The sequence below is a fragment of the Bos grunniens genome, chromosome 18, assembly GCF_055505025.1.
Source record: "Bos grunniens cultivar Pamir isolate PY7600 chromosome 18, Bosgru_T2T1.0, whole genome shotgun sequence".
Taxonomy (NCBI): domain Eukaryota; kingdom Metazoa; phylum Chordata; class Mammalia; order Artiodactyla; family Bovidae; genus Bos; species Bos grunniens.
The window spans coordinates 41,577,266-41,649,354 of record NC_141182.1 but is presented as its reverse complement, the minus strand read 5'-3'; positions in this window follow the sequence as shown (position 1 = coordinate 41,649,354).

The window sequence follows — 72,089 nt, the reverse complement described above, 5'->3', positions numbered from 1 at the left end:
ATTGAAAGAGACACATGTACCCAAATGTTCATCTCAGCACTGTTTATAATAGCCAGGACATGGAAGCAATGTAGATGTCCATCAGTAGGTGAATGGATAAGAAAGCTGTAGTATATATACACAATGGAATATTACTCAGCCATTAAAAAGAATACACTTGAATCAGTTCTAATGAGGTGGATGAAACTGGAGCCTATTAAACACAGTGAAATAAGCCAGAAAGAAAAACACCAATACAGTATCAGTTCAGTTCAGTCACTCAGTCGTGTCTGACTCTTTGTGACCCCATGAATCACAGCACGCCAGGCCTCCCTGTCCATCACCAACTCCCGGAGTTCACTCAGACTCACGTCCATCGAGTGAGTGATGCCATCCAGCAATCTCATCCTCTGTTGTCCCCTTCTCTTCCTGCCCCCAATCCCTCCCAGCATCAGAGTCTTTTCCAATGAGTCAACCCTTTGCATGAGGTGGCCAAAGTACTGGAGTTTCAGCTTTAGCATCATTCCTTCCAAAGAAATCCTGGGGCTAATCTCCTTCAGAATGGACTGGTTGGATCTCCTTGCAGTCCAAGGGACTCTCAAGAGTCTTCTCCAGCACCACAGTTCAAAAGCATGAATTCTTTGGCACTCAGCTTTCTTCACAGTCCAACTCTCACATCCATACATGACCACAGGGAAAACCATAGCCTTGAGTAGACAAACCTTTGTTGGCAAAGTAATGTCTCTGCTTTTGAATATGCTACTAACGCATATATATGGAATTTAGAAAGATATATGTGACAACCCTGTATGCGAGACAGCAAAAGAGACATAGATGTATAGAACAGTCTTTTGGACTCTGTGGGAGAGGGAAGGGGGGACTCTGTGGGGGAATGGTGTTAAAACATATATAATACCATACTCACAGGAAACTAGTCAATCTAATCACACTAGGACCACAGCCTTGTCTAACTCAATGAAACTAAGCCATGCCTGTGGGGCAACCCAAGACAGGCGGGTCATGGTGGAGAGATCTGACAGAATGTGGTCCACTGGAGAAGGGAATGGCAAGCCACTTCAGTATTCTTGCCTTGAGAACCCCATGAACAGTATGAAAAGGCAAAATGATAGGATACTGAAAGAGGAACTCCCCAGATCAGTAGGTGCCCAATATGCTACTGGAGATCAATGGAGAAATCACTCCAGAGAGAATGAAGGGATGGAGCCAAAGCAAAAAGAATACCCAGCTGTGGATGTGATTGGTGATAGAAGCAAGGTCCAATGCTGTAAAGAGCAATATTGCATAGGAACCTGGAATGTCAGGTCCATGAATCAAGGCAAATTGGAAGTGGTCAAACAAGAGATGGCAAGAGTGAATGTCGACATTCTAGGAATCAGCGAACTCAAATGGACTGGAATGGGTGAATTTAACTCAGATGACCATTGTATCTACTACTGCAGACAGGAATCATTGTATCTACTGCTGCAGACAGGAATCCCTCAGAAGAAATGGAGTAGCCATCATGGTCAACAAAAGAGTCTGTAATGCAGTACTTGGATGCAATCTCAAAAATGACAGAATGATCTCTGTTCGTTTCCAAGGCAAACCATTCAATATCACAGTAATCCAAGTCTATGCCCCAACCAGTAATGCTGAAGAAACTGAAGTTGAACGGTTCTATAAAGACCTACAAGACCTTTTAGAACTAACACCCAAAAAAGATGTCCTTTTCATTATAGGGGACTGGAATGCAAAAGTAGGAAGTCAAGAAACACCTGACGTAACAGGCAAATTTGGCCTTGGAATATGGAATGAAGCAGGGCAAAGACTAATAAAATTTTGCCAAGAAAATGCACTGGTCATAGCAAACACCCTCTTCCAACAACACAAGAGAAGACTCTACACATGGACATCACCAGATGGTCAACACCAAAATCAGGTTGATTATGTTCTTTGCAGCTAAAGATGGAGAAGCTCTATACAGTCAACAAAAACAAGACCAGGAGCTGACTGTGGCTCAGATCATGAACTCCTTATTACCAAATTCAGACTAAAATTGAAGAAAGTAGGGGAAACCACTAGACCATTCAGGTATGACCTAAATCAAATCCCTTATGATTATACAGTGGAAGTGAGAAATAGATTCAAGGGCCTAGATCTGATAGATAGAGTGCCTGATGAACTATGGAATGAGGTTCGTGACATTGTACAGGAGACAGGGATCAAGACCATCCCCATGGAAAAAAAATGTAAAAAAGCAAAATGGCTGTCTGGGGAGGCCTTATAAATAGCTGTGAAAAGAAGAGAAGTGAAAAGCAAAGGAGAAAAGGAAAGATATAAGCATCTGAATGCAGAGTTCCAAAGAATAGCAAGAAGAGATAAGAAAGCCTTCCTCAGCGATCAATGCAAAGAAATAGAGGAAAACAACAGAATGGGAAAGACTAGAGATCTCTTCAAGAAAATTACAGATACCAAGGGAACATTTCATGCAAAGATGGGCTTGATAAAGGACAGAAATGGTATGGACCTAACAAAAGCAGAAGATAGTAAGAAGAGGTGGCAAGAATACACAGAAGAACTGTACAAAAAAAGATCTTCACGACCCAGATAATCATGATGATGTGATCACTGACCTAGAGCCAGACCTCCTGGAATGTGAAGTCAAGTGGGCCTTAGAAAGCATCACTACGAACAAAGCTAGTGGAGCTGATGGAATTCCAGTTGAGCTATTTCAAATCCTGAAAGATGATGCTATGAAAGTGCTGCACTCAATATTCCAGCAAATTTGGAAAACTCAGCAGTGGCCACAGGACTGGAAAAGGTCTGTTTTCATTCCAATCCCAAAGAAAGGCAATGCCAAAGAATGCTCAAACTACTGCACAATTGCACTCATCTCACAGGCTAGTTAAGTAATGCTCAAAATTCTCCAAGCCAGGCTTCAGCAATACATAAACCGTGAAATTCCTGATGTTCAAGCTGATTTTATAAAAGGCAGAGGAACCAGAGATCAAATTGCCAACATCCGCTGAATCATGGAAAAAGCAAGAGAGCTCCAGAAAAACATCTATTTCTGCTTTATTGACTATGCCAAAGCCTTTGACTGTGTGGATCACAATAAACTGTGGAAAATTCTGAAACAGATGGGAATACCAGACCACCTGATCCGCCTCTTGAGAAATCTGTATGCAGGTCAGGAAGCAACAGTTAGAACTGGACATGGAACAACAGACTGGTTCCAAATAGGAAAAGGAGTACGTCAAGGCTGTATATTGTCACCCTGCTTATTTAACTTATATGCAGAGTACATCATGAGAAATGCTGGACTGGAAGAAACACAAGCTGGAAACAAGATTGCCAGGAGAAATATCAATAACCTCAGATATGCAGATGACACCACCCTTATGGCAGAAAGTGAAGAGGAAGTCAAAGCCTATTAATGAAAGTGAAAGTGGAGAGTGAAAAAGTTGGCTTAAAGCTCAACATTCAGAAAACTAAGATCATGGCGTCCAGTCCCATCACTTCATGGGAAATAGATGGGGAAACAGTGGAAACAGTGTCAGACTTTATTTTGGGGGGCTCCAAAATCACTGCAGATGGTGACTGCAGCCATGAAATTAAAAGACACTTACTCCTTGGAAGCAAAGTTATGACCAACCTGGAGATAGCATATTCAAAAGCAGAGACATTACTTTGCCCAAAAAGGTCCTTCTAGTCAAGGCTATGGTTTTCCTGTGGTCATGTATGGATGTGAGAGTTGGACTGTGAAGAAGGCTGAGAACAGAAGAATTGATGCTTTTGAACTGTGGTGTTAGAGAAGACCCTTGAGAGTCCCTTGGACTGCAAGGAGATCCAACCAGTCCATTCTGAAGGAGATCAGCCCTGGGATTTCTTTGGAAGGAATGATGCTAAAGCTGAAACTCCAGTACTTTGGCCACCTCGTGCGAAGAGTTGACTCACTGGAAAAGACTCTGATGCTGGGAGGGATTGGGGGCAAGAGGAGAAGGGGACATCAGAGGATGAGATGGCTGGATGGCATCACTGACTCGATGGACATGAGTCTCAGTGAACTCCGGGAGTTGGTGATGGACAGGGAGGCCTGGCATGCTGCGATTCATGGGGTCGCAAAAAGTCGGACATGACTGAGCGACTGAACTGATCTGACTGAATATCATATAAGAAACGAATTGCCGGTCCAGGTTCGATGCAGGATACAGGAATTTGGGGCTGGTGCACTGGGATGACCCAGAGGGATGGTATGGGGAGGAAGGTGGGAGGGGGGACATGTACACCTGTGGCAGATGCATGTTGATGCATGGCAAATCCAATACAATATTGTCAAATAAAAAAAAATAAGAAGAAGAATTAAAAAATAAATAAAATAAAATTTTAAAAAATGAAAGAAAATATAGTGATATTGTGATATTTCTCTGAATGTTTTATTAAGTGCAAGGAATAAGACATATAGAGAATATGATATCTTTTATTTTTAAAAGATTGTGAAATAATATGTATATGTTAATTTAGTAATGATATGTAAATTAATGTAATAACATGCATGTATATGCATACTTACATATATACTCATTTTTGCAGCAAGAAGTACAGAATGATATACCAAAAACTAATGAAAATTTTTCCTCTGGAAATGAGTAGGAGTGGGATGGGGTAATATTCATGCAAGTGAGACTTCCCTGAGAATATCTTTTTACATAGATTTGAATTTTGAAACTTAGTTTTGAATTTTGAACAACAACTTTGAATATTGAACCACATTTTTGTATTTTGTAAATATTTTATGTATGCAAAATAAAATAGTATCAAAAGGATACAATCAAATGTGAAAACATACATTTGTGGTTTTGTTGTTGTTCAATTGCTAAGTCATGACTGACTCTTTTGTGACCCCATGGACTGCAGGCTGCCAAGCGCCTCTGTCCATGGGATTTCCCAGGCAAGAATACTGGAATGGGCTGCCACCCTTCCGCAGGGGATTGTCCTGACCCAGGGATCAAACCCGAATCTCCTGCATTGGCAGGAGGATTCTTTACCATTTAGTCACCAGAGAAGCCTACAAATACATATACACAGAAATAAATTAACTAAACTGTAACTTCAATTGATAATATTGATAACATAACCATGAAAAGAAAAATGTTAAGCAACTTTTGAACACAGTACTCTAATCATCCATTCCTATAGAGATGTAATTTAATATATATATATATTTAAGTTTTTTTTTTTTTTTCCAAAGAAATATCAACCTTTATTTAGGAGGTTTGTAGGTGGTGGTGGTTTTAGTGTATAATCTGAAAGCATTTTGTGCATTACAAAATTAGGAAATTGTACAAATACGTTTTTGCAAATGGGTTTTCTTTGTGGGAGGAGGGAAATGTAAGTGGGAAATCAATGTTCTACTGAACTGGAGCTTACCAGTATGACTTAGAGTTTTGAGAAAAAATATGTATATATCCTGACTATTTCCCCTGAAAGGAGTTAGAAGCAATAGCAACCAGTTAGTGAAGAGCACACCTACAGCCCAGATTTTGGTTTCTAGGTACCATTTCCCACTAAAGGAAACCAGGGATGCTTTGAAAATTGTTAATCACAGATCTGGACAGAGAAAGTACAATGTGAGCTTGGAATTTCTTTCTTTTCCAAACAGCAAGATAGTGTTCAATACTCTTCCTCTCAGTAGAAGGCCAATGAATCGATATAGAGGGATTCTAAAATTAGAAAATCATTTGCAATCTCCAGTGCAATAAGTGAGAGAGGCAAAGTCATCATAGGATGCTAAATATCTGGGTAAAGGCTGCTAGGGATGGTGATATGTCACAGTCCCAAAGAAGAATACATCTTACTGATTACAAAGGGAGATATGCATTTGTTTCTTATAGCCTACTTCTACCAAAGAAAAACCTTTACATGAAAGATACCTGGAAGTCACCACCTTCACTAAGTGACCTTCACTAGTAGGACAGCCTGACACTACGTGCCTTGTGATATGTGACAATAAGTACGTATGGCTCACATGTAATATCCTTGACAAAATATTGAATCTGCATTAAATCATGAAGAAATAATCAGAAAAATCCAGCATGAGCGATGCTCTACCAGACATATGGCCTGATTCTTCTAAAATGACACTGTCGTGAAAGACCAAAAGAAATAACAATAATTTTAAAAATAAATAAATAGAATTCTAGACTGAAAAAGACTGAAGAGACAAAATAACCAGATGAATCATTATAAAAGGATGCAACCATCTTGGGGGCAACTATGGAAATTTGATAATAATAGTGTAGTGAAAGTTACTCAGTCGTGTCTGACTCTTTGCGACCCCGTGGACTATACAATCCATGGAATTCTCCAGGCCAGAATACTGGAGTGGTAGCCTTTCCCTTCTCCAGAGGATCTTCCCAACCCAGGGATCGAACCCAGGTCTCCTGCACTGCTGGTGGATTCTTTACCAACTGAGCTGCAAGGCAAGCCCATGGAAATTTGAATATTAGCTCTATTTTAGATATCATTAAATCATTGTTAATCTCTTACATGTGATAATGGTACTGTGGTTGTGATACAAGAATGCTTTCTTTTATTCTTGGGGAGCAGAGTTTTCTCTATGTAGACATTGATAAATATACTAATATCAGAAAAGCAAAAACAAAATGCAATAAAGACATTTTCAGACAAACAAAAGCTGGGAGAACTCACTAGCAGATCTGCATTATAAGAAATAGAAAAGTAAATTGTTTAGGTAGAAGGAAAAGGATTCCAGATGGAAGGTCAGAGATGCAGGAAGGAAAGAAGAGTGCTGGGGCAAAGCTAAATGAAGAACTGGCTACGTCAGACAACAACAAAGATATTTCATGGCATTTAAAATGTAGAGAGAATGCCCAACCAACAGTAAATGAGCTGAAGCTGGACAAAGGAAGTAAGGTATTCTATTGCATTTTCTAGAAAGCAGATAGAGTTTCCAAACTGACATTGGGTTTTGATAAGTCAAGGATGAAAGCTGTCATCACTGGGGCAAGGTTTCTCAACCTTAGCCTGTGTCATTTGGGATCGTATGTTCTTAGCTGTGGGAGACTGTTCTGCATACTGCAGACTGTTCATCAATGATTCTGATTTCTACTAACTAGAATTAGCAATCTGTGATCATTAATTTTATGTGTCAAAGTGATTGGATCATGGGATTCCCAGATATCTGGTTGAGCATCATTTCTAGGTATGTCTGCGAGAGTGTTTCCAAAGATATGTGTATTTGAATTGGTAGAGTAAAGTAGATTGTTGTCCTCAGGATGGGTGGGGCAATGAGTAGACCGATAATCTTAACATGGAGGAAAGAAAGATGTGCTCTCTCTTCCTGACTGATGGAGCTGGGGTACTCATCTCTGCCTGCCCTTTTCACTCCTGGTCCTGAGGCCTTCAAACTACACCACCAGCTTTCCTAGGTCTCTAGCTTGCAGACGGCAGATGGTGGGACTTCTTAGCCTCCACAATTGCATGAGCCAATGTCTTATCATAAATTTCCATACATATATATATAGGCATACTTTGTTTTATTGTGCTTCACTTTATTGTTCTTCACAGGTATTCTCTGTTTTACAAACTGAAGGTTTGTGGCAAACTTGTGTTGCCAGATGATGGTTAGCACTTATTAGAAATAAAGTAATTTTCAGTCAAGGTATGTAGAAATTTTTTTAGACATAGTACAATCACACATTTAATATAGTACAGTATAGAGTAAACATAGCTTACACTGGGAAACAAAAAAAATGTATGACTCACTTTATTGCAGTGGTCTGAAACCAAGCCTGTAATCTCTCTGAGGTAAGCTTGGAGATGTGTATATATATATATGTGTGTGTGTGGGGGGGGTGTGTGTGTGTATTTCTATAGATAGATAGATATAGGAACGTATACACACACACACACATATATATATATGAAAGTTAAGTCACTCAGTCGTGTCTCTTTGCGACCCCATGGACTGTAGGATACCAGGTTCCTCTGTCTGTGGGATTTTCCAGGCAAGGGTACTGGAGTGGGTTGCCATTTCCTTCTCCAGAATATATATATACATATCTGTATATATTATATCCTATTACTTCTATTTGTCTAGAGAATCCTGACCAGGACAAAATACTCTCCCCAAACTCTCCTGCCATAATTGTGACACCCAAACTTGCCTCCAGACATGGCCAAGCTTCCCTTATGGTGAGAGGAATCTCTGTAGTTGAAAACCACTGCACTAGGGTATGTAAAAAATAATAGTAAATGAGTATATAACTTCCAAAGTAACAGAGGAAAGAAACATTGGGAGCAGTAATCCAAAGATAAAAAAAGGAGCATAAGGTGGGTAAGACTAATCAAAAGCACCCGGTTGAAATGGTAGATTTAAATCCAAATATGACATGATAAAAGTAAACCATAAATGAATGAACTGCTCCAATTAAAATACAAAGATTGCCAGATGAAATATCATGGTGGGGGGGGGTGCACTGAATGCAGTAATGCCCTGAGGTGCACAGCAGCCCTGGTCATGAGACAAGTATGAAAACGGAGCTAGAATCCCAGCATTCTCCATCACTGCTCGGCTGTGGGACCATTGGGAAGGACACTTAAGTCTCGATGCCTTTATCAGAGAATGAGGGATTTGAATTAGACCAGTGGTTCTCTCCAGCATCAGAACTCCACAGGCATCAGAATCCTCAGGTGAGTTTTGTGGGAAAAAAAAAAATCACATTTCTTTCCTTTCCCAGAAGAACTAAATGAGATTTTGAGGTGGTGTCACTTGGGTTGGGAGACCCAGGTGTTCGTATTTTGAGAACAAAAGAAACACCAATACAGTATACTAACGTACATATATGCAATTTAGAAAGATGGTAACGATAACCCTGTATGCGAGACAGCAAAAGAGACACAGATGAGACACAGATGTATAGAACAGTCTTTTGGACTCTGTGGGAGATGGTGGTATTATTTGGGAGAATGGCATTGAAACATGTATAATATCATATAAGAAACGATGTTCAGGTTCCATGCAGGATACAGGATGCTCGGGGCTGGTGCACTGGGATGACCCAGAGGGATGGTACGGGGAGGAAGGTGGGAGGGGGATTCAGGATGGGGGACACGTGTACACCCGTGGCAGATTCATGTTGATGTATGGCAAAACCAATACAATATTGTAAAGTAATTAGCCTTCAATTAAAATAAATAAATTAATAAATTTTTTTTTTTTTTTAAAAGGATAGGTTTAACGAGGAAGAGGGGTGGAGGAAGGGAATCTTCCCAGCTTAAGTTGTGTAAGTATCTGTGAATGGTTTAGGGTGTGGTTTGTCGCTGGAAACAGGGAGATAGAGTAGGTAGTTTCTTTTTGTTTCCAGCACCATTGCATTTGCTAAGTCAGAAACCCATCCAAACCCTGTAGCTTATGGAGATGGCCCATCCATATTTGCTTGAGGGCCTAAGAAGGTGAAGTTTCTTTTTCCAGTTCCCCGAGGGCTGGCTGAGCTATTTCAAATCCTAAAAGATGATGCTGTGAAAGTGCTGCACTCAATATGCCAGCAAATTTGGAAAACTCAGCAGTGGCCACAGGACTGGAAAAGGTCTGTTTTCATTCCAATCCCAAAGAAAGGCAACGCCAAAGAATGCTCAAACTACCGCACAATTGCACTCATCTCACACACTAGCAAAGTAATGCTTGAAATTCTCCAGGCCAGGCTTTAACAGTACCTGAACCATGAACTTTCACATGTTCAAGCTGGATTTAGAAAAGGCAGAGGAACCAGAGATCAAATTGCCAACATCCGCTGGATCATTTAAAAAGCAAGAGAGTTCCAGAAAAACATCTGCTTTATTGACTATGCCAAAGCCTTTGACAGTGTGGATCACAACAAACTGTTGAAAATTCTGAAAGAGATGGGAATATCAGACCACCTGACCTGTCTCCTGAGAATCTGTATGCAGATCAGGAAGCAACAGTGAGAACTGGACATGGAACAACAGACTGGTTCCAAATCGGGAAAGGAGTACATCAAGGCTGTATATTGACATCCTGCTTATTTCATTTATATGCAGAATACATCATGAGAAATGCCAAGCTGGATGAAGCAAAAGCTGGAATCAAGATTGCTGGGAGAAATATCAATAACCTCAGATATGCAGATGACACCACCCTTATGGCAGAAAGCAAAGAAGAGCTAAAGAGCCTCTTGATGAAAGTGAAAGAGGAGAGTGAAAAAGTTGGCTTAAAACTCAACATTCAGAAAACTAAGATCATGACATCTGGTCCCATCACTTCATGGCAAATAGATGGGGAAACAATGGAAACAGCAACAGACTTTATTTCCTCAGGCTCCAAAATCACTGCAGATGGTAACTGCAGCCATGAAATTAAAAGATGCTTGCTCCTTGGAAGAAAAGCTATAACCAACCTAGACAGCATATTAAAAAGCAGAGACTTTGCCAACAAGGGTCCATCTTGTCAAAGCTATGGTTTTTCCAGTAGTCATGTATGGATGTGAGAGTTGGACTATAAAGAAAGCTGAGCACTGAAGAATTGATGCTTTTGAACTGTGGTGTTGGAGAAGACGCTTGAGAGTCCTTTGGATAGCAAGGAGATCCAACCAGTCAATCCTAAAGGAAATCAGTCCTGAATATTCATTGGAAGGACTGATGCTGAAGCTGAAACTCCAATACTTTGGCCAAGCAAAACTCCAATACTTTGATGTGAAGAACTGACTCATTGGAAAAGACCCTGATGCTGGGAAAAATTAAAGGCGGGAGGAAAGGGGACGACAGAGGATGAGATGGTTGGATGGCATCACCGATTCGATGGACATGAGTTTGAGTAAGCTCCAGGAGTTGGTGATGGACTGGATGGCCTGGCGTGCTGCAGTCCATGGGGTCACAAAGAGTCAGACACAACTGAGTGACTGAATTGAACTGAACTGAGGGCTGGTTAAAAGCAGCAGAAAGATGCTGGTTAGAACAGAGGACAAAGACTCAAAGGGTGTATTATGTTTCTATTGCTGCTGTAACAAATACATTCAGTGCCTGTAACAAATACATTCAGTGGCTTAAAGAAAATAAATTTATGATTTTACAGTTCTATAGACCTGATACAGATTTTATCAGACTAAATTCATAGTGTTGAGAGGGCTACCTTTCTTTTTGGAGGCTCTAGGGCAGTGGTCCCCAAACTTTTTGGTACTGGGGGCCAGTTAGTTTTGTGGAAGACAATTTTTCCATGGGCCAAGTTGGGGGTGAATGGTTCTGAGATGATTCAAGCACATTGCATGTATTGTGCACTTTATTTCTATTATTATTAAATCAGCTCCACCTCAGATCAGCAGGCATTAGGTCCTGGAGGTTGGAGACCCCTGCTCTAGGGGATGGACAATATGCTTCACTGCCTTCTCTGGTTTCAAGAATGGGCAAGAATGGTGGCCGAGGCCTTCTCATGTCTCATCTCTGGCACTTCTTTTATTGTCGTCTCTTTTTCTGACCCACCTAGGAAACATGCTGTTCTTTTAAGAACTCACGATTATACCATATACACCTGGACAATTCAAGCTAATTTCCCATCATAAAATCTATACTCTTAATCATCATTGCAAAGTGTCTTTGCCATGTAAAGTAATACATTCTTAAATTCTAGAGATTAGGGTGTGAATGCCTTTGGAGGCCTGTTATTTCACTCACCACCAAGGATGACTAAGGAAAGTCTTAGAGGTCTCCAACACAGAATCCCGCTGATAGTCCTGTCTTTGTTCTTCCATTTCACTGCTGAGATTCCAAAATCTCAGCTAAGAGAACTTCCTTAGCTGAGCCCTGATGGCATGCCCACCTTGATTAACCACCCCAAGACTGCAAACAGGGGAACAATGGTCATCCCCCTCCTCCCCCTTCTGCTTTGTAAAAAAGGGGATAGGATGGTGGATAGGTAAACAAAAGAAAACACCAATCACTACAGTAGGCTGTGTCCCTGTCCCTGGGATGGAGATTCACTTGACCAGCAGGGAGGAACACCCAGGAATTAGGACTAAGTAACCAGACCAAAATGGTCATGGAGCCTGAATGCAGGATTGGGCACACATCTTTAGTTCTTTCTAGAAACAGAGGAGAGTGTGTTAGTCACATACCTGTAAAGAAATTTTTAATCTTCAATGTATATTATTACGGTAAGGTGTAACAATTATCTATGGTACACAAAAGCTTATAGGATATCATTATCCTTAATTAATGGGTAAATGCATGGCTTTTATTCAATGAAACTGATTTATTGTCTTAATTTTCAGATGTTCTGCCTCACGTTTCCACCGAAACCATCGTGTGCCCATAGTAACCAGCAGACACCATGCATATGTGGTCCCCTTTATGACCTGCGCCTAATTAGTTTTTTATTGTCATCTTCCAACTCATGCTTAAACTGTACAAACAGGGGCAGCATGACTCCCAATACCGATTAATAAGCCTCCAGCCCCAGTCCTGCAATAAACAGGGAGTATTTATGGCACGAGATGGGCATCTGGTGCCCGCTTCTCCTTGCGGTCCTCCGGGGCGGGGTGGGGGAGCGGTGGTGGAGAGTGGGACTCAGAGCAGGCGGCGCTGATGAAGACCCAGCTAGCCCCCGCCCCCCGTCCTGACTGCATCTCCCCTACCTGTCCTTCACTGCCTCTATTAGGCTCGGCTAGTTAAGTGAAAGGGAGAGAAAGGAGCTGAAAGCTGGTGGGTGTTGGAGCTTCGAAGTCCATAGTTTCCGGCTAATTGCTGGTCCTAACAGGCACAATTAACTGCTACAAGCCCTTTGAGATGGCCCAGGGCCTTTCTCAGGTAGCAGCCATCACCAGATAAAGGCTGAAATGTGCTGCTCTTAGAGAGACACTTGCAGACAGGAGTGTCACAGCCTGCCAATTACAGTCTCCCTGTACACAGTCACTTCCCAGAGAGACGAAGAACCCAGAGGAAGACCCAGCATTAAAGAGATATGGCAAGGGCTGTTCTCAGCCCCAGGAGCTGAACAGCAGCCCTAGTGGGCTTGGAGTTGGGTGAGGGAGGTGCTTTGCAGATTAAGCCCTTATTGTTGAGTCCATCAGAAACTCCATTTTGTGGAAATTTGCTATTTGCATTTTGCTCCATCTCCAAACTTCCTGACAAAAGCACCATCCTGCACCCTCCTCCCCCTGTTTTTCTTGGAGAGGGGCAAACAGACAAAAATTAGACACTTCCCTGAAAGATAAAGGCAGATCGATGCTGGGGAAAGAGTGCTTAATTAGGAGTCAAGATTCCCCTCCCTCCCCTCCCAATTTAAACAGCTACACAGAGTCACATCCTTTACAGAGGATTAGGTAAGATGAAAATCCCATCTCAAGCGTTATTTTGGCTACATATAATATAAATCAGCTGTAAAGCACAGTATATGTGGATTTCTGAAGATAACACTATTCAGTAATTTCTATGTGGTAACTCCAATGCAATTGTAAAATATATAATAAAGAGTACACATTAAAAGCAGAGACATTACTTTGCCAACAAAAGTCCGTCTAGTCAAGGCTATAGTTTTTCCAGTGGTCATGTATGGATGTGAGAGTTGGACTGTGAAGAAAGCTGAGCACTGAAGAATTGATGCTTTTGAACTGTGGTGTTGGAGAAGACTCTTGAGAGTCCCTTGGACTGCAAGGAGATCCAACCAGTCCATTCTGAAGGAGATCAGCACTGGGATTTCTTTGGAGGGAATGATACTAAAGCTGAAACTCCAGTACTTTGGCCACCTCATGAGAAGAGTTGACTCATTGGAAAAGACTCTGATGCTGGGAGGGACTGGGGGCAGGAGGAGAAGGGGACGACAGAGGATGAGATGGCTGGATGGCATCACTGACTCGATGGACGTGAGTCTGAGTGAACTCCGGGAGTTGGTGATGGACAGGGAGGCCTGGCATGCTGCGATTCATGGGGTCACAAAGAGTTGGACACGACTGAGTGACTGAACTGAACTGACTGACACATTAAAATATAACTTTTATTTCGTCTCATCAAACAAAAGGAAATAATTAATCATGTTTTTGTTCCAATCCCAAAGAAAGGCAATGCCAAAGAATGCTCAAACCATAGCACAATTGCACTCATCTCACACACTAGCAAAGTAATGCTCAAAATTCTCCAATCCAGGCTTCAACAGTATGTGAACCGTGAACTTCCAGATGTTCAAGCTGGATTTAGAAAAGACAGAGGAATCAGAGATTAAATTGCCAACATCTGCTGGATCATTGAAAAGAGAGAGTTCCCCAAAAAATCTGCTTTATTGACTACACCAAAGCCTTTGACTGTGTGTATCACAACAAACTGTTGAAAATTCTTAAAGAGATGGGGTACCAGACCACCTGACCTGCCTTCTGAGAATCTGTATGCAGGTCAGGAAGCAACAGTGAGAACTGGACATGGAACAACGGACTGGTTCCAAACTGTATATTGTTACCCTACTTATTTAACTTATATGCAGAGTACATCATGAGAAATGCCAGGCTGGATGAAGTACAAGCTGGAATCAAGATTGCCGGGAGAAATATCAATAACCTCAGATATGCAGATGACACCACCTTTATGGCAGAAAGCAAATAACTAAAGAGCCTCTTCAGTTCAATTCAGTTCAGTCACTCAGTCATGTCAGACTTTTGTGACCCCACGGACTGCAGCACGCCAGGCCTCGCTGTCCATCACTAACTCCCAGAGTTTACCCAAAATCATGTCCATTGAGTCAGTGATGCCATCCAACCATCTTGTCCTCTGTCATCCCCTTCTCCTCCTGCCTTCAATCTTGCTTTGGCTCCATCTCTTCATTCTTTCTGGAGTTATTTCTCCACTGATCTCCAGTAGCATATTGGGCACCTACCAACCTGGGGAATTCATCTTTCAGTGTCCTATCTTTTTGACTTTGCATACTGTTCATGGGCTTCTCAAAGCAAGAATACTGAAGTGATTTGCCATTCCCTTCTCTGGTGGACCACATTTTGTCAGAACTGTCCATCATGACCTATCCATTTTGAGTGGTCCTACACAGTATGACTCATAGTTTCATTGAGTTAGACAAGGCTGTGGTCCAGGTGATTAGATTGGTTAGTTTTCTGTGATTGTGGTTTCAGTCTGTCTACTCTCTGATGCCCTCTCTCAGCACCTACAATCTTACTGGGGTTTCTCTGACCTTGGATGTGGGGTATCTCCTCTCAGCCACTCCAGCACTGCACAGCCACCGCTCTTGATGAAATAAAAAGAGCCTCTTGATGAAAGTGAAAGAAGGGAGTGAAAAAGTTGGCTTAAAACTCAACATTCAGAAAACTGAATGTTGAAAAGATCATGACAACTGGTCCCATCACTTCATGGCAAATAGGTGGAGAAACAATATAAACAATGTCAGACTTTATTTTTTGGGCTCCAAAATCACTGCAGATGGTGACTGCAGCCATGAAATTGAAAGACACTTGCTCTGTGGAAGAAAAGTTATGACCAACCTAGACAGCATATTATAAGGCAGAGACATTACTTTGCCAACAAAAGTCAATCTAGTCAAAGCTATGGTTTCTCCAGTAGTCATGTATGGATGTGAGAGTTGGACTATAAAGAAAGCTGAGCACTGAAGAATTGATGCTTTTGAACTGTGGTGTTCGAGAAGACTCTTGAGAGTCCCTTGGACTTCGAGGGGACCCAACCAGTCAATCCTAAAGGAGATCATTCCTGAATATTCATTGGAAGGACTGATGCTAAAGCTGAAACTCCAATACTTTGGCTACCTGATGCAAAGAACTGACTCATTGGAAAAGACCCTGATGCTGGGAAAGATTGAAGGCAGGAGGAGAAGGGGGTGACAGAGGATGAGATGGTTGGATGGCATCACTGACTCAATGGACATGAGTCTGAGCAAGCTCTGGGAATTGGTGATGGACAGGGAGGCCTGGCGTGCTGCAGTCCATGGGGTCACAAAAAGCCTGACACAACTGAGCGACTGAACTGAACTGAATGATGTCCAGAGTTGAATTTTTGTACTTTAAACTGCATGATGCAACTTTGCTGTGTGATGTTAGGAACACGTCACATCTCCTCCAGTACTCACTTTCCTCATCAGCAAAGTATGGAGTTAGACAAGCTGGCCTGTGATGTCACTGCCATGGCGGATGTTCTTGGACAACACACTCCCCTAGGGTACCACCTCTAGCAGCACCAGAAGGCAAGGTTGGTACTCACTGTTCCAACCTAGACCCTGAAGTCATGTGGTAGGGACAGTGTCCGTTCCCGGCTGCTGGTGTAATGCATCTGTACTTGCTGCACACTCTGTCTACAACCAATGGGGGCCATGCACCAGCCATGGATGAAGGAACAAGAGTCTGATAGAAGTCTGGATCATGGGACATCTCCATGGCCTGAAATATGTGACAGTGTGGGACCACTTAGCAGGCAACTGAGCACTTTCAGATGACCATTTTGGAAATGGATCAGTGCCCTTAACTCAAGCCTTCTGTCTTTTTCCTTCCACAGGCAGATCTGTGTCAAACTCTACTTGAGAACGCTCCTTTTCCAGATGGTTCTGTAAAGTTCTGAGAAATGGTGAGCCACTGGTATTCAGAGAAGGCCCACAGAGGGAGGCTGCTGGGGTGGGAAATGAGCATCAGACCCCACGGGCAATTGGGAAACCTGGGATCTGTTCCCTTCTCTGCATTTCCTGGTGCTGTGACATTGAGCAAGTGTCTTAAACTTTCTGGGCCTCTTTTCCCTGATTTTACAAGTGAGGGATTCACACTTCATGACATTTTTGATTCTTTCTAGCTTTGATGTTTGAAGATTCTAAGTGGTCCTACTTGGTCTCTTGCAAGTTATTATTGCTCTTTCTAACTATGACAGTGGGGGTGCCCCAGAAGGAAGATGAGAGAAGGGAAGGATGGTGGGAAGGAGGCAGACATTCATACCCTATTGTGAGATAGTATAACAGAATTACTATACAGTACATGAGAAACTTACTCAACATTGTGAATCAACTAAATTCCAATATAAAATAAAGATTAAATTTTTTTTTAAAAAAAGAGGAAAAAGGAAAAAAATGGATTACCAAATATAAGACATAAAACCAAAAATTTCTGGGAAGAAAATAGATAAAAATTGTGACCTTGGGCTAGGCAAAAATTTCTTCAGTTCAGTTCAGTCTCTCAGTCGTGTCCGACTCTTTGCAACCCCATGAATTGCAGCACGCCAGGCCTCCCTGTCCATCACAAACTCCCAGAGTTCACTCAGACTCACGTCCATCGAGTCAGTGATGCCGTTCTGCCGTCTCATCCTCTGTCGTCCCCTTCTCCTCCTGCCCCCAATCCCTCCCAGCATCAGAGTCTTTTCTAATGAGTCAACCCTTTGCATGAGGTGGCCAAAGTACTGGAGTTTCAGCTTCAGCATCATTCCCTCTGAAGAAATCCCAGGGCTGATCTCCTTGGGACTCTCAAGAGTCTTCTCCAACACCACAGTTCAAAAGCATCAATTCTTCGGCACTCAGCTTTCTTCACAGTCCAACTCTCACATCCATACATGACCACTGGAAAAACCATAGCCTTGACTAGACGGACCTTTGTTGGCAAAGTAACGTCTCTACTTTTGAATATGCTATCTAGGTTGGTCATAACTTTCCTTCCAAGGAGTAAGCGTCTTTTAATTTCATGGCTGCAGTCACCATCTGCAGTGATTTTGGAGCCCAAAAAAATAAAGTCTGACACTGTTTCCACTGTTTCCCCATCTATTTCCCATAAAGTGATGGGACCGGATGCCATGATCTTAGTTTTCTGAATGTTGAGCTTTAAGCCAACTTTTTCACTCTCCTCTTTCATCAAGCAGCTTTTTAGTTCCTCTTCACTTTCTGCCATAAGGGTGGTGTCATCTGCATATCTGAGGTTATTGATATTTCTCCTGGCAATCTTGATTCCAGCTTGGCACAAAAGGTATAAACCGGAAAAGAAAAACAAAAAGTAAGCTTCATCAGAATTAAAAATGTTTTCATTGGAGAAAACCATTAATAAAATAAAAAGGCAAGAATATATAAATAATCCTTATAACTTAAAAATCAAAAAAACATAAAACCTGGCTGAAATATGGTCAAAAGGTTTCAACAAATGCTTCAACAAAGAGAATTCAAAGAAGGCAAATGCATGTATGAAAAAATGTTTAATATCATTGGTTATTCAGGGAATGTAAATTTAAAAAGAGATGTGTATCCATTAAAATAACTAATATACAAAAACTGATAATATCAAGTGTTAGTAAAGACTTGGGACAATCATAAGTCTCACGTAGTGAAGGTGAGAAAGCGAAATGGTTTAGCCATTTGGAAAACAACTTGGCAGTTTCTTATAAAATTAAATACCTATGTACCTTATGACCCAGAAATTCCACTCCTAGATATTTATTTCCTAAGAGAAATGAAACATATGCCCATGTGAAGACATGTATGCAAGCTTTCTTAGTAGCTTTATTCATAATAGCCTAACACTGGAAATAACTCAAATATCCACCAATCTGCAAGTGGATAAACAAACTGTGGCATATCCATACAATGGAATAGTTCTTAGCAATGAGTAAAAAAGAAAGAAGTACTGATACTTATTACCACTTGGATAAGCCCAAAAGCATTATGCTGCATGAAAGTCAGGCAGAAAACAGTACATTCTGTCTGATTTCATTTATTTGAAATTCTATAGCAACAGAAAGCAGACCAATAGTTGTGTAGGGCTCATAGTCAGGTACACAAGAGGATTTGGGGGTGATGGAAATTTTTGAAGTCTTGATTCTGTGGCCATTGTGTTACTATAAACCTGTGCAAAACTTATAAAACTGTACACTTTAAGTTGTTAAATTTTATGGAATATCTCAAGCATCAAAAATGTGCATTGAGAGTGACAAAAATATGCACTTACTTGGGTGCCAGACACTGGATATGTCATGGTGGGGTGTTGGGTTTCTTACTAGGATCACCTTGAAGTAGCCTTGAGGGACAGGATGCCTGAATTCTAGGTCTGACTGTGTCACAAGCAGGGATGCTGGGGTATCCCCCAGCCCCCAACCCCAATGGATTCCTCTCCAAAAGGCCACCTCCATTGGATTCAAAGCTCTTCCATGAAACTTGGTAGGGAAGGTGAGACTCTGAGGAGTTGGGGTGTTCAGAGACAAGATAGCCTGGAAGACAGCTTGACCATTGCCCTTAACTGGTCAGTCGCTTGGGGATGGGAGGAGGGGGACAGCTGGCTGATGGAGCTGGCTCTGGCACAGTATTCCATGAAGCGGCCACATCTCTCTTGGGGACAAGGGCATCAATACAGAATTTGTCCTCTGCTTGTCCATGCACTCATATTAACTCACCAAAATAATTTCAGGAAATCAAGTGCCCAGAATGCCTGAGTAATTTGTTGTGGAAATTGAAGGAAGGGTGTACATTGAGCACGTGGGTCACAGCAATGCAAACCAGAAGAGCTGTCTGACGAGGCAAGAGAAAACCCGGGGGAGGTGACTCTCCGTAGTCATCACCCCTGGGCCCCATGATTGTGCCTTGCACACCACTGCGCACAAGCAGCCTAGAGGGTGACCCCAGGTGGGCATCATTCCAAGGGAAGAGGCTCCTAGAAGCAGAAGGGACCAGGAGGACAAGTGCGCTCTCCATCTCTCTAGGGCTGACAGGTCCCCTTTCAGCTTCCATCTGCTCCCTCCACTAAAGGATTTTCTCTCCTTCCATATCCATGTGGTAGAAGAGGGTTGGGCCACCCTCTAGATGTTCTCAGCACTTCAGGACCACCAGTCCCCCAGAACCTCAGATCCAGGTTACAAATTCAGGGGAAAGACTGACCCAGTAGAATTAGGTACATTCCTCTGGTCCAAACCACTGGGCCCTGGGCCTCAATTGCCTAACAGAGCCCTCAGGGCATGGAAAGCTGATGGGTAGTAGGATTTCCATGTGGTCTCTCTAAGGGATCTGGTGAAATTCTTAAAGTTCTGCAACAGTGGAATTCTGTGCCTCTCTGTGCATCTCTGATCTCCAGAGGGGACTGGTTTTGTCTGCTAATGCTCTAAGGACTTCAGAGGGTATGCTTGGTAGGAAGGAGCTGCCGCTGGAGGGCAAGGTTGCCGAGCAGTCATCCAGGCCTGAAGTTATTTTCAGAATCCCTTTCTCTTTCATATTCCAGTGGAGATTCCTGGCAGGGAGCTAACCCCTTCCAGTGTCTCCCAGCAGGCCTCCTCACCACCTCGCAATGTGCAGATCTCTCCTTCCAAAGGGGGCTGCTAGCACAGTGCTCCAGCTGAGAAGGGCATGGAAGTGACAACCATGACAGATTGTGGGTGGAATTTTTGTTCCTTTCCCTCAATCTTCAGCTGAGCAGAGCACTGGGGAAAGCAAACAACCACTTGTTTTCAGATCTTCACTGTTCTCCTCCATAAAATGTGCATAATCGCCTGGTCTGCCAACCTCAGAACACAGAGAAGATCAATATGAAAACTCAAGATGAACAGCCATCAAAATCATGACATGTTCCTTGATGCTGGGTCTCAGAACTAGACTTCAGGGGGCTGGGGTTTGGGACAAACACCTGACTCATCCTCATCTTTCTCCAAAAAGACAGAAAAAAGCTTCCCAAACCTCTCAGAGTAGCTGAGGACACAGAAAAAGCAGAGTTTTCTCCTGGCCAAGGTATGAGTTTCCAGATGAGTGTCTGTGTGTATATAAATGCATACACATATAGGAGTGTGGGGCTCTTCCTGTGCAACTTTGGGGCAAATTTAGCAAAATGCAGATCCTTTGACAACAAGCAGCAGGGCTTATGGTGGTAGAGGTGCTCAGGTTTCATTGTTCATCCATCCCCAGAGCCAGGGAGATGTGTGGTTTTGGCCACTGAGGGTGGAGCAAGAGGGGCAGGAAGGACAGTGTTGGTGTCAGTAGGCCATGAACATTTACAATTCAATTCAGGACCAGCTACATAATTTGCAGAGTCCAATGCAAAATGAAAACAGAACACTTCATTTAAAGATTATTAAGAATTTCACAATGGCAACAGGAGTACCATAAACCAAATATGGGGCCCTAGTGAGCATGGAGTCCAGGGAAGACTACAGGTCACATGATTGTGATGGTGGCCTGGATTATAGCTCGTCAATTTATACCCAGTCTGCAAGAACTTCACCTTCAGCCCTTTCCCTAGCCCTGTGACCACAGGCACGCCTGCCTCTGTTTCGGGCCTTGTCTCTGGGCCAAGTCACCATGGCCTCCCTCTTGGCACCCAGCTCTGTGTCTTACACTCAGGATGGATACTTTAACTGCTGGTTGAATTGGCCTGAGATATTTAACATTTGGTTAAATGCTGGAATTGTTCATCTGATGAAATTGCCACATTTGTTTTATGTCCTGATTCCTCAGCAAATGTGTGCACTGTTCATCAAGAGCTGCAGCCTGGAAGGTGTGCGCTTCCCTCCCACAGCAGGTATTCATTCGCATCCACCCATCATCTGGCATGGCTTGGCTGAGGGGAAACTTGAATAAGACTCCAGGATAGGAAGACACCCTTGTAGGTTAAAGTCAGAGAACCGTGCGAAAGTTCTGCTTTGAGGTGTGACCGAGCTGTCCTGCGACAAACAGCCCTCCACAGTGACCCGGGAGGACCTGAAAGCCTGAACTCCTGCTCTTAGGGTTTAGTGGACCCAAGCCAGTGCTGCCCAGGACCCAGACTGCAGATGACGTAAGGACGAGGACCAGGGTCAGCTGGCAGCTGTGTCCCGAGGCAGAGCTACATAACATCAGATCAGGGCACCCCCTCCAACAGCCAGCCTGTTCAAAGGAGGAAAGGGTACCAAGGAAGGCCCTTCTGGGCTGAGAGGGCAGCTGGGTTGGGTCACTGGTTTGCTGACTTAGCCTTCCTCCTCGCCCTGCTCTTTGCCATGGCGGACACTTACTGCTAGACTCTGCTCCGAAAAACCCACAGGGATGATCACACATACTGGTCACAACAACTCTATGAGATACACACTACTTCCCTACCTTTTTGTAAGAAAAGCATCAGAAGCAGAAAAGTGGTGGAGCCTGATTTTGAACGTGGTATTGGGAGAGCAAGCTTGCTTTATTATATTACCCTCCACCCACTTCCAGCCCAGGGAGCACTTTTTAAAATACAAATGGCTAGGCTCTTTGTCCAGAGATTCTGATCAATTTGGCCCCACAGGCATGTGCATGATTTGAAACTTCCCCAGGCGACTCTGAGCCCCAGACCAGAGGGTTAATGTTGAGAGTCATAGGGCCAGAGGGGTTCCAAGGTCCCTCCTAGCCCCAGGACCCCCTGATGCTCTGATGCTACCTTTTGTACAAAGGATGCTTTGCTCGTGCTTTGTAGGGCGGCTCAAATTTCACTTCCCTCTCCTAGTCTCAGAGCCAGATCTAATCACAGGGCCATTTTCCCCTGTCTTTTGTGCCTTACAAAGAATAAAATTAGCCAAATGGATAAAAGCTCATTGTAGGCATATGTAGAGCATTTCAAAGTCTATTTATCAAAAGACTGACCACTGCATTTATACCATGGAAGCTCCAAGTGCACAATGACTCTGTCATTTAATTTTGAGGACAAAAAAAAAAAAAAAAAATCAACAAGAGATGCAAAGTCATAGCCAGCAACTGGAGAGATTTTGTGCTGGACATGGTTTCTCTTTGCAAAGACAGCCAAGTTCCATGCCATCCTCCTTAGGGTGCTCCTCCCACCCCCAAATTTTTTTGTTTTTTAGTCTCTAAATCATGTCCGATTCTTTGCAACTCCATGGACTATAGCCCACTAGTTTCCTCTGTCATGGGATTTTCCAGGCAAGAATACTGGAGTGGGTTGCCATTTCCTTCTCCAGGGGATATTTCCAACCTAAGGATCAAGCCCTTGTTTCCTGCAATGACAGGCGGATTCTTTACCTCTGAGTCACCGGGGAAGCCCCACCCTCATCCCCAGGTATCTGATCGTTAAAGGAAGGAATAGGAACAGCTTAGCTATGTTGCACGTTGCCTTGTCTCCCAGCATCCCAGCTCCTCATTCTCACTAAGCCGTGTCACTTGATCTAAGCCTAGGATATGCCCCTCCCCACCAGATGCCATTCCCCACTGGTCACCACTCTGCTATCATAACGCCTCATACCAATGTGTGGTCAGAATGTATAATGGAGTCAGTAGTGGTGGGTCCAGAGCTACTGGAAGGCATTATTCTTAAGAACATGAATTTGTTCAATCCTTCAGTTAACAAATGCTTATTGAGCACCTACTTTTCCTTATGCTCTGCGGGTTTTCACCACTAAATTGTGTTTTGCACTAGTGTTTCCAATGGCTCAGTAACACACTAGGCTCCATAATGTCCATGTGAAGTTTTCATCTTCGTTCACATAGGCAGCCGTGTCACAGTATGCCCCCTCTCTGCACTATCTGCTTACCCAATGCTGCAGGGCAACTCCTGCATCTGTCAGAGCGCCTCCATCCTGATGGACATTGGCTGGTTCATGGAGAAACAGAGTCAGCGCCGCTCAGTTGTACCCTGGAGAGGGTACAGCCAGGACTGTCCTCTGTAGGACACACCCGTCTCCTGACTGCTGCTTTGCCAGTGCCTCAGACACTTGGCCAGACACCTCACAACCCACTCGACTTTGAGGACACACACATTCAGAAGTGGATTTCTTTGATAGGGGATATTGAAAACAGGGATGTCCATACATATCCATATCCATTCATGCCCTTCCCTTAAATCAATCTTCCCATTTTCCCGATATGGAAATTTACACACTGAAGCACACAGATACACTAGGTGAGTATGGCATACAGTACCTTTCCTCCCCCAAAGCCAGCTCAACAAGTCTTCACATTAAATCTGGAAGTAGGACTGAGTGCTGGCTGTATGCCAAGAAGTGAAGCACATACAAGGAACGTGTGAGACATGATTTCTGCCTCGTGGCAGCCCATAAGCTGTGCTCAGACTTGAGAGACGGCCGGCCATGGCAGCCAGAAGCCCCATCCCCCACTGCTTCCAGGAAATAGCCCAGCACAGAAAACCCTCCACCCAGCCCTGAAGGATCCTTCCTCTCTCAAACTGCAGCCAACCCAGGGTTGCCAAATGTACCTCAAGACCAGTTAGTCTCTCCAGCTTCCCAGACCCCACCTTGATCAGCCTTTGCGAATCAGAGACTGTTTCAGTAGCTCCCCTTTTCGCTTCATAACGTATATGCTTCTTTCTAATGTTTCCTTGAACCCCTGTCCAGGAAAGTGACCAGAGAGACTCCTTTGCTGTATGGTTATGAATCAACGGATGGTTCATTTTGTATTAGACTTCATTTTGTCTTTGTCAGCTAACTTATCAATGACACAACCAGAGCAGCAGTCCAGATGAAATCAGGTCCCAGATGTATTCAGAGATGGGCAGGAGAAGATGGGCTGAGGGGTCCAGAGTGATTTCTCGGAGGAAGTCTGGCGTGAAGGAGGCCTTGCCATAGGAGCTGGGTAGACCGGCAGGGAAGGCAGTGAACAAAAGGATGACCTAGAAGGAATAGGTGTTTTTGTGGAAAAGAGCCATGGACAGAGGTGGGTGAGGACAGTCCTGAATCCCTTCCCTTGGGTGTATGCTTCAGAAATATAAATCCCAAATCAAGAAAATTCACAAGCAAATGTTTAGGATGTTGAGAGGAAGGCCAAGTGTTTAGGTAACGTCATGAAAGTCCATATATTCAACACTTCTGGTGTGATCTAAACAAGGCTGTGACATTTAAACTTTGCCCATCTTCAGTCAGTGATAATAGGTGCTGGGCAATATCATGCCATGGACATGCTTCACTCTCTGGAATATTTTCTGAATGTCCTGTCTTTGAATTATTAAGAAGATGCTTGCGTGTATCTTATGTTGCTTTATTGTAAGTGATATACATTCAGTCAATCAGTTAATGCATATTAAGTCCTCACCATGTGCTAAGCACTGCTCTAGGCCTGGAAATAGAGCATGGAGGAAAAAAAGAAAAGGAGCCTGCTCACATAGAATTGACATTCTAGTTGGGGGGACTGACATCTTCTCATCGCTGATGCTCTCCAGCTTTCTCGAATCTTCCAGTGCCTCTGGCAGACTGTTGCAACTCTAGCTGGTTCTTGGTCAAGAGCTTCTGGGACATCATATGCACAAGTCCACAAAATGGCACATCACAGACCTGTTCCTCCCAAGAGAGAGTCCAGGCCTGTGGATGTGGCCGTAGATGGGGGCCTCTACCAAAAAGAATGGGTACAGTGGTCTAGGAAGCAAAGCTCGGAGATGAGTCAGGCAAGTGATTCACACTGCAGTCCAAGGACTTGTGAGCTGAAAGAAAGATTCAGAGAAGACCACTTGAGACACTGGACCGAGGCTGCAGTCCATCCACTCCCTCACAAACGTTAGTGAGTATTGCTGTATGACAAATGCTGTACTGAGTACTGCGCCCCGGGAAAGCAAGAGGAAGAAAGACAGAGGAAGTCCTTCACCGTCTTACATCCAGTGATGGAGACAATTTAGCAAGTGGTCCCATGAAAGAGTGATGCATGCCATAGAGAGAAAGAAACAGAGCTCCAGAAACATTCTATCAGTTCAGTTCAGCTGCTTAGTCGTGTCCCACTCTTTGCGACCCCATGAATCGCAGCACGCCAGGCCTCCCTGTCCATCACCAACTCCCAGAGTTCACTCAGACTCACATCCATCAAGTCAGTGATGCCATCCAGCCATCTCATCCTCTGTCGTCCCCTTCTCCTCCTGCCCCCAATCCCTCCCAGCATCAGAGTCTTTTCCAGTGAGTCAACTCTTCGCATGAGGTGGCCAAAGTACTGGAGTTTCAGCTTTAGCATCAGTCCTTCCAAAGAAATCTCAGGGCTGATCTCCTTCAGAATGGACTGGTTGGATCTCCTTGCAGGGACACCTAAATTGATCTGAGTGAGAAAGGTTTGGTGAGGCTCTGGACAAAGAACAGATTTTTAAATCCAGGTCTGAAGAGTGAGGAGGAATGAGCAAAGTGGAGCACACACAGAGGCAACTCACACACCTTGTACAGTAAGTCCCCTACATACAAACAGGTTCTGTTCTGAGAGTGTGTTCCTAAGTCCAATTTGTTCATAAGTCCAACAAAGTTAGCCTAGGTACCCAACCAACACAGCTCTATAGTACTGTACAGCAATAAGTTTATAATCTTTTTCACACCAATAATACATACAAAAAACAAACACAAAAAATTAACATTTTTATGGTACAGTACCTTGAAAAGTACAGTAATACAGGACAACAGCTGGCATATAGGGGCTGGCAGGCATATTCCCATTTTTGAAAGTTTGCATGTAGGGGACTTACCAAATGTTTGAGTGTCTGCAAGAAACTCCTTGTAACCATCAGAGTTCTTAATTACAAACACTAGAAACCATCTCTAGATAACTTCAGATGAGGAGGAGTTTTTTGGAAGAATATTAGATGCTGTTCAAAGGACGGGAGGGCTTCAGAATCAGGCAGGAGCCCAAGGAAGCTGGACCTCCTAGACTGTAGTCAAGCTTATCCCAGAGGAAAGATTCATTAGGACATTATTGCTGAAGTCCCATCACTGGGCACTTGTCTGGACGATCTGAGTTACGTGAACTCAAGTGTGTGTTAGTCGCTCAGTCATGTCCTACTCTTTGTGACCCCATGAACTGTAGCATTCCAGGCTCCTCTGTCCATAGAATTTTCCAGGCAAGGATACTGGAGTGGGTTGTCATTTCCTTCTCCAGGGGATCTTCCCGACCCAGGGGTCAAATCTGGGTCTCCTGCATTGCAGGCAGATGAGCTACTAGGGAAGCCCACATCAACTCATGAAAGATGCCAAAGAGCAGAGAAGGGGAGTATCTACATCCCTTTGGGTGCAGATTCCCTCTGGGGATTTCCCCTAATCAAAGTAAACTATTCAGATGCTGGGCGACCAACACATGACAAATACCCACAAAAACTTTATGTGGTTGAAGCAGAGAGCAAAAAAGAAAAGAAAAAGAAAGAAAGAAATGGAGAATTGCCATTGGCAATTAGCAGACACCAGTAGGCCCAAAAGTCTGAAACTGGGTTAGGGAGTTGGACCTTTATCCTCAGAGCAATAGAAACCCATTCATGGTTGTTCAGTGGGGATGGGAGTGGTGGCGGTGGCAGTGACAGGCACATGGAGAGATCGCTCCCTGTTGGAGTGTGGGGATGGATGGAGGGTGAATGGCTGGAGGCCAGAGAGCACTTGGTAAGAAATCGCGGAAATGAGGTGGGGGAGAAGAGTAGTGGTCTGGGTCAGAGCTGGAGACAAGCCCGGGGATCTGATGGGTTTCTAGGAAATAGGATCAGGGTGAGGGAGGGACAAATGCTTAAGAATGAGCCCTAGGCCGTTGGTTTGGGCTACAGGGTGCTCAGTGATACACCTCATAGATGCAGGGGCTCCTAGGGAGCTCCAGCTCAGGGATGATGGGGAGAGGCAGAGCTAAACGTCTGTGAGGCATCTGAACGTCCTTTCTCAGTGGGGCTCAGGAGAGAGGACTTGGCTGGAGAGGGCAAGCAGGGGTCAGCAGGCCAGAAATGGTGAGGCCAGACTCCCAAAGACATCACTTTTTTCCTTAAGAGGTGCTAAGGAGGACTTGCCCCAGGGTAGGGTGTGAAGGCTAATGGAGTCATATTAGAAAAAGACAAACAGATTACCAGGGTCAAGGGTGAATAGAGGTGAGAGGTCATGTGTGGAAACCCGTCCTTTGGATCTAGTGGCAGGAAGAGCATGGTGTAAGCAACTTCGGTGCAGAGAAACAGAATGATTTTCTCTGTGTATTTAGGAGGAAGAAATCACAGGGGTGAAGACAAGAGTTGGAGGTGGCTGTGAGGGTGAGAAAGAATTTCTTCCTAAATATGAGAGACTTGAGCACTTGCAAATATCAGCAGAAAGGAAGCAGGGAGAACCTACACTTGTTTAAGGCTTATGATGAGCCAGCTACTATTATGAGTGTTTTCTATGTACTGATTCTTTCAATCTTCAAAACAAGCACATTAGATGGAAACTTGTATCATCTTTTTGCAGATGGTGACACCAGGCACGGAGAGCCCAGGTACCATCCTTAAAGTCACCAGGCCAGGTAGTCTGGCTCTGAGATAGAGCATTTCAACACCAACCAGAAATCAGCTCACAAGGAAGAGAGATGTCTGAAATGAAGCAGAGAATGAAGATTCTCAGGGTCTCAGAGGAGGCAGATCCCCCCCGCCACCCCCCCACACACACACACAACTGGATGGATCAGCTTGGACAGAGGGGCCCTTCTCTCTCCTGACACAGAAGGAAAGAGAAGAGGATGGGGTTTGATGTGAGTGGAGTGCCGGGTGTGCTGACATTCTGGGGTGCGCTTCAGCTGGTGGCTTTTGTTTTGTCTCTAAAGTAAGAGGCATGATCATTGGCTGAGAAGGAGGGGCAAGATGAGGAGGAGGTTCAAGGATTTGAGGAGGATGAGGTCCAGGAACCTTGTCAACCAGCAAAATCTAGGGGATGGTGGGCAATTTAGAGGCTCTGGTCTGGCTGGCTGAATACGCCCTGAAGCTGACAGCTCAGACTTCCCCCTCCCCTCGCTTGTCACTTCCATCAACAGACTGCCTCATCCTTGATCCTTCAGTAGGCCTGGCACCAGAGAACAGCTTCAGTTCAGAAGCACCGTCCCAGGAGGCAGTTCAGAGACCATGGTTTTGCAGATCTGGGGCTGGGAGTGTGGGAAGGACACAGGAGGAGTTTACCAGGGAAGGGCTGGCTGGGAATTGTACCTGATACACTTTCCTTCCTCTAGAGTGAGGCCCCACCCAACGGATGGATGATAGAAGATGAATTTCCCTTTGGTTTGTTTCCACTATTCCATTTTATGAGACTCTTGGTCACTGAGGGAGCCTAACATCATTATCACTGTTACTTTCTGGGCACCTCTTCAATCCTAGGATCTGCCTTCTGGTTACAGCACCAGAGAGACTGGTGTCGAAGCATCAGCCATCACCAGTGTCTTTCTGGGGCCCTGTCCTGGTGGTCCATGCTGCTGGAGGCCCACATCTCACTGGTGCTGCCCTAATGCATTCCACACATCCTTCAGCTCGTCTTGCTATTTTTGAAAACCAAAGAAGGAGATCAGGGGCGTTAAGGAGTCTGTGTGGAGCTGGGCCAACCCAGCTGTATTTTGGAGTTTTTGCCTGCTTAAGAAATATTTTTCATTGTTTTGAGTTTGATGAGAATGTGTTTTCCCATTAATTTTTAAACCAAAATTGGATCCATATGTTTTCTGATTCATGTCTGTTTCACTCATCTTCCTGCTTCAACAGAGCATTTGATGTCCAAGAAACCTCTTTATATGCACCCTTTCCTGCAGACTGATGAGAAAGGATGAGGAATTGAGGAAATTCTAATGACCATGAAATCCTGGAGTTCTTTTGGAATTGTAATCACAAATTGAAATGGTCACCTCAGGTTTTCCCAGAAAACAGCTCTTTCCAGGGCAAAGTGTCTCTGGGACCCTTTTCTTTTAGGGGAAATTGTTATATAGGCTCCCACCTTGAGCACCCCTAAAGTCAGAGGTCAAACCTGTGGGGCTTGAAGGTATCCACTGTGTTTTCTCAGTGAGCTGGAATGGAGGGAATAGTTCTGGCTCATGTTCTGCCCAGTGGCCACGGCAGAGTGGACCTCCCAAGTTGACACTGGACTTTGGTCTACATTTCCCTGAGACCTTTGTAATACCAGGGCAGGTCTGTTGTTCTGAGCCCTGAGATAGGCCCAGAGAGGTAGAACCCTGCCTCCGTCGGAAGGTCTCCAGTCCCAGCGACACCCAGGCTCATGGAAACAAGGTATAGCCTTCCCCATCAGGCCTGTCAGAAACCTGTCAGATGGCCCCACAGATTACATGAGCCTCAGGTGTTTTTTCCTTAAATGTACCTCCATCGCAGCTTTGTTGCAGGAAAAGAAACATCCTTTTTAAAAATTTAAAAACCACGCAGAGTAGACTTTGAACATTGCTGTGAGTATCCTCAAACCTCTGTTTTTGTTTTATTTCTGTCTTGATCTTCTGAGAACCTTAATTTCTCTATCTATAAAGTTTGAATAATAATATTTAGCTCAATATTGTAGAAAGGATTGATTTTGTTTAACACTCTTAAGCTGTAAAATGCTTCGGGCAGTTGTATAATAATCATCCCTTGCCTCTTAACCAGCTCCGGAGGACCCACAACTGGAGAAATGGACTAGTTCCCACTCCCTACCCGTCAACACACACATACACGCACACACACACACACGAACACTCACGCAGCAGAGTATGAGCTTTCCAGGATCTCGAAGTGACAGCAAGGTTTCCAAGCAGGAGGAGTCAGTTCCAGGATTTCCCTCAGCACCCTCTCTTCCCTTCTCCATGGGCGTCAGTCTCTCCATTTGGTTGTTTGAATTTGGTAGTGGTCCAAGCAGAGACGTTTAATTCTCAAGACTGTCTGCATCTTCCCCGTTGGTGTGATGTTTAAGTGCCTTGTTGATATTCACTTGATAGCCTCTAGAACGAAAGAATTCGGTTCAAAGGGGCAAAAGACCTTATGGTTTTACATAAGCCCTGCAGGTTTCCAACTGCCAACAGCCACAAAACCAGATCAAGGATTCAAGGTGCAGAAAAGTCCTTGAGAAGAAGCGAACCAGCCTCACATATGGTTGGTCTCTCTTTCCCTCTCTCTCTGTCTTTGCCAGGAAGAAGTGTAGGACCAATTTATGCACAAATTGGTCACATTTTCACACATAACTCCAATTATCTAAAAGGGGTTTAACATTATATTTATATTGATAAGCTTAACAATGTTGAACTGCGACTCTCAGCTGATCTGTTACGATTCACATCCAAAGAGACCAGAAGGAATAATTGGAAACCCTCCAGCATCTCAAGAAATAGAGGCAGCCTTGAAAAAGATGAAAACTGCTGCACAAGGTCTCGGTTTTGCTGAAATTACCACATAAATTCCAAATGAAGGATGGCCAAGAATATTCCAGCAATTACAAATTCCTCTCCCAAAGACATAGAGAAGCTACCAGGTTAGAGAGAGTGAAGATGTGAACTATCATCAAAGTCTCCAATGGAAAAATAAAATTAATGCATAGCAACAAGATAGGCTCAGCACTCGGTGAGGCACTTGATAGAAAAAATTTGAATGTTCTACAATTTCTTAGCAAAAATAATGAAGTTCTAGGTTGGGATTTTAATGACAAACAGTTCTGATATCTTGCACTTCTGATACACCTGTCATTGCCACAATCTTCACCACTAACAATAAGGTTAATTAGATTAAGCTATTTTACCCTTTCACAAATTATCTTTGGTGAACTGCAGTGGCTCTGGTTCTCCCACTGTTGTCCCATGCTTCAGCTGAGTGCTGGCTGGCAGTATGGAATGAGGACAGGGTTTAAAACAGCCTATGTACCTGGTCTATGCCTCTGACTCTGGCTGTAACTCCATTGTGAAAAACAGCCAAATGGATTGGCAGGTTTTGATCATATGCGTCAGTAATGCAGATTACTGTGATTAAATATACAGCCAAGTTGGTCAATTGTACGCAGTTTGCTAAAGTTCTCCCCACTGAAGTTGCATCGTTTGCTCCCACAGAGGGAGACCTAGAAACAGGACCTGAGTATACCTCCAGCGGCATTTCAACATCCAGCAAAGATTGACTGTGTCCATCTGGACGTAAGCTTTCAGCCTTCGTGTTCGTGCATGTCATCCGGTTGCCACTCTTCAGGTCGCCAGTGGCCCTGAGGGAGTCAGAGAGGTGAATCTATGCATGAAGTTTCCAAGGAAGCCAGGACCAGAGATTCACAAAAGAGAAGGCAGACAACACAGTTCACTCCGCCCTTCCGAAAAAAAACCAAATGCACATTAAGTCAGACAGAGAAAGACAAATGCCATATGATATAACTTACATGTGCAATCAAAAAAAAAAATGATACAAATGAACTTATTTACGAAACAGAAATAGACTCTCAGATGTGGAAAACAGACTTATGGTTACCAAAAAGGAAGAGCGGAGGATAAATTAGGAGTTTTAAATTAACAGATACAAATTGCTATATATTAAATAGATAACCATCAAGGACCTACTACATAGCACAGGGAACTATATGCAATGTCTTATAATAACCTATAATGAAAAAGAACCTGAAAAGAATATATATGTTCACATATATTCAAATATATATTTAACTGAATGGCAAATAGATGGGAAAACAGTGGAAACAGTGGCTGATTTTATTTTTCTGGGCTCCAAAATCACTGCAGATGGTGATTGCAGCCAGGAAATTAAAAGACTCTTACTCTTTGGAAGGAAAGTTATGACCAACCTAGACAGCATATAAAAAGCAAAGACATTACTTTGTCAACAAAGGTCCGTCTAGTCAAGACTATGGTTTTTCCAGTGGTCATGTATGGATGTAAGAGTTGGACTATAAAGAAAGCTGAGTGCCGAAGAATTGATGCTTTTGAACTGTGGTGTTGGAGAAGACTCTTGAGAGTCCCTTGGATCCTCTCCAAGGATCTCCAAGAGATCCAGCCAGTCTATCCTGAAGGAGATCAGTCCTGGGTGTTCATTGGGAGGACTGATGTTGAAGCTGAAGCTCCAACACTTTGGCCACCTGATGCAAAGAGCTGACTCATTGGAAAAGGCCCTGATGCTGGGAAAGATTAAGGGCAGGAGGAGAAGGGGACGACAGAGGATGAGATGGTTGGATGGCATCACCAACTCAATGGACATGGGTTTGGGTAAACTCCAGGAGTTGGTGATGGACAGGGAGGCCTGGCATGCTGCGGTTCATTGGGTCGCAAAGAGTCAGACACGACTGAACTGAACTGAACTGAACTGAATCACTTTGCTGTATACCTGAAACTATCACAACATTGTAAATCAATTTTATTTCAATTAAAAATATATATATATACATTTGTTATCTACATATATTATATAGACATTTAATAAAAAGGGGAGATTTGGGTTTTACCCGTTTAATTTTTTGACTTGCATTTCCCAGGTGGTTAAAATGGGAAGACCCCATCTGAGTTGGTATGGTTAGCCATGCTAGCCACATTGGCCCATAAGTCGTCAACTCTCCTTCGAAAGCCCAGTCCCCAGAGTCATCTGGGAGGTGGGAGAAGGTGCCACTTTAAGAGGTAACATGGCTGTCTGAGGAGAACTCCAGGGAGCCTTGAACTTGGAGATAGGTAGGGGTGGTGGAAGGAGGTGAGGGCTGGTCAGGGCGTTCCTTCTCCCCATGACTGCTCCTAGGAACAGAGGCTGAGAGAAGCTGAGGTCATCAGGGGGGCCAAAGGGCACGATGCCTGCTGTGTGTGCTGCTCTCCAAGGTACTGAGGCAGGGCCCAGCTTGACAGGACCAGGATGCATGCTCATCACAAGAGCATTCAGTTGCCTGTTACAACTCTCATTAAATCATTGTGTGATTTCCCATGAAATGTCTGTGTCTTCCACAAACTGAACTCCCAGAAACCAGGGACTACTCCTGTCATGGTCTCTGCTAGACCTTGAACTTGGCATATTTCCCCAGGGTACAAAAAGCAAGAATCGAAAATTCCATACACTTTGCCAATCCTTTCCTTCACAAGGAAGTTTGTCATTCCAGAGAAATAAATGGCATTTTCAGAGGGCAGAGAAAGTCATGGGCAGACAGGGCATCTGACCACTGTGTTCAGCACACCTGCTGAAAGAGACTATAGATGTAGCGACAGGAGGATGAGTGAGCAGACCAGGGTCCTGTACCCAGGGACAGTCGAGATGTGGAACAGACAAACACACGAGACATGAATGAGTAAATGAATGGGGCAGATTTTGAGTGTCATTAAATCCTACAAACCAGGGTAAAGTATAGAGTAACCGGGGCTTGGGGCCAGTAATACAAAAGATCCTCCAAGAAGGTGAAATTTGTGCTGAGAACTGAGTTGACAGAAAGAAGGAAGACTGAGACTTCCACAGTTTGGACTTTTGCCTCTGTAAGAAAAGCATTCGTATGAAAGTGACGGTTGAGAATGAGAAATCATAATACATTACTGGGGACTTGGAGGTTTGGGCCCTTCTAAGGACTTTTGGGGCTTCCCAGGTGGTACTAGTAGTAAAGAATCTGTCACTACAGGAAACTTAAGAGACATGGGTTTGATCCCTGGGTCAGGAAGATCCCCTGGAGAAGGGGATGGGCTACCCACTCCAGTGTTCTTGCCTGAAAAATCCCATGGACAGAGGAGCCTGGAGGGCTGCAGCCCAGAGGGTCGCAAAAAGTCAGACACCAGTGACGCGAATTAGCATGCACAAGGGCTTTTTAGGTGCTCCCTGAAATGACTCCTAATTCCTAGCTGGCCTCCCCTCTCCACCACCTCCACCTCTCCTGGTGCTCATGGGCCCTAAGAGTGAGGGGTGCCCAAGTTTAAGGAGCATGAGCTGCCAGGAGCTTCTCCCCTGGATGCCCCACATGACAGACTGCAGGAAGGGCAATATGAGGTCTGGGATGCACGTGTGCGCCGAGCACGTGGGTAGGAGATGGAGAGGAGGTAAAACCGTGATCAGGGGCCAGAGAGTGGGCATCACAGGGCAGGTGGTGCTCACTGTGTCTCAGGTGTGAAACACCAAAGAGGCAGGTGCCCAGCAGCCACACCCAAGCGGGAATGCAGGTAGATCCGATCCGGGAGCACCTGTCGCCACCTGACTCAGAACTCACCCAGTGCCAGCGCGGGGAAGTGAGTCAGGCAGTGCAATCTGTGGTTCCTCGCACGAAACACGCTGCCATTCACACACCGGCCCTTAATTCTATTCCTCCTCCTATTTTCCTTGCAAATGTGTGTTTTGTGCGGCGTTATCCGTCACCCGGGCGCTGTCAATGAGATGTGTCACTCCTCTGTGTGTGCGTTCTGATAAAATGGCCTTAATGCATATGCAAATCCGTCTTCTCGGGAAGGAAGTGTGTGGAAACACTCACATTTGGCTGGAAGTCTTATACTGTGAAAATACCGAAGAAGCATATGCGTTAATTTTACCTTAAATTGCAGACAGAAGCCACCCACCCTGTCCTTGTCACACAGAATGGATCGGATTTGAGGCCTCAAATATACCATGAGATCCGCGTCAAGTTAGATGGAGGAAAGTGAGCTAGGTCCAGGAAGGCCAGACAAGGGACCTCAACTCCCCCTGCCCTCCCTTCCTCCCTTCTTTCTTTCCTTTTGCCCCTCCACCTCCTCCTCCTTACTTGACCTTCTTCTCCTCCTCCTTCTTCTTCATTTTCTTCTCCCAGGTAACTCTTCTTAATTCAGAGTCATATCATAGAGAACTACAGTCCTCTCTGTATTTTTTTCCAGACAAAAAGAGAGCATTAGAGCAAGACTGAAATGATCCTCAATGTGAATCTACAGTCACGTGCCAGATAAAAACCATCACATAGCAGGTAAAAGCAATAAAAAACGATGGTACACCAGTCATGTCAAAGGCCAGGTCCGGAGATTCCAAGTTTCCATTTGGCTTTGGGTTTCTCTGCTGTTTTAAGGTCCTACTAGGATCACACCTTGGGAGACTGAATAGTGAGTAATACAGAGCTAAAGCGTGTGGGTGGAAGAGAGCCATGATTTCAGGGTTAACTAAGAGCCATGAATTAATGCAGAATTAAGGGTTTCCTGGGAAGGGGAATGTTTGAACTTCAGCCTTCAAGGGTCTACAGATAAAGAAAGTGAGAGGCCTCTGCAAGACAAATCTTCATATCTTGCCCAGGAGCTGAGTCACTCTTTCCTAAGACACATCTCACAAGAAAAAAGTAACCCAAGACCCCTAGTTCATTTTAAATCTTGACTAATGAATCCTCATTATAACCCTGTGAAATAGACACTCCACAGTATTGGTGGGGAAAGTAATGCTCAGAGAAGTAATATGTCCAAGGCCACCCAGCCTCTCAGTGATGGGCAGGGATTTGAATCTGAAGATTCTAGCTCTAGAGTCTTTGCCTGAAGTACTGAATGGCCTGCAAAGAGAGGAGTGGAGAGAAGACATGGCCTTTTCCAAGAACAACAGAAGTTTCCAACTGGCTAGATGTGAAGAGAAGAGATGAGTGAAGAGACGTAAAGCTGGAGAGCCAGTTGAGGTTGAGGAAAGGAGCCGTGGCAAGAGCCTAAACTTGAGATGGGGCAATGAGGAAGCAAGGATTTCCCCCAATATGGTGCAAGAATGGTTATATTAGGAGGATTGTTCTGGTTGTGAGATGCGTGGCATCTCCGAGGGTATGCTCGGAGCCTGGGCAGGGTCTCATCTACGGCCGAGGCGGGGGCAGAGGGAACAGAGTGGGTGCTAAACAATGAACAGATTAGAGCCGTGCTTTTAATAATACAGTGTTATGATGATCAACAGCCCATTTTCCATGCAGTTTACTTTTCAAAACCCCCTTTTATGTGATTTGCTTCACTTGAGTTTCCTGATAAAGCTAGGAGAGCAGCATCCTGACTCCTGTCCCACTGCTCATACACATGAAGCAGCCAGCAGCCGAATTCAGCCAGAGCAGGCCACATGAGCCCGGCATGGAATGACCTCCACTCTGAAGGGTCTGAGCAGACCCAGATCTCTACCATCACCCGTGGGCGACGCTGCTTGAGTTCAATGCTGTCACTCTTTGCAAGAGGCTGTTTGGAGAAACCTTCCAGGACCAACTTTCCAGAAGCTCTAAATCACACACCAGGACAATTTCAAAACTTTAAACATATTGGCACGTTTGATCACTATGATAATCCTACACCAAAAGTCTTGTTCTTGCTCCCATTTTATAGAAAAGGGAACAGTGGCTCAGAGAAGTTAGGAAACTCGCCTGAGATTACACAGTGAGTGAGACTACAGCCTATAAAAGAAACAGCTGCCTAGGAGAACCCCAGCAGGCCAGGCTTTTAAAGAACCCTTTACAGAGCAATTGTTTCTTGGAAATATTGGAAGATAAAGGGATCAGTGCAAGCTAGGGCATCACACTGATTTGCTCATAATAGATATCATAGGCATTAAGTGCAGTTTATCCTGAGTGTAATTAGCAGACGCTTTTCAAATGTGATGATAATTGCAGTCCATTGTTTCTACAGTAATTTACAGAAATAAGGAAACTCTACTGTTGCTCATTCCTGGAAGAGAAGGGAGAGAGCTCCTGCTCAAGAATCAACTGATGTTTGTGGCCAAATAATGCAACAGTCACTGGTCATGGTTACCCATGGACCCTCACACCTGCAGAAATGACCACTTGCACTAATATTCTCAAGATAAAATATGATTTGCCTATTTGGTTGGGACTCAAAATCAAGGGTAAGAAGACTAGCATACCTGCTGTCATTTTGGCTACAAGATGTTTATTGTTTTAAAATCTCTGCAGATAGCCACCTCTGATCTCCTGGTTAGAACTGGAAAGTGCCTTTCTCTGATGTGTCTAACTAATGATGCTCTAAGAACAATTTGGTCACCACTGGCCGAGCATCAGCTGGACTGCAGAGGCATCAGGCATCCCCACCCCCCTCCTCCAAGTAGTACTTCCTGCTGAAGACCTAGATCTCACAATAAGCAAATGTCTCTTCTGGCCAGTCACAACTTCAGGGCATCTGGTATCACGCTGGTACCTTTCAAGGTCATGATATTAGAACTCTTTTGCTGGTCCTACACTACACGTATCACCCAAGCTCGCATCATTTGTTTGCTCATGAGCCCAAGGACACGGCCTTGGGAGGAACCTTTCACTTCTCAATCCCAAACCTGCAGGTGACGGCAGAGGGGTTTTGCCCCTGCGGTGATTTTTGTTTATTTACAACATCATGCTATTTACCTCTCCTAGCTTTTTACCTCCAATCATCCTCTTGAGTAATTACATTTCTTAAGGCAGAGCTGTCTTTTGACATCTATCAAAACAAAGAGGGAGAAGGCTGCTAATAGAAATCCTTTTGTCAAAGCCAATCTCTACAGGGACAGGGAGGCTCCTGCATGTGACTTCTGCTGTCAGAAACTGAATGATCTCGGGGTGTCAAGAACATTCTGTCAATGGCTGAGGCCAGCCCAGCAACATCTAAGGCAAAGGTGAGATTTATGTCAGAATGAAAAGACTGGGGCTTATGAAGTCCAGGTCAAATTAGGTTAGGCCATTTGACAGTGTCTTACCCTTCAGGAAGACCGCATAAGTTCTAGCTGTCCCGGTGTCTGAAATATCCCTAGCAGAAGAGACAGCTGGGACACCACCCAAGGCTGGCCCTCCCGGGCCTCTGCCAGGACTTGACATTGCGCTCTGAGGAAGCTCTTGCTGGGGAGCTCTTGCTGAGTGCTTTTTATCCCACTGGGCTCTGGAAGCAGAGCTTCCATAAATTCACACGTACACATCGCCTGCTTCCCCACCCCCACCCTGGCAACACTGGGCAAATTTCAAAAGACACTAAATTTGATAACTAACACTTATTACTCATTGCCCTCTCCACATATTCTTGGCAGAGGTTAGAAACTGACATTTGCAGCTGAAAATAATGCATTGTCAAATAGGAAAACTGCAGGCTATAATTTTTAACACTTGTATCTGTTATTTTAAACATGAAACATTGCATCAGTTTGACATTAATTTATATAATGGGGACCGAAAAGGATAATGCAATCTTAGTGACCACCTCCATTTAATTAACTGACAGTGAGAGCCACTAACCAAACCTATGGAATTACCACACACAAAAACAAAGGCTGTTTGTACACCTTCCGTCATGCATTATTGAAATGCACCATGTCATTAGGGAAAATAATCAGGATGCTAGTGTGAAGCCAGCCACTGATAAATGCAGACACAAAACTTTTATGAAAGTTTGTAAATACAGTATTGTATGGAAATTCTGATGCATATTGGCTTTCCTGAGCATCGTAAAGTGTTTTATTATGAAAAAATTGGATAAGATACTTATCTTTTAAATTGGAGTTTAATATTTTATTAGTGCCAGGCACATAATTCTCATCAAATGGCAGGAAACTCTTTTTTGTATGGATATAAATGTCTAGAGTTTAATATTTCAAAGATAAGTACCTACCGCTGCATCTATCACACAGCAGCTTAATGGAATTTACTTTTTCTTAAATATTTATACTGTATATGTGTTTGCTAGTCAAGTGATTATAGAACTCTAAGGTGGAGGGCAAGGCTGGTCATGTTATTAAGAAGACAAGCTGCCCATGCATTCTACTTTTCTGTATGTCATTAACCTGGACGGGGAGAGAAATAATTAAGTGATTCAGAACTAGGGGCTGAAGAGGGGAAACAAGAAAGAGCTGCTTCTCAAAACCAAAGAGCCAGAAAGTTTCTTTGATTTAACCTGAGTTTACAGACAACTTCTCAGAAGAAATTAAGTTTAACTAATTAGAGCAAAATGAGGGGGAGAGAAAGGCATTTGGCTTGAAAAGGGAAATTGCATTGTGTTCTCAACATCTTTCTCCCTCTGCCCCCTTGCCTCCACCGGGCAAGCTTCTTCCCAGGGACTGAGGGTGCAGCCACTGCTCCCCACTCCTCAGCCCTGCAAACTCTTTCATCGGGCCTGAGAAATGCTTTCTGATCCATGCTGATACAATTACCTAGCCTTTATTGGCAATTTAGACCTGCTTTTAGGGACATTTTAGAGCAAATGATGTTTTCTTGATATTTTAAAAAAAGCAGTGCTATTCGCTATACCTTTGGGATAAGGTAGAAACCAAGTTAGAGGCTCATTAGAGGCTGATTGCTACAATGCGGTTTTTTTGTTTTGTTTTGCTTTTGTTGATGTTGTCGGGAACTGAGCTATCCAAACTGCAGGCGTGGGCCGGGTGACTCTCTGCTCTCCCTCAAAAAGTATTTTCTATTTTCTGTTTTTGGGTGAAATGCGAACCAGGATTTACTGCTTCTGTACTTAGAAAGGTCTTAAAAATCCTCCCATTAGTAGAAAAGATATGAAAATGGGCTCAATAAATTTCCTCATCTGCACATATGCCAGGGAGAGGTAGGGGGCTGGTTCCTTTAGCAGGTGGATGTCCAGTTTATAAGACACATGCTTCCCTCTCTGATGGCGTTCAGGCCCATATTAACCAGGGAGCGGTTATATTGACAGTAAATAAAACCAGCTGTCCTGAAGGGCTTTCTGACAGGGATTTAAATAGAGTGACATTGAAAGCCACACAATGGAATTAGTGAGGTCACAGAAGCCCGCAACGTTTCCTGTCCACCCAGTGAGCTGCCAAACCAGACACGCCCAGCGAGATTTAATTCAGACACCGCTTTGGCAAAACCACATCCCCAAAGCGGGCCAGCTCCTGCCCTGGGGTCTGCAGCAAGAGAGGGCAGTGGGAAGATGGTGTGTGGCCATCAGCAAGGGGAGCCTGGGCTCACGCTCTGTCTCCCAGAGACCCGGAGTCCCGACTGCAGGTCTGGCTGTCAGTTCCTGTCCCTGCTCCCTCTGGCTGCAGAAAGCACAGGTCCATACCCGGTCGGGGAACTAAGATCCTGCAAGCCAAAAATAAATAAATAAATAAAATAAAATTCTCTTCAATGAGACTGCATCAGCAAGAGAGAACTCAGCTGTGAGAAATAAAGCCTGTTTATTTAAAACATATTCTTTCAAGAAAATGGTGTTTCCTAGATCCCCATGGGCACAGGCCTGTGCCAAGTGCATATTTTCTGCACTGGGACAGGGTTGACTTCAGCCTCCCGGGGCTCATCCCACACGCTCAGCTGAATCTGGGCTCCTTGTCTGCTCTGGGATCTGGGCCCGGCCAGCCTTCAGACCTCACTCTGATGTTCCTCCCCATCCTGCGTCCAGTGCACTGGCCACGCCACTTCTAGCCCCTGTCCTTGCTTTTCCGCTGCCTGAAATGCCCTCCCGTGTGGGCGCAGTGGCTCCTCCATCACTTCGTCGCCATTGGTTTTTGCAGTTGTGCTGGGTCTTTTTTGCTGTGTGCAGGCTTTCTCTAGTTGTGGCAAGTGGGGGCTGCTCTCTAGTTGCTGTCTGCTAGCTTCTCATCGCAGTGGCTTCTCGCTGCAGAGCACAAGCTCTAGCATGGGCTCAGTAGTTGAGGCTCAGGGTCTTAGTTGCTCCACAGAGCCTTGTACCTGCAGGCCTGATAAATGAGGTCAATGTAGCTCAAAGCCACCGGAAGTGTGCAAATCGGCCAGCAGGGGGCACTGAGGAGGCATGCATGTGCCCAATGGAGCCAGTCGCTTCCAGGGTGTCAAATCTCTCCACAATGTAAGTGTATGGATTGATGCCTGCAGTGTTCTCCATCATAGGCTGGAACTCCAGAGAAGGCTGCCAGGTAACTTTCGCCAGCAGTAAGCTCAGACCACCTGGGGAAGTTCTGGCCCTCACACCAAGGCAGGTCCCAAGTCAACAGTGTGACTGGGGTTCCAGAAAGCCAAGCTCATTCAGATCCAGCTGTCATATCCGAGTGGACCAGGGAACCCCAACCCAGACCTCAGGGCTGAGGATGACTCTCCAGGCACCAGATCCCGGGACCAGCCGGAGAGTAAGGGATGCGGAAGCAGATTACACAGTTGGGATATGTAGGAGCAGGGTCAGGTCTGAAGGGCCCACACAGCTTCAAGAGTGTCCCATTGTGGGTGGCCAGGACCTGCATGCGTCCTACCAGGACCCTCAGGTGAAGCCCTAGGGCCTGGCTCGTGGGCACGCCCTGGACAGCAGAGAGTGCAGTCGGGCATGTGTGCCTGCCAGGGGTGAGAAGATGTAAATGCAGGGCCTGCACTGCCCAGTAAATGCCCTGGCCTGGAACTCAAGAAGTGTGGCAGTTGTGTCCCTGGTGCTAGGAGGCTGGGTTAGGTGGTGACAGCAATCTCAGGGAATGTCCTTGTCTAGAGAAAACAGGTCAACCCATGTAGGTCTTGGGACAGTGCAAATTGTCTCCCAGGTTTCAGTGGCAGGGCACTGGTGTTATTCTTAGCTGTCCCCAGAGTTCGGAGCTCCTGCCCCCGTAGCAGAAGTACTGAGTGCTTGTTCACTGGAATATATCTATCACTCTCTTTAATGGTGAGGAGAGAACAGAATCCAGGGCTCTGCAGATAAGAGCAATTAAGGGGGAGACAAGCCCCCCAGGAAGAAACACTGTTGTTTTTAGAGAAGTTTTCAAACATGCAATTCTGCAGAAAGTACATCCTTCTTCCTCTTTTCATTTCTAGGACACAGTCTGAAAAGACAATGATACTTTGTATATGTGTGGGGTGTGAGGATACAGTTCCCTTCTTGTGTGTCTAAATCCTCACAGTCCTCAAATGGCCTTTCCCATATGAGAATTCTCTCTCATCAACATGGCTCCCTGCATTTCCGTAAAAAAAAAAAAAAAAAACATAAATAAATAAAGTAAAAAAGTATAAAGATGGTGCAACGAGACCTCTGGGTCAGGCAAAGCCTGCAGAGCTTGAGCCGGCTACCAGACAAATACAAGGGAGTGATTATTACAGGCCACACTGCCTCCCGCTTAGCATGAGGGAATCATTTGGGGAGAAAGATTCAGTTTCATAAAAATGATTTCCAAGAGCTGTTTTGTGAGTAGTAGAATGTTGGGTATCTTTTTCTTTCTTTCTTTTTTTTTTTTTTCCACTTTCACCAAAATGAATAAAAACTTTATGTTCAGTGCGGTACTTAGGTATTGGTTTTGTTAATTTCTTAAAACAAATTGGCTCCCCAGTAAATCCCAGACTTGGACAGCCACATTAAGCTAGCAGTGGGGAGGCAATCTGAGCATGATTATCCTGCAAGAGAATTCCCAGAATTTCATCCAAACTGTGATTTGTTCTGTTATAAAAGGCCTATAAAACCCAGTATAGAAATTCCTGCAGGAAACTCGAGTGTTTAAATATCTGCAATTACTCTCTCATGATTAAAGAAAAAGATGAAGGACAGGACATCAGCACCCAGCAGAAAGTTCGAGGTGTGGCCTGAGCCATAAATCACAGAGAGGGCGGGGGGACCTTGAGGCTAATTCACAAATCAGCTCAGGGCTCCAAGATGCTCTGTATGGACTTGGCCGGGAGGGATAAGAGCCTGGGCCAGGAGGTACATGACATGCCTTACACCTAGGTTCATGGAAAATCACCTTGAAACTTCTAGTAAAGGGAGCCCCTGGTCGCCTGGAACCCCTGTGATGGCAAGGCTCAGTAGGTTCAGTTGTCATTTCAGCTTTCTGCAAAAGCAGTGCTTCAGGACTGCCGAGAACATAAGCTTTCCTGCCTCACAATTACCTTATTCACAGAAGCCCACACCACATCTCCCAGACTCTGGCCCTCCTTTCCAACTCCTGGGTTGGTTCTGTCAGGCCTTGTATATGACACTTCTGAGCTGGCTTGAACAATTTCCTTTTCCTAAAGCTCCATCTTCTAAATGGTGATCTTTAACCCCATTCCCTACAATGACGTCTCAGGGTAACACCCAGCGGTCCCATGTTACAGATGAGGAAGCTGAGGTCCAGTCTGGCACAGAGACCAGCCCTGGAAGGAAAGCCCACCGTCCTGGTTCCTCACCTCCATCACACGCAGGAAACCATCCGTCATCTCTAGAGTTCTAGCCAGGCTGCAGGGCACCTTCATCCCAGCTGGACTTTCTTCCCCCCTGCAACACACCAGCTGTCAACCCCCAGCTGTCCTAAGCCTCTCTGGCTTGCTGCTTGGCAGGCAGGTGCTTCGGATAGCAAATGCATCTGCAAGGACCCCTAAGAGCTTTGGGTTCGTAGAGGAGTGGTGGATAAGCCAGTGGCTGACATCATCTCCAGGTTAAAGGAGCAGCCCCAAACCCTGAGCGATGACCTTGTCTCATCACCTCTCCAGTCAGTGCCAGTGAAGTTGCTCAGTCGTGTCTGACTCTTTGTGATTCCATGGACTGTAGCCTACCAGGCTCCTCCATCCATGGAATTTTCCAGGCAAAAGTACTGGAGTGGGTTGCCATTTCCTTCTCCAGGTCTCCAGTCAAAGAAGCCTGAAATTGCCAGTATCAGAGTGCTCTCCATCTCCATTGGCAGTGTACTTTCCGACACACTTGTAACTCATCTCCAAGATTAAACTAGAGCTTTTGCTGATAACATGTGTGGTGCCAAGCTCCTGGGGGCAGGAGCTGTCAGTTCCCCTCTCCATCTCCTCCCAGCCCAGTGCCCAGCACAGAGCAGGCACTCATGGGTATATTGTGAGCGGATGGTTGAATGGCCTTAAAGGACATTCTGTGGAGTTTGCACATCACCCTGGAGACCATATGTTGAATGTCTTGGTTAATTCACTCCCCTTCCTTCTCACTGGTCTTTAGAGAAGTAGATCAGGGTTGCCTGTGAGGCTTTTCTCCCTATGGGAGCAGCAGCCTAACTTCTCAGGCAGCCAATGAAGGGTGCCCATTACCGAGCTGACCTCAGAGGGGCTAGGATGATATTGGCACCTGGTCTCCAATACAGGCCAGCTGGAACCAGCACTTTGGGGCATTCTTTCTCAATCTCTCTCTCTCTTTCTCTTTGAATTCTACTACCTCCCTCCCTTCTTTCCTCTTTCTCTTTCTACCACCCCGCTCAGAACTGGGAACAATGTACTGACAAGTCAAAGTGGAGGATAAGGAAGACCGTGGAAACACACGTAGCTCAGGTTCTTGCAAGCCCCAGAACATCCGTGTAGGTCAGAGATGACAAATGGCAGAGCCTCAGAGGTGTGTAATCCATTTATTGATTTCTAGCTGTTCCTCCCTCTCGTTCTGCAGGCCTCTAGGGAGAGAGAGGCACAGATTCTTAGGGCTGAAATTGTGCAGGAAGGACATGGGTTTCCTACTGGCCAGATATCTGAAGCTGCTCAGCGAAAATATGGAGCCCATTACAGGGAAACATGGTTCGTGTTTCCAATGGAGACAAATAACCCCACTCCCACTCTTGGGCTGGGTCTCTGTGTCGCTGCTGCTGCTGCTGAATCGCTTCAGTCGTGTCCGACTCTGTGCGACCCCAGAGACGGCAGCCCACCAGGCTCCCCGGTCCCTGGAATTCTCCAGGCAAGAACACTGGAGTGGGTTACCATTTCCTTCTCCAATGCCTGAAAGTGAAAAGTGAAAGTGAAGTCAGTCAGTCGTGTCTGACTCTTAGCGACCCCATGGACTGCAGCCCACCAGGCTCCTCCATCGATGGGATTTTCCAGGCAAGAGGACTGGAGTGGGGTGCCATTGCCTTCTCTGCTCTGTGTCACTAGAAAGGCCAAGAGCAGGGGCCAGCCCTTCTTCCAAACCACGTGGTGCAGTCCATGAGGGTCATGGACTGATAAGAATAAAGGGAATAATACTATTTAACAAGGACTGAAGATATGCTATATGGTGGGGACTCTTTCAACTCACATTTGCTAACTTCTTAAACCCCTGCAGCTCCTATGCAAAGCAGAGTCTGTGTTTCTCATCCCAGATCTGAACTAACCTGCAGGCCATGGCACCCCTCTAAGCTTCAACTTTTTCAGCTATAAAATAGAGATAATTGCGTAGCCCTCCATTTGGCCTAAGTAAAAAAAGAAAACTTCTTTATATGTATATAACTTCTCAGGACATTCATTCTTTCCAGAAATATCTCCACAAAGGATCTGGAAAAATTAGTCCCAGGAATGAAGATGAAAGAGAATAGAAATTGGGGATTCTAAATTTTTTTTTCATATAGGCCATAAAGTAAATGTTTTAGGCTTTGTGGGTCTCTGTAGCAACCCTTCAAGTTTGCAGATTGAGAGCATCCAGAGACAGTATGTGAAGGAATGACTACGCCCCCATAACACTTTATGTTTTTATTTTTATTGAAGTATAGCTGCTTTACAATGTTAATTCCTGTTATACAGCAAAGTGATTCAGTTACACATGCATATATGTATATATGTGTGTGTGTGTGTGTGTATACATATATATTCTTTTAAAAATATCTTTCCATTATGGTTTATCATAGGACTTTTTTTTTTTTTAATTTTCAATGTTGTATTAATTTATGCTGTACCAGAAACAGGTCAGGCCAGCCATGGGCTGGATTTGGCCCCCAGGCCATGGTTTGCCAAATTCTGAAGAAGTCTGCAAAGTAACCTCTCCCATTGCGTCCAGGGCACGTCTACCATAAAGTGAAAGAGTCATCAAAGGTGGTTCTGAGATGTAGAAATCAAATACTATCCTCTCCATTCTTCTCCCTTTTTATTTTAAGGATGAATGAACTAAATAAGGTGACACTAATCAAAAATGTCTGAAGTCTGAAGATCGCTAATTCACATAGTGAATGAGCCTGGGGTTTTCATCTTAAACATGGAGAGTTCATGAACGTAAGTCTCTGGCATGGTTTACCGGATTATAATTGACAAAAGAAACAGTAAAAATAGATTAATGCTAACATGAGTGATCAATTTCCCCCTGAAGTACCACGCAGGATTACTTTGCACATTTACTTCATTTCTACGGCTTCCTTCTGACAGTCTCGAATCCTCTGCAGCAGGCTCTAGGATTCCTTGTACTACATTGGGGTGATGGTACCATGTTTCAAAGTTATTCAGAACCTGATTGGCCGTGTTCCTGCAATACATTTTCCTAACCTCAAGATAAAGATCCATGCATCTCTTTACCCTTTAAACAAAAAAGCTATTGTAATGGCATGTAGTCTGAGGCATGGTCTGAATACCAAAACCTGTGCATGCACTGCTAAACTGTTTAAGTATGGAAGAAGTAGTGTCTAATAGCATCAGGAAATTGAAATTTAAAAATTTTTCTCACTCACTTATTTGATGAGAACTGGGTATGCTGACAGGTGAAGCAGAAAGCCATTTTTCAAGTTAAATGCCAAGTGGTTATATAGCATAATATTCAGTCAAAATTAACCACCTCACTGCTGCACTGACACCCAGCGTATTTAATGCCAACGGTTCCTGCAAAGAAAACGGCAGACCTTTGGGATTGCCTTCAGAAGGGGAAAGGAACTGTTACTAATACTTCAATTATTCAGTAGGCGCCCCGACTCTCTGAGTGGGAAAAATGGACTGGCAGCCACACTGACTCTCTCAAATACCACGTGGAGCTGGAATCACTGCCTTCTAGGCCCCTCTGGGTCCGCCAAACCAAACTCCAGAAATCTCTGGATTTATATGTGCCTCCGGCAGACTCTCTACTGGCAAACCCTTTCAAAAAAAAGCAAGTAGACATCTGCCTGCAGGCAATGGCACCAGGGATGTAGGGGAGACTGGTTTTCTGAGCTAGTTTCCTTGTGCCTGTAAAGTAAGATCCCCCAGCCTCCAGGAAATCAGAGATCTACATACCGGAGCACTGTGGGTACAGAGCCCTGGGCACAGGCAGCAGGGAGGCATCTCAGGCAGGAGCTTGGGAATCCCCATCTGGGGGCAGGCAGAACGACAAAAACAGCCTCTTGTTGGAAATTCTAGACACTTTTTTCCTGGACAATTTTATCAACGAACATGCCCTGATGCCCCGGCTAATGCCCCAGGAAGTGCATCCCTCAGATTCCAACCACAGAAAGAAACAGGCTGTGGGATCCAGTCGAAGCTTCCAGAGGGGCCTCTTCTTCCTTCCCACAAAGGTAAGGACACCTGTCTATAAACTATAAACACCCAATGTCCAGGGTGCCTCCTGGGTGTCCTGGGACCTGCCAGGAACAAGAGGATAGCCAGACTAGACCCAGGTCCATTAGGCATCGATCAAAGTTATCCTGCCAGAAGGATGATCTCAAAATGTTTCATCTCTCCAGCTTTCCAGTCCCTCCACAGTGTTTTATTGACCTCTTAGAACCACTCTGGGAGATAAGAAGAGATTACCAGGGTCCCCTTATACCCCAGAAAGGGATACTGGTCAGCCCAAGTCATGGCATTTACTGGTGGACAGACCAAGCCTAGTATCTTGATCTCTTGGTTCCAAGTCTTATGGGCCTTCTTTAAAAAGTAACTGATATTAAAAATATTTTTAAATGAAAACAAATTAAAGAAAAACTTTTCCTGTCAATGTTTATTTTTGCCAACTTGGATAATACAGAAAAATAAATTTTAAAAAGCCACTGCTTCTAATTCTACCACCTACCAACTGGCAGTAATGTATAGGTCTCTTTCTCTTGGTCTTTTTTCTGTGTATAACTCTGTGTGTGTGTGTGTGTGTGTGTGTGTAAGGATTTATTTGGGGGGGGCATTCTTTTTCACTGAGTTAAAAGTTACATATATTGCATGATAATAAAGTTACTCACAAATAGTTTGAAAATCCAGAATATATCATAATTTAGCCAGTCCATTAGCATAGACTATTTAGGATTTTAATTTTGTTGTTACTAAAAGAAAGAAAGAAAGTGAAGTCACTCAGTCATGTCTGACTCTTTGTGACCCCATGGACTGTAGCCTACCAGGCTCCTCTGTCCATGGGATTTTCTAGGAAAGAGTACTGGAGTGGCTTGCCATTTCCTTCTCCAGGGAGTCTTCCCAACCCAGGGATCAAACCCAGGTGTCCCACATTGCAGGCAGATGCTTTACCTTCTGAGCCACCAGGGAAGTCCTTGGTTTGTTATTGTCATTATTACTATTCTGAGTGTCTCTGTGCATATTCCTGTATCAGTCATTCTGACCATTGTCTTTGGGGCAAAATTCTAGATGGGAAATTACTTGCCTACCTCACTTCCCTGAACTACCTTCCTGGGCCTACACCAGGTTCTTCTCCAAATAACTCAAGCCTGTCTCCTTGGCCTCTTTTAGAGGGAGCCAGTCCTGACTCAGGACTCTTTTGAGCCACACCAGGGCTTCCCAACCTCAACCCTGGCACTACTGAGACTCAGGGCCATAGAATTCTTTGTCGTGGGGGCTGTTCTGGCCACTGCAAGGTGTTCAGAAGCATCCCTGGCCTCTACCCACTAGATGCCAGTAGCACCCTCTCATTCATGGCAATGGAAAACGCTTCCAGAAATTACCAAAGGTCTCCGGAGGGCAGAACTCCCCTTGGGTGAGAACTGCTGAGCTAGACCTTGGTCTGGCAACACAACCAGATGGAGCAGTTAGCAACTGCGTGAGGGAAGGAGAATCTAACTCCAAGAATGTCAAAGTGTTAGTTGCTCAGCCGTGTCCAACTCCTCAACCTCATGGACTGTAGCCCGCCAGGCTCTTCTGTTCATGAAATTCTCCAGGCAACAATATTGGAGTGAGTCACCACTCCCTTCCCAGAGGATCTTCCTGACCCAGGGATCAAACCCGGGTCTCCTGCACTTCAGGCAGATTCTTTACCACCTGAAAGTGAAAGTGAATGTAGTCGCTCAGTTGTGTCCGACTCTTTGCAACCCCATGAACTGTAGCCTACCAGGCTCCATGAGCTATGACTAATTATTCCCAAATCAAGCCCTGTGTATTAAATGTTCAGTTCAGTTCAGTAGCTCAGAAGTATCAACTCTTTGCCACCCCATGGACTGCAGCACACCAGGCTTCCCTGTCCATCACCAATTCCCAGAGTTTGCTCAAACTCATGTCCATTGAGTCAGTGATACCATCCAAACATCTCACCCTCTGTCATCCCCTTCTCCTCCTACCTGCAGTCTTTCCTAGCAACAGGGTCTTTTCCAATGAGTCAGTTCTTCATATCAAGTGGCCAAAAGTATTCAGCTTCAACATTAGTCCTTCCAATGAATATTCAGGACTGATTTCTTTTAGGATTGACTCATTTGATCTCCTTGCAGTCCAAGTGAATCTCAAGAGTCTTCTCCAACACCAGAGTTCAAAAGCATCAACTCTTTGGTGCTCAGCTTTCTTTATGGTCTAACTCTCAAATCCATACATGACTACTGGAAAAACCGTAGCTTTGACTAGATAGATCTTTGTCAGCAAAGCAATGTCTCTGTTTTTTAATATGCTGTCTAGGTTGGTCATAGCTTTTCTTCCAAGGAGCAAGTGTGTTTTAATTTCATAGCTCCAGTCACCATCTACAGTGATTTTTGAGCCTAAAAAATAAAGTCTGTCCCTGTTTCCTTTGTTTCTCCATCTATTTGCCATTAAGTGATGGGACCAGATACCACAATCTTAGCTTTCTGAATGTTGAGCTTTAAGCCAGCTTTTTCACTTTCTTCTTTCACTTTCATCAAGAGGCTCTTTAGTTCCTCTTCACTTTCTGCCATTAGGGTGATGTCATCTGCATATCTGAGGATATTTATATTTCTCCTGGCAATCTTGATTCCAGCTTGTGCTTCATTCAGCCCAGCATTTCCCATCATGTACTCTGCAAATAAGTTAAATAAATAGGATGACAATATACAGCCGTCTTTTCCCAATTTGGAACCAGTCCCTTGTTTCATGTCCAGTTCTAACTGTTGTTGACCTGCATATAAATTTCTCAGGAGGCAGGTCAGGTGGTCTGGTATTCCCATCTCTTTCAGAATTTTCTACAGTTTGTTTTGATCCACACAGTCAAAGGCTTTAGCATAGTCAATGAAGCTGAAATAGATGTTTTTCTGGAACTCTCTTGCTTTTTCTATGATCCAATGAATGTTGGCAATTTGATCTCTGGTTCCTCCGCATTTTCTAAATCCAGCTTGAACATCTGGAAGTTCTTGGTTACATACTGTTAAAGCCTGGCTTGGAAAATTTCAAGCATTACTTTGCTAGTGTGTGAGATGAGAGCAATTGTGCAGCAGTTTGAACATTCTTTGGCATTGCCTTTCTTTGGGATTGGAATGAAAATTGACCTTCTCCAGTCCTGTGGCCCCTGCTGAGTTTTCCAAATTTGCTGGCATATTGAGTGCAGCACTTTCACAGCACCATCTTTTAGAATTTGAAAAAGCTCAGATGGAATTCTATCACCTCCACTAGCTTTGTTCATAGTAATGCTTTCTGAGGCCCACATGACTTTGCATTCCAGGATAGCTGGCTCTAGGTGAGTGATCACACCATCATGGTTATCTGGGTCATTAAGATCTTTTTTGTATAGTTCTTCTGTGTATTCTTGCCAACTTATCTTAATATTGTCTGCTTATGTTAGGTCTATACCATTTCTGTCCTTAACTGTGCCCACCTTTGAAAGAAATGTTCCCTTGGTATCTGTAATTTTCTTGAAGAGATCTCTAGTCTTTCCCATTCTATTGTTTTCCTCTGTTTCTTTGTATTGATCACTTAGGAAGATTTTTTTTTTTTTTAATCTCTCATTGCTGTTCTTTGGAACTCTGCATTCAGATGGATACATCTTTTCTCCTTTGCCTTTAGCTTCTCTTCTTTCTCAGCTGTTTGTAAGGCCTTCTAAGACAACAATTTTGTCTTTTTGCATTTCTTGTTCATGTAGGTCCACATATATACCAACAAGTCATCCCTCACACTGGAGGAGGGCATGGCAACCCCCTCCAGTATTCTTCCCTGTAGAATCCCCATGGACAGAGGAACCTGGCAGGCTATAGCCCATGGGGTCACAAAGAGTCAGACACAACTGAATGACTAAGCACAGCACACAGCATCCCTCTACAAAATTAACTTCCTTCTTATTCCCACAGCATTGTACCCACACTTGCACACTGCTGGGTGATGACTTGATGATACCATTGTTACTTTTTTACTTATTGTTTCCCTCCTTTCCTAGACCTCTGAGTCTCAGGGGTACAGTGTTTCTTATCCATTTTTTTGTCTTTGATATAGAACAGTGTTAGTACAGAGTAGCTTACATTGAATGTATGAATGAATGAATCTAAAATGAGACCAAGACACACACGCACTCACATATGCACACCTATAGCCCATGTGTGTGTCCACATGCACGCTGTGTGTGCATACACATGCATGGGCTGCCACCAATAAATGCATCTTTTGTTTTTGACTACACTCTGATTTCAGATGGCAAAATTTCTCTATGGAAGCATTAAAAATTTCCTCAATCTGGATCGAATAACATTTGGGGAGTCAGGAGCAATGTATTTTCCAGTGAGGTAGGACCCCTACTTTTAAATAAGGGTACTTAGGGTTGTCAGAAGAGAAGGAAACTTTCTCTATTGCCTTAAGAGACAATTTACTGCATCATTAACACATGTCGTTTAATGGAAAGTCCTGTTATTTTTGGAGAAAGAAATGCATATTCCATACTAAATATAATAACAACATAAACCTTTAATAAATAATTGTAACAGTTTATAAATATTTAAATAGTAAATCTAAAAGTCCTGAGGGACTGTAGAAGGCAAGGAGGAAAGATCTGACTTGTAAAGCACTAAAAATAGGCTCTGACACATTTGCGTTTAGATTTTTTTTGTATTTTTGCAGGCAAGAGAATATATAATGGGGCCTTTTTGCAAAAACAATGGTTAGAGCAAAGTGATCGTCCTAGTAAAGAAACTGTTGAGGATGAAATATATCAAAAGGCTTAACCAAGCAGAGAAAAGCCCCCAACCTTCCACGGTGTGTCTCTCACTTCAGCTATAGACATCTAAAATATTCACACTCAGCACCGGGTTAAGCAGAGACAATCCATGTCAGAGCAGACAGTTGGACCTGCAGAAGATGCCAGGGAAGTCCCACTACTCGTTTCTGAGAACAACTCTATGCCAAGTTGGGTAGTGTTTCAAGGGGATCTTGCCACTGGTATGCACAAGCTTTTATAATCCAAGATCTGGTATTAATAATATCCCTTTGATTACCGATGACAAAATGGAGATCCAGAGAGGTTAAGAAAGGCCACCACAGGCCACCTTCTATTGAGCAATGGAATTGGGATTTGAATCTAGGTTTGCCAGGCTGGATGCACTTCCTGATATGGAAGTGCATGGTTTTCCCCAGACTCACCCCAGTGTAGAGAAGCCACACCTCATTTGTCCTACTCAGCAGGAACAAGTTTCATTACTTTATCTAACTAGGTGCAATAGTGGCCAACATCATTTCAGCCATGCCGTTTTCATTTTAAGTCAATCCCGTGTATCTCCTAATCCTTGCCAAGGAAACATAAGTAGGCGTCTCTCAAGGAGGGTTGTACTTTGGGGACAATGTCCTTCCTCCCAAGAGAGAGATTTCTCCTTGTTTCTCTGGTTATCACATGTGTAGTTGCAGCAAACACCTTGTAAATATAAGGGGAAGCAGCCTTAGGGCAAAGCAGCTCTGAGAATAGGAGGAAAGAGAGGTGGGAACAACTCAGGCCATTGGTAATGATTGAGGCCATCTCCTGGGCACACCCTAGCTCCGAACATGACATAATATATTACTTTATTATTTAAGACAGCCGGAGTCAGGATTGTCTGTTACTTGCAGCCAGAAGCATTCTAACAGATCAAGGGAAACACACAAGGGAACAGTTATGGTGTGGCGTTCAAGTAGGCCTGCAGAAACGGTGGTTGATTGAACCGCAGTCCACAGGGGGTCAACTTCAGCCAAGGGGCAGCTCCTGATTGCCTCCCCAGCTTCCAGGTTAAACTGCTTGTTTTTATTTGAAAATTCCCTCCTTTCCACATGAGGATTTCCCCTCCCTCATTCTGTATCAGATGTGTAGCTGGGAAATGACCAGTCTCCTGATGGGAGGCGGTCCTGGTGGGAGGCACTGACCACCGGTAGGACAAGCTGTAAAGCCCAGCCCCCTAGCCATCATGCTGGTTCAAGAATGATCTTGGGTTCTATTTCAGGCCAATGAGATATGAAAAGAGGTTTTCTTAGAACTCCCATAAAAGGAAGTTTCTCGTTGTTCTAAAACAAAGTCCTTCTCTCCTCTCTCTTTTTCCCTGGGTTTGGTCAAGAAAACAATCAAAGAAACCTGGGATTCGCTGGCAGCCACCTTTCTCACAAAGGGGGGTGGTAGCCACACGATGAAGTGGGGGCCGTAAGCAGCAGAGTAGAGAGGGAGAAAGGAAAGCATTGCATTGGCCTTACAGTCCTTCCCACATTTAGAATTCCCTGTTACCTGAACCAATAAATCCCTTTTATGGTTCTTACCAGTTTGAGTTAGAGTGCCTATTACTTGGAAACAAAGGCATTGTAGCTGGTTCACATACATCTATCTGCCCGGCTTTCTAACAGAAATTCCAAGGCAGGCATTCAGGGATTTGCTCCCAGAGACCGGAGCCAGATGTGTCCAGCCCTCACTGGTGAGTGGACCAGCAGCTGCTGGGTTTCGGCAGCCTCCATACAAAGCTGGAGGAGAGAGCACCGGCGGTACATGTTGGAAGCTGGTACATACTGGAGTCATAACGTGGCACGTGGTGGAGAAGGGGTGGAGAACCAGCACAAGGGGGTTGAAGAAAATCTTTCCAGACTCGGAGGGTATTTGCTCAATCCACTGAACTTTGGGCAGCCCCTCAGAACAAGCCCTTTCTGGCCCTTGTGGATACGTCTGTCCAGACTTGCAAGTGAATGAAACAGCAGAAGGGAGCAGATACCCCACCCCAAGACACCATCTAAGTCTTCTGATTCTTGGGCCCAAACAGCATCCCTACTAAGACAAGGCGTCAGAAGACTTGGTCTTTCAATCATTGTTTAAACAGTTAACAGCTATTTACTCTATTTTCCTGAGAATGAAATAAAAGCTTCCCCATGAGGGCCAGCTACACCCTGTATCTTTCTGGGCCCGAGATGGTATCTCCCTCTCTTATCCAAGCATCTCCCTCATTTTCCTAAGCCCCACGGCATCAGCCATTAGACTCTGCTCCTTTTCATTATCACAGAAGTTAAAATCGTACATGACAACGCATCTCCTCCGTCGGAACCCGAGGCACGGGTGGATTGTGAAGAAGTGGCAGATAGAGCTCTCTTGTTTAAGGTGGAATTGGCAGGGCTCCTTCCCACTCCCCCAAATCTTCTGCTCTTGGGATATTCTTGCCTCAAATTCACCGCTCCTGAGCCCGGAGGGGCTGGGTTTCCTCCTTCTGCTCACTGTCGTTGGAGTGTGAGCTGGCACTGAGCGTTCTGTCCTAGGGTGCTCTCGCCTGCGGAGTGCTGAGCGCGGCAAAGCCCCAGGCTGGGTAGCAGGGCTAATGCTAGTCGAGGGCTCCATATCTGGGGCCATTTTAGAAGTTCATGGTGGGCACCTGCTCTATCATTAAACTCCAATCTTATCCCAGGTTTCATTTACTAAAATATCATTTTCCTTATGAAATTTCAATAGCTCCCAGCTACCTGAATGATGCTGGAGTCTGATCACATGACATTTAGAGGCTTTCACTGTCTTTCTGTAGCCCCTGGTTCTACTTCGTTCCCCACTCCTTCTGATTACAACTCACATCAGTGCAGAAATGCACCAGCTCGAGGCCTTGTGCAATTCTGTCTGGATGCCTTTCTCAGGCCTCCTCACTGCTATCCAATCAGCCTGGCGGGAGTCCTGCATCCTGCATGGCATCTCCATGACCACCTGGCACCCCCTGAGTCTCCCTCTAGGATCTCCCCAAGCACCTGCCAACTGTTAGTGTTGCCCACCAGGGTTCTTGACCTCCTTAATAAGTGGAAATTGATAAAAGGCCAGACAAGAAATCCAGGCAAGGTTTTACTGGGGCCCCTGCTGTTAGCAAAGGGGAGCAAGAATCGGTAACAGGTTCCCCTGCTTGCTCTGGAAGTAGGCTGAGGGCAAGCTGGTTCCTTACACGATGTGAGGTTAGGGGCAGGTCCGGCAGTAGGGCTGGAGGGGTGGCTTAGGTGGTTTGCCTACCACTTTGGTGGGGCTGTGTGCAGGGCACATGCACAGTACCCTGCTTTTGCTCCTCGCTCTTTAGAAGCAGCAGTTGAGTTTTTGGTGTTTTTGTATCTTGTTTGAAATGGCTACCCACTCCAGTATTGCCTGGAAAATCCCATGGACGGAAGAGCCTGGTAGGCTACAGTCCATGTGGTCGCAAAGAGTCGGACACAACTGAGCTACTTCACTTTCACTTCACTTTCCCTAATTTGCCCCAACTCCACATGCAGTTAGTTACTTTTAGTCCCTTATTGTTTCTTTGTGTTTTGTTGCTCCAGGACAGGTTGCTCTAGGTACAAGCTCTGCAGCAAAGAATCCCAGGTTTCAGGCTGTCTCATTAGCACCCACTGCTGGGTGTGGTCACTTATGTACATGTGGGTCTGCCTTCTTTCCCTATCTAGACCTCATGCTCCACCAATAGAGGGACCAGAGTGCTTCTTCTCACCTGCAGCACTTACTACAGACATCTCCATGAAGGGTGGAGTCCTGAGAGAGGCCCTGACCGTGCTGCCATCACCCTAAGGTAAGCCGGGCACGCACAGGTAGCAATCTTATCCCAGTGCCTTCCAAGACCATGACTCACTTCACCTGGTCCAGAAGGTCCCAGGGCAAGCCTACAACTGCCAACATGAGCTGTAAGAGGTAATGAAAGGGCAGACAGCCCACTGAGCCTCAGCAAATCAGAAAAACCATTGTCTCTTGGACCCAGAAAGGGCCTTCGGAGTTCTCTAACTTCAGCCCTTCATTTTATAGGCAGAGAAACTAAGTACCAGAGGAATGCGATTTCCCCAAAGTCACCGAGCTAATTAGTGGAAGAATCTAGACCAGATCCAGGTCTCCGGACCCCTGGCAGATGGTTCGTTCTCTTGCCATGCCTCCTTTGATTAATAATCAGTTTCAGACTAGTTCTGCCCAACTAAGAGTTTTTCAAAACGGATTCTTCAAGTTTTTCGTAGGTATGACATGACGACAGGGTACTGTGGTCAGATAAATGGGAAAAATGATGAACCAAAAATTAAATTGATTTATCGATTCAGAACATTTCAGAGCTTTTAGTGTGTTAATCCATGAGGGTAGTATTGTGAGTAGCATTTCCCAAATTTAATTGATTATGGAATTCTTTCTCATCTATTGTCCAGCAAAATATCTTGAGACACAAGTGTCCTGGGGCACATAACTAGGGAAGTGGGGGCCAATTGACATTTCAGTGAATGAAGGCTCATAATTTCCCCTTTGAAAGCCCAACACCGTGTGGCTATAAGCCTCTGCACGCCAGGACATAAGAACCCAGCACCACCAGGAAGCAGCTGGGCTTGTCAGCTTGGAGAGTTTTAGGCTTTCATTCCTTGAGAGTGTCTGGAGAGTGGGATTAGGGAGTGTATGTGTGGGGGTTGTTTTCTGTTTTGTGAAATTTTAAGTGAAAATTTAATTTTAAAAAGTTAATATTTAAATCTCAAAAAGCATCCATTTCTAATTACCTCTAATGTGCAGCAGCCAAAGAGCTGTTGAACACATGGGTGTGTGTCTCACCAGTTCAAAGACAGGCCCCTTCTAAGACTCCTAACTGGTCCCTCCAGAGCCGTTGGATTCAGAATGGCACAGAGGGGACCTCAGTTGTACAACGGACCCATCAGATAAACTCCCCAGCTGGCTGTGGCACAAGTTATCTCAAGAAAAGGCATTATCATTATGCATCTTACCACACATTTCCAATTGAGTTATCACAAGGGTATTACAAAAAAAATCATAGGAGTTGGCAGTAACTCAGTAAATAAAATCACCATTTTAATTGCTCCAGTGTAACAGGTCGATCATTATCAAGAAAGGTTTTGATATATTTTTTAATTAAATGGTGACTCTGTTGATCGATTTCTCTGATAATCGAGCAATCCTCTCCACTCCCCCCACCCTCCAAAACAGTTTGCTTCATGAATAAGATGGTTACTTGGTGGCGGAAACATGGGGACCTAATTAGCCAGCTGTGCATCCTCAGGCAAGTGACTTCCCCTCTCTGCACCTCGGGTCCCCAGTCTGCAAAGAGTAGAGAAGGAACAAGGATGCTCAAAGCCACTCCTCACTCTGGGAAGCTCCGGGAATGCATGATATTATTTCACTGGACAATATTTTGCAGCAATAGGAAGTGGGACTTCTGTTATTCATTTCCAAGAGATAGACAAACATCAAGGCTCAATATGTGGTGTCTTTAGTTGCTCAGTCGTGTCCGACTCTTTAAAACCCACTGGACTGTAGCCCACCAGGCTCCTCTGTCCATGGGATTTTTTTCAGACAAGAATCCTGAAGCAAGTTGCCATTTCTTCTCCAGGGGATCTTCCCAACCCGGGGATGGAAGCCACATCTCCTGTATCTCCTGCGCTACAGATGAATTCTTTACCTGCTGAGTCATCAGGCCAGCATATATCCCTCTAAAAGATCCCACTGTCTGCCCTCTCCACCTCCAGTAGTAGGGGGATACTCCCTAAATTAAGCCTGTTTATGGCTTACAGAGTGAGAATGGTGGTTTCTGGTTTACACTTAAAACCCAACCTTCCCTCCTTGTGGGTGTGCTGAACCTGAACATCTAAGGGTCATAAAAAGCCCCCTCCCCCTATCTCAGCCACACTCCATGTGATCCCTCTTCTTTGAAGGCAGCACAGGGGCTGAACCTGCAGGCAGTGTAGTAGGGGTGGGGGAGGGAGAGCTGGCTGACACCGAGCTCCACTGGGTTCTAGCCAAGTGACTTAGACAGGTTGCTTGGCCCCATTTTATAAGTGAGAACATTAAGGTACCAAGAGGTTAACAGTAGTTGCTGCCTTCTGGGCGCAGTGGGAGTGGATGGTTACCACACACGTGGAGTGCTCAGAGTGGGGCTTGGCATGTGGCGAGCACCCATCACATTTCAGCCCTAGTTACCACCAGCTTGATTCCACGTCACAGTGACTTCCATAAAATCATCCATTTCAACCAGTGAATTCATGAAATAGTGACTTTAGTAATGCTCTGGGTGGTCCCGTGACCACGCGGTCTTGCTTCCCCACCCAGTGGTCTCCCTCGCCCAGCTGACAGTCCGCCTCTCGCTGGCATAGGTTCCCTCTGAAGATTATGCCCTTCCCAGATGAGGGCCCTCAGCGGTGACCAGTCAATGTGAGGATGCAAAGGTCCAGCCTCGTCCTCAATTTGGAAAAGCTCTGTGGTCCCTCCTAACCACAAAGCAAGTGCCCGTTGGGACCACCTGAGCTCTCAGTGGTGAGGCATTGAGGTCAGCCTCCCTTCTGCCCACTCCTGCCCTGTACAGGGGTCTCTCCCAATAACCCTTCTGCCTATAACTCTCCACCTGCGCCTTCCCAGGGACTCAGCCCTCCCCAGAGAGGCTCAACTGTGAAGACTTTCCTCGTGGTGCTCTTCCAGAATGCTAGCTGGAGGACAAAGGGCTTCTCAACCTAGGACTAGCACCCCAGGAGAAAGGAAACGCCAGAGGCTGCTGAACACGTCAAAGGACCAAGCAACAGAAGGCCGGGGCCCAGGGCCTGGCATGGTGCCCTGTGGGGCAGGTGGGGGGAGGGGGCTGAATTTTACCCCACCTACTGGGAGGAGGCATTCATTCCTGACTCCCCCAGATGCCTGGAACCTGGAGGAACAGGACCTGCTCCACCTCCCTGGGACCTTGGGCAAGGTCTCTGGGGTCTTCCAACCTCTGCAGATTCCCGTGCACCCACCACCCCACCCTCCCTGCCATTTCCAGGCCCCGTTTACTACCAAGATATAATCCTACTCTGTCCACATCACAGGGATGCAGAAGCACTTTGATCTCTCCTGGGTCCCTGGTGGCTCTTGTTCAGTCACTCAGTCATGTCCGACTCTTTGCGACCCCATGCACTGCAACTCACCAGGCTTCCATCCTTCACCATCTCCCAGAGCCTGCTCAAACTCATGTCCATTGAGTCAGTGATGCCATACAACCATTTCATCCTCTATCATCCCCTTCTTCTCTTGCCCTCAATCTTTCCCAGTTCCAAACTGGGGAAGGAGTACGTCAAGGCCGTATATTGTCACCCTGCTTATTTAACTTATATGCAGAGTTCATCATGCAAAATTCTGAGCTGGATGAAGCACAAGCTGTACTCAAGGAGAAATATCAATAACCTCAGATATGCAGATGACACCACCCTTATGGCAGAAAGCAAAGAGGAACTAAAGAGCCTTTTGATGAAAGTGAAAAACCTGGCTTAACACTCAACATTTGAAAAACGAAGATTATGGCATCTGGTCCCATCACTTCATGGCAAATAGACAGTGCAAAAGTGGAAACAGGTCCCTGGGGAGAGGGCTAAACCTAGAGGTGGCAGGGACACATGGAAGGGGAGGGAAACCAGAGGTGGTCCTAAGGCTGGGCCATAGGGTGCAGAGTGAGGTGTCTCCCAGCTGCCTTTGTGGAGGCAGCCTCCATTTAAATTATCCACTTTGTTCTCAGCCCTTTGGAAACTCGAAGAGCTGTCTAGAAAACTGAAGAGGGAAGTAGTCATAACTCTAATGGGGGAAAGAGGATCTGCAGAAAAATGATCTCAGAGAAACATTGTGGCAGCCGGGGTGCTGCCGAAAGATTTGACTTCAGACAGGCACTCAACTAGCAGCGCAGCAGCTGGTAGCAAGGTCCCTGCACATGGGAGCCTTTCTGCCTCTTTTCCATCCCCCACGTTCTTCCTCCTCTCGGTAGACAAGTTGTGTAAAAAAGAAAGAAAAAGGGGTGGATCCCTCTAGATTAGGTTTTTTACTTTAGCAAAACTTACCTTTGAGATCTTTAACAGTCTACCCACCAGACACCAGTGGCAACTCCCCACCAGCTATGCCAACCAAAAATTTCTCCAGATGTTGCCAAATATCTCTGGAGGGCAAAATCCCACCCTCCCCCCACAAAGAACTACTGGTCTAAATGTGTCACACTGGGCGGGGATAAGAGAAGGGTCTTTTGTTTTTATCTAATAATTTATAATCTATGGAGTAGTTTCCTCTAACTCTTCTCACCTTTTCCACATGACCAGTATTATGATCTGATTTCCATGTCCCTCAAATCCATATGGGGCTTCCCCGGTTGCTCAGCAGAAAAGAATCTGCCTGCAATGCAGGGGATGCAGGAGATCTGGGTTCGATCCCTGGGTGGGGAAGATTCCCTGAAGGAGGACATGGCAACCCACTCCAGTATTCCTGCCAGGAATATCCCATGGACAGAGGAGCCTGGCAGACTATGGTCCGTGAGGTCACAAAAGAGTTGTACACGACAGAAGCAACCAAGCACATAAATCATATGCTGAAGACTTAACTCCTAGTACCTCAGAATGTGATTATATTGGGGTTTTTAAAGAGGTAGTTGGGACTGCCCTGGTGGTCTAGTGGTTGGGAATCCACCTGCCAGTGTGGGGGACCTGGGTTCCATCCCTGGTCTGGGAAGATCCCACATGTTGGGGAACAATTAAGCCTGGGAGCCACAAGTACTGAGCCCACAAGCCCTAGAGCTGCACTCTACAATAAGAGCAGCCACTGCAATAAGAAACCCGTGCACCACAACTGAAGCGCAGCCCCCATCCACCACAACTTCAGAAAGCCCACACAACAACAAAGACCCAGTGCAGCCAAAAATTTAAAACATAAACAAACAAAAAAGAGGTAATTAAGTTACAGCAAGGCCTTTAGGGTGAACCCTGATTCAATATGAGTGGTGTTCTTATAAGACAAAGCAATTAGGACACAGATGCACAAAGAGGGAAAACCATGGGAAGATACAAGGAGCAGCCAAGGAAAGGCCTCAGGAGAAACCAACCCCGCTGACACCCTCATCTCAGACTTCTGGCCTCCAGAGCTGTGAGACAATAAATGCCTCTCGTGGAGGCTACCTGGTTTATGGCACATTGTCATGGCAGCTGGAGCCAACTAACACACTCTTCCATGAGCCTGGCAAGGCAGAATTCCCATCTCAGAGGGAGTAAAGAACGCCTTGCCCAGAGGCACTGAGCCATCCCCAGGGTGGGAGTACATATAGGAAACATGGCTCCTACCAAATAGCCTCTTAAGATTTGTCAACCTGTATTTAATAAGCCACATAGGATTTTCTACTGAGAGAAACTGTAGGCTTCTCTCTATGATCAATACAAAGGAAGCAATACCAGCTCTGAACGTAGCATTTTCATTTATTTGGAATTGTCTCATTTCATTTTCTGTTTTCTGTTTTGTTTTATGTTTTTTATTGGTCATAAACCTGAATTCTATTAGCCATTCTCTCACACTACTGAAGATAAAGGAAACTTGCATGCACGCTAAGTCGTGTCCGACTCTTTGCGACCCCATGGACGCCCCTCTGTAGCCCACCAGGCTTTTTTGTCCACAGAATTCTCCAGGCAAGAATACTGGAGCAGGTAGCCATTCCCTTCTACAGGGGATCTTTCTGACTCAGGAATCAAACCCAGGTCACCTGCAGGCAGATTCTTTACTGTCTGAACCCCCAGGAATCCCTGGGAGCCTAATACAAGTTTGTAAATTTAGGTGGAAAAAAAAAAAAAAACCCACTTGTCTTTGCTAAATAGAGGCTGCCATGTATTGCTTAGTTGATTATTTCAGTGGCTATACCCGCCCCCCCACTTCAGGTGACCTGGTCTGAGAATTGAGGATGTGGGACTCTGCGCATGCATCATAAAAGCACAAACAAGGATGCCTTACAATGACAGGGCTTGCAAGACACTCTGTTTTAAGGACTTCCTCAGACAGGAATGGGACAAACCTCCATTTGGCCACGCAGATGAAGAGTTGAGGCCTTGGGTAACTAGATTCCTTCCAGAAATATTCCTTCCAGAGCATTAATAAGAGGTGGCCCAGTAGCTGCCTGACTGCTCCTCCCTTTGTCTTGTTCTGCTTCTATGACCCAGTGAGGTCACTTCCTATATGTAGATTTCATCTTAAAGCTCCTCAAACTGGCGCACCAGTCTCTTCCATGGGAAAGTCCTGAGCTCCTGCAAAGACCACAGACCACCCCTCCTCTCACCCTTCTCTCATATGGTCTTTGTAAAAGGACTTAGGAAAAATCCTCCAGAATTAAAAATCACTAAAATTTAACCTAACTCAGATTTTCTAGCAACATGATATTTTTTGCATATGTAATAGTTTTCAGGTTCTGTTGCTTGGACTTAAAAAAAAAAAAAAGGCTAACAGTAATAGGCACATGAACTATCTTTAAATTTTACGGTATATGAAAAAAAAAAAAACAGAAAGCATCATAGATTTGTATAATTTTTTTTCCAAGAAAAGATGTATTGTGCTGGCACTAGCAGTAAGATGAAGAAAAACCATGAAATTTTTCATGGTATTATATGAAAATTGTCAAACTGCTGGGCTATCCTCCTTGCCTATGAGCCAGCCTCAAACACAGTATTTATACGCAAATTTTTCAGTGTCTTTGGACAGTAGCTTGAGCCTTGTGCAGTTGTAAAGTCCCACAAAAGAGTATTTACTTTATCTTGTCAGAAAATGTAGTCATAAAAGAATCATAAATGCCCTGTGTTTATCAGGCTGGCTCTGCATACTGGTTGTCACTGGAGACACAGCTTGTTTTTTTCTTTCTCTCTCTCTCCCGCTAGAGAAAATGAAATGTCCATTGCTCTCTTCAACAAAAATACCAAGGACCCTATGACATCAGGGAGAGCCTGTCTTCCCATTTGTACTATGGTAGTGATAAACAATGTTTTATGCCCCATAATTAAGGTACAGGTAATGAGCAATTACGTAGATCATGAATTAATTATATTTAAAACAGAGGCCATTACAATCAATATTCACCACATTTCAACTGCATTCAGGAATTAATCTAATTAAAACTTTCAATTGGCAGTGATCTGTTTATGCCACCTTTGTGAAGAATCACAATTAACAGCTGTCTTTGATAACTACACTTTATGTACACACACACACACACACACACACACACACCCCATGGATTGGGGGTGTGAGGCTGTCATCTCTGCTCAGGCAGATTGATCAAGACAAACTTGAAGAAGAGTGATTCCTCATTCTCCCAGGCCAGTTGCACTGGAGAACCGCTTTGATATCTTTATAGTGGGTGCTGGAGCCTGGTCTTTCAGCTTTCAAGCCTCAGAGCAATTGTTTCAAAGTGAGGTTGGAGGAATGGCCATGGTTCCTCCACCCAGCCTTGGCTTTATGAAGGACTACTGTTTCCCCCCTCTCAATCCATGTTGTCAGTGTGGGGCTGAAACTCCTCTCCCCACCAGGCTGGGCCCAGGTCTCAGTCCTGACCAGTCACATTACTGTGCTTTGCTGGCCACAGCAACTGGTTTGGACATAGGCTTTTGAGCTTATTAGAGCGTAAGAGCTGCATAACTGTGTTGTGACTTTTGAGATTGAAGTTCTCTTGGTTTCCAAAGAACTTAAACCCAGTGGGATGGAGATCTAGAGTTTTTGTTAACCACTGTGCCCGGCAGGGCTGAACTGGAAGAAAGAGCCAGTCCTGGTGACGTCATGTATACCTGAAATCCAGGTGTGTCTGAAGCATCTCATTCTGGAGCTTCCCCTTATATAATCCAATCAGAAAATTCTTTATTTTATGTAAGCCTTTCTGTGGGTCTTTGGTCACTTGTACATGTACCTTATAAACCAATTCCCATGCTTGGCTGACATTATTTCATTGGTTATTTTGCTAAGTCACCTCAAACAAACAAAAGTTTTGGCCAGCCTAAGGAGCTAAGGGTAACAGAAGGGTGATGGTTGGGGAGTTGGGGGGGAAGGGAGAGAAGAAGATGAATCTCACTTTAGAATGAAACATCTAGAGGTCAATATCTGCTTTCTTTAAGTATTCAAAATACATTGTCAGCTCATGGCAAGTACCCTTCTGAAAATATTGACATTATTTAAAATCTGGCCTGGGGTTTGGGGTCCCTCCTTCCCATTCTTCACCTATTCCTAATGACAAAGGACAACATGAGTCAGCAGCAGTCTTTAGACCTCCCCCACTCACCTTGAAAATAAGTGCCTCTTTCTAATTGGTTTTGTGGGTAAGAAAGATGTTTCCCCAAAATATCACTGAATATCTTCAATGGTATAGAGAGTATCTTAAGCAAACTGAACTCTTTTCTTAGACCTATTTTGGGTATAACAACTTGCTATTTACAAAAGGCTTTTAGATCCATAAGGCTTTTAGATCCATTATCTTGTTTGATCCTCACATCAAGAGCCATGGCATTCATCCATTAAACCATCCATCAGTTTATCAGAAGTACCAGTTCTCTGAGCAGATAGTCACTGGGGCTTACTAAGCAGTAGGTCTGAGTTTAGACACAAAGTTGTGTTGAGATCCAAGAGAGATGGATCCCCTATTCCATTTTTTGAGGACACTGCTTCAAGAGATTTGGCTAAAATCAATGGCTTAGATGCTAGTTCACAACTTTTAACTTCATTTGAAAAGGAAAGTAGAAGTACACTCCATTACAATCCATCCAACAAGTACACCAATCGCTCCTTTCTCTATCCAAAAACACACTGTGAACTGAAGCAATTCTACCTTGAAGCTGATGCAGCTTGAATTCAGGGCTGCTTCCCTGCACAGGGTCCTGCCATGCTCTGAATGTGATTATATATGGTCCTGTGTTTTTGAAGACTTTAAAGGTTTTTAACCACAATTGGGTGAGAACACTGTCTCTTTCTACCTTAACATCTCCTCCACCATAAGTCCACTTGGGTAGGTTAGAGTTGGAGTGGCCGTGGGCATTTCAGGATCTGGCTAAGGGGAAATTGAGTGTAGTTACATTCATCTGGGATTTGGATGGATGTATGACTTCTCTGATGGCTCATACAGTAAAGAATCTGCCTGCAATGCAGGAGATCTGGGTTCAACCTCTGGGTTGGGAAAATCCCTTAGAGAAGGGAATGGCAGTATTATTGCCCACTCCAGTGGACTCTACTCCAGTATTCTTGCCTGGAGAATCCCACTCGCAGCAGAGTGTGGCAGGCTACAGTCCATGGAGTCATGAAGAGTTGGACATGACGGAATGATTAACACTTTCACTTTCATGGATGTATAATCATTTTTGTATATGGTTGTGTGCCTGTCATGCTGATGACTTGTAGGAATGACCCAAGGAATATATTTTCTGTCCTCTACCCCAATCTACCCCATGTCAGCCATGGAACTGCAGGACCAGATCTCTGTTGAGATGTGCACGATCCCATGATACCTACACAAGAAACATGTGGACTGTGGAGGATTAACAAGGTTTGGGGTCTATGGAGCTGAAGTTCTTCTCTGGAAATTCTTCCAATCACCAGACATGTAAAACTGTTATTGTAAGATTAATTATTATGGATGCCTAGTCAAAAAGTCTTCTCCTGTCAGGGATATATTTAACAGAAACTATACTATTATAAACACACCATACTTCCTTTTCCTTTTTGATGAAGCATAAGAAAAACAAAATGTATGAGAATCCTTATGTTTGTAAGGCATGAATCTGCAGGATCATGTCATTCAGCAAATCCATCTGAGTGTGAATGTACATGCTTTATGCACGCTAGAAGATCTTTCTATTTCCACTATAAAAGGTGACATTATAAAAATGTTGATCAAAGAGAACATAGACAAAAAAAAATGGTGGGAAAAAATGAACTAGAAGATTGTGTCAGAATGTTAATTAATAAAATACACTATTTTTCTGAAATATTTGTGATATTTGTCAGCTTTTTATTTATTATTTTTTTTTACTTTACAATATTGTATTGGTTTTGCCATACATTGACATGAGTCCGCCACGGGTGTACACGTGTTCCCCATCCTGAACCCCCCTCCTACCTCCCTCCCCATGCCATCCCTCTGGGTCATCCCAGTGCACCAGCCCCAAGCATCCTGTATCATGCATCGAACCTGGACTGGCGATTTGTTTCACATATGATAATATGCATGTTTCAATGCCATTCTCCCAAATCATCCCACCCTCGCCCTCTCCCACAGGGTCCAGAAGACTGTTCTATATATCTGTGTCTCTTTTGCTGTCTCGCATACAGGGTTATCGTTACCATCTTTCTAAATTCCATAAATATGTGTTAGTATACTGTATTGGTGTTTTTCTTTCTGGCTTCCTTCACTCTGTACAATAGGCTCCAGTTTCATCTACCTCATTAGAACTGATTCAAATGCATTATTTTTAATGGCTGAGTAATACTCCATTGTGTATATGTACCACAGCTTTCTTATCCATTCGTCTGCTGATGGACAACTAGGTTGCTTCCATGTCCTGGCTATTATAAACAGTGCTGCAATGAATATTGGGGTACACGTGTCTCTTTCAATTCTGGTTTCCTCAGTGTGTATGGATTTTTTATGATTTATTTTCTCCTCTGTAAGTAGTTATTTCCAACCCGATTTTTGTACGCAAAATGTATTCTTAAAGAGAGCCTTTAAAATAGTATAATCTTGTATAAAATCTGGAACCATGGCCAATGGAACACCACTCCCCACCTTGAATTCTAGTGACAACTAGAATTGAGTGACAACAATTGAGAAGATACGACTTACAGCAAAAAAGAAAAAAATAAAGAAAAACAAACAAAAAACAGGGAAGGATAGAATTAAGAAGTGTCAGGTAGAAAAGTGTAGCTAAGTAACACAGGGGCATTAAGAGAAACACATATATATCTATGTCCACATCTATCTACATAGCAGATCTGGATACCTTAGCAGTTCATTAGAGGATCAAGAGGGAGTGGTAGGTGGTCCACATTGGATGGCCTGCTCTCCCCTCTTCCTTTTCTGGAAGCTCCTTCTCTTCTCACGCCATATGAGAAGACAGACTACCTAACCTTCCTTCCCACTCCCAATCCAGGCCAATTAGCTCCTTTCCTGAAAATTTGGAATTGGGACTAAGAGATCCTAGCCTCCTTCTGATTGGTCTCTTGTGCAAAGAAAATATAAATTCAGGAGCTGTGGGAGGCTATTTTCTCCCATGTGGATTGGGGAGCAAAAAAAGCAAGCAAGCTGTTCACGAAGAGAGGAGGAAACAGATGAGGGATAAGGGGAATGAGGAGATACTCCTGAGAGCATCTTGTCCCAGTTCCCATCATTCTTTTTTTAATCTATAGTTCACATATCATATAAAATATACCCTTTTAAAGTGTGCAGTTCAGGGATTCTTAGTATTAATACATTTAAAATTAACAATCACCACCAATTTCAGAATATTTCCATCATCCTGAAAAGCAAATTCACACCCATCAGCAATCACCCACCCTCCATCCCCTCTTCTTCGTCCAGACCTTAGCAATCACTCACCTACTCTGTGTCTCCATCGATTTGCCTACTCTGGACATTTCACTTAAATGCAGTCACATAATGTGAAGTATTTTGTGACTGGCTTCTTTCACTTAACACACTGATTTCAAGGTCCATCCCTGTTGTAGCATCATCAGCCCTTCCTTCCTTGTGTGGATATAATATAGTGTACCCCTTCGAGTTTCCTATTGAGTAGATCACATTGTGAGGGCTGAAAATACCTTTTCCCTTTGTTTCCTAGCAAGACCTACATGTCCTTCTAATCCTGTGTAAGTTTTACTTTCCGCTTGAGTCCACGGGAATCAACCTTGGTTTCTTCCATTAGCCCTAATACAGGACAAATCGCCTGATAATAATTCCTGAAAGAGGTGGAGCCTTGAGCAGGACCAGGAATGAGAGCAAAGATTTGATAGCAGGAACAAAAGGGGCTGAAAGTGGAGAGGAAAGCCACCCAGGGCAGTAGGGATGGAACTAGAAAAAATATGGGGCCTGTTTCCAAGCACGGATGGAGAGAAGCATGGCTAGGGTAGAAGCAGCCTGAGGATACGCAATAAACGTGCAGAGACAGGATGGTGCCCCAGTAAGGAATTACTAGACCGACTAAGGTTAAAAGATACTTGTGTGTATGCCTGCCTGTCTACAGGTGGCATTTTTGTGGCAACACAAAATGTATTGGCTTTGAGAATAACTGCCTTCAAAGGTCTCCTCTCCATCCATAAACTCCATCCAGCCAGTTGCTTCTCAAAGACCTCAAACTAGGGACAGAATATAGGCCAATTCCACTCCTAGTTATGCCATCAGTTTCCCCACTTCTTGAGGTGGGGCCAGCGAGGCATCCTCACAGTTGACCCACAGCACATAAGATAAAAAAAATCTGAACAAGGGGTTGAGGCCTCTCTACTAATTAATAACTGAGTGACTCTTAAAAAATAATCCTTAAAATAACCCCAGATACGCAGATGATGCCACTCTGAGGACTGAAAATGAAGAGAGTGAAAGTGAGTGAAAAAACTGGCTTGAATGTCAATATTAAAAATACTAAAATCGTGGCATCCGCTCCCATCATTTCAAATAGAAAGGGGAAAAAGGGCAAGTAGTGACAGATTTTGTTTTCTTGGGCTCTGAAATCACTGAGGACCATGACTGCAGCAATGAAATTTAAAAAATGCTTGCTCCTTGGAAGAAAAGCTATGACAGCATATTAATAAGCAAAGACATCACTTTGCCAGCAAAGGTCCATATAGTCAAAGCTATGGTTTTTCCAGTAGTCATGTACCATAAAGAAGGCTGAGCACCAAAGAATTGATGCTTTTGAATTGTGGTGCTGGAGAAGACTCTTGAGAGCCCCTTGGACTACAAGGGGATCAAACCGGTCACTCCTAAAGGAAATAAACCCTGAATGTTCATAGGAAGGACTGATGCTGAAGCTGAAGCTTTAATACTTTAGCCACCTGATGCAAAGAGCCAACTCATTGGAAAAGTCCTTGTTGCTGGGAAAGATTGAAGGCAAAAGAAGAAGAGGGTGGCAGAGGATGAGATGGCTAGATAGCATTACCCACTCAATGGACATGAATCTGAGCAAACTCCAGGAGATAGTGAAGGACAGAAGAGCCTGGCATGCTGCCATCCATAGGATCACAGAGTCAGACACAACTTAGTGACTGAACAACATCAATGACTCAAAAATTGCTTGACCTCCAAGTCTTGACCTATTTTTGCTGTTGTTGTTTATTTGTGGCTAGAACATATCTTGTTGGGTGGTGGAGGGGATCAAAGATGTGAGTTGTTTATCAAAGGATTGGCAGAGTCTACTATATTATTTCTATGTACAATTCCATTCATCTATTGACCACAAACATCCATTGAAAACCTACAAGCAAGGCAGAGTTGTAATTCACTGACCAAAAAATAAAAAAAAATTCAACTCTGCATTTATTGACCAAATAGCAAATTGTTTCTACAAGTCTATCCACGTAACGGACTATATTCTAAAAGGGAGAAATCATTAATGATGCATATAGGCCTTCCTCCTCCCATCCACCCCACTTCATCAGCCACCGTGCACCCATGGCCCTTGAAGACTCACAGATGTGTCCATCTACACTCTTTGGTGAGCCAGCTTCATTAGTGAGCACGGTCTTGGTCTCTAGAAGGCACCTTGGCGAGTAGGCAGGCCCGGCTGCTTTACCCTCAGCCTGGCCCTGTGATTTCACTCTTTGCTTGATGTGCAAATGAAAAAGGCAGGTTAGAAGAACCCAAAGTAATTGAGCGGATTCGCACCACGACGTGTGGTGTTGCCCACAGCTACACCTTGCAATCACCCCATTCATATTTTAGGTTCTGACACCAGAGTTTGCAGTCTTTTGCAATTCTCTGCTCCATGTCAGCAGCTCACTGTACAGTTGAATATCAGTCCTATTTAAATCTGCGGGAAAATAGCTGCAGGTTACATAACCTTTCGTGTCGTACCACTGTGTACATACACAAATAATTGGGGCTCTTGACCCTGTCTGGGCCCATACAACTGTAAGTACAAACTTGACATTTTGATACTGCTGCTAGCCTTTCTCGTTGTTATTTTCTGTTTCAATAATCCATTGCAGGTAGAAAAATGAAAGAAGGAAGCATGAATGATTAATGCTGTCAAGCTAAAATAATGTATTTAGAAAAATCTATAAATCTGTTATTTGTGGCATTTTAAAACTGAACACGACACTCCTCGGTGCCGCCGCCTGTTTCCCGGCAGATGAATGGGAGTCCTTTGCAGGCACGGGGCGGCCAGGCGGCCTTTGGAGTCCGGGCTGAGCTGGGCTGCGGCCTTCTTGGGACTGGCACAGTGGGAAACTCGGCTTTTTCCCGTCACCAAGGTCAGGAGCAGAGACCCACAGGAGTCTTTGCTGTGTGCTGCCAGTTTTGCATTTCACGCCAGGGTGAGGGGGTGAGACGGCTTTGCCTCTCAAATGTTCCTGGTTTGCCACCCCCAGCGGCTGCAGCCCACAGGCCCCAGGCAGCCAGCTGTCTCTTGCTCCAACCCAATCTCTATTGGATTTAGTTCAAGCTCAGGCTGAAAGTTGATCAAGTTAGGCTCCTAGGAGGCTCAGCGCCGCTCCAGGCAGTCTGCTGAATGCTGATCCCAGCACACATCTCCATGATTACCAGAAGCCCCGAGTTGTAAGGACCCAGACTCCGGGGTAGATGGCAACCCCGGGGCTCTCACCCAGAGGTCCCCAGTTCTCAGAGGGCAAACACTGCTCCCACCCATGGCATGGTTCTCAAACTCTGTCCTCTCCACTCTGGCCAGAGAAGCTCTAGTTAGGAGAGTGTAAGGTCTGCAAAAAGCATGAAAATGGCTGGAAATCAAACTGCCAATGATACTTTGGCAGCCCCATTGATCTCATCAACATGTTAGATTTGCTCAGAGAGATACTCAAATGTCTGCACACAAGAACATTAGCAATTTATGTCAATGATCTGATTATCTGCAAGTTCAGAACTATTTAGCACCTGGTCAGAGTGGTCATATGTGCCACCTTAAATGACACTGGGGACAGCCTGGGCAGGTAAGTTAGGAGTGTTGCTGCCCTGGCCAAGGTGGGGGAGCAGCAGAGGTAGGGGGTGCTGGGAGAGGTGAGGGGTCTCCTGGGAGCATCGCTGTGCGGGCAGAGTGTGGGAGCTTTGGGAATGGGCCCCACACATGGAGAGAGGAGGGTTGGGACTCTGCTGGCCCTAGAGCCCTGGCAGGTAGAGCCAGCTCACCTGTTCTGCTTGGCCGATTCTGTCAATTTCTGCCAATTTCTATCCTATGGCTGCAAGTTTGGTCTTAAAGCAATCTAGCAGAAGAGACAGCGGGCACCCAGGATGCTGAGGTGGTAGACACTCCAGGTCACAGGAAGAAGCATACCAATGACCACCCTTTAGAGGCACTGCACACATACAATATTGAGGTCGCCTCAGCAGATGCCAGAAACCACTCTGATGTCCATGAACAACTGCGTGACGTCCTGCTCGTGGACAGGTGGAAACCCAGGCTGGAGGCCTTGAGAACACAAGCAAGGGGACTGGCTCCTGCTCCTGCTTACCTGTAACAGGATCTTCATTTGTCTT